Raw genomic sequence first — 72,089 nt, forward strand, 5'->3', positions numbered from 1 at the left:
CTGGTGGACAAATATTAAAACACAAAACACCTCACAAAACCACATTACCTCCACCACAAGGTCGCTTTAAAAGAATTTAGTTTTGCTAAACTTAGCCTGTTTTCTTAAATAAAGTTGAAATCCCCAGTTATTTAAAAACCCTCAGGTTAAAAAAGTTATAGTTTTATACACGGTTGGGCTAAGGCCCCTGAGTTAATAAAGTTATTTCTCCAAGTTGCACTACCCTATAGGAATATAAGAAAGTTTTAAAAAGTTTACAATAGAAGTATAAGAGGCCAAACAAGCGATGTGCTGGGTCATTGCGAGCTTTGGTGGTTTACAGTGTACTGTTCTGATTGTTTGCACTGTTGTTTTGCACTGTTTTCATGACTTCTTTAGATAATTAAGAGACGGGTGATGTGGGAGGCGTGTCCAAGGCACAGGGTACGTGCCGGGGCAGAGGACCCCAGGGAAGCATGCGCCGACATAGGTAACCTCATTGGACAAAGAAGTCACATGGTGTTAAAGGATAAAACCGCACTGATTTTAAAATAAAGTCTCTTTGTTCACCATCACACGAGGAGGTATTTTTCCTTATTATATAAAGACATTTGCGTACCCTACAGAGGATAACTCCTCTAATCAAACGTGCCAAATTACAGATGGACAGGGTTTTTTATTACACATACTGTTTGCATATTAATTAGGTATTCTTGCTTACTTAATACATATTCATTAGTTTGCTTTATGTAGTCACTCCCCTATTGGAAGTCCTTCTTTGGTCCTTCTGGGTCTTCTTTGTCATCTTGACCTCAGTTCTTGAGCAGGCACAGAGTCATTGTGTTTCACCACCAAAAACTGTTACTTTTTTGGGTACACAGAGTTCGGTTTATGCCCTGTTTGTTTGAGTACATCCCTTATCTAATTCTCGAGGACTTCTCTAAGGTTATATTGTTCCTTATTTGGGCATTGTGGGATACTGTGAATAAAGTTTCTATTTCTCCTATCAGTTGATACAGGAGGTTAGGTCCAAAAGAGTTAACTAAGAAATTTGGGCCTGCAAACAAGCTACCAACATCCAAAACGATCTGTACCCGTTCTGTTCTACTTACTGGACCAAAAGCTTAAGAGAATAGTACAAGAACATGTAATAGGCCTAGAGGCAATAAATTAGAAACACAGCAGGATCAGGTAGACATTTGAATAGGAGAAACAGACCTGGAACCAGGGCCTTTTCCGAGCTTCAGTGAGCGGGTCAAGAACAATGGAAAGGAAGAAAGGTCAAGCTGAGGAAGATGAGTTAAAGCCCCCTGCCCCATGGAGGAAGATAGGAACTACCCCTCGAAATGGGGTGCCAAGAGAAGTACTGTCCCAAGCTCCGCCTATTCTCCGCCTATTTTAATATGTATTGATAGATGTTGTAATCGTTTGAATATGCATTTAATCACATCTAAAAAAAGTGCTGATTTTCTGAAGAGCCGGTGAACAAGTTTGTCCAGCGCGAACTGGTTTGCTCCCAATGTTGAATAAACAAATACCTTGCTGCTTAAAGATAAAAAAAGTCTCTGAGCAGTTTCTGGGACCGATTTTTTCGGATTCACAGTTGAGGTCTCTGCAGGGCCTCCGTGCCTTCGAGGGAGTCAACAACTCCTCACAGTTTTGTCATCTGCAAACTTGCTTAGTATTCCTTCCAGTCCTGCTTCCAAGTCATTTATGAAGACATTGAAGAGCACAAGGCCTAAGATGGAGCCCTGCGGAACCCCACTAGTGACAGGTCTCCAGTCTGATGTTACCCCATTCACTATTACCCTCTGTACTCGACCCATGAGCCAGTTGTTCACCCACCACATGATGTGTTTATCCAGCTGTGTGCTGAACATTTTGTCCAGAAGGATCCTGTGATATACAGTATTGAAAGTTTTACTGAAATCCAAAAAGATTACATCAACTGGTTTCCCTTGATCAACTGGGTGGGTTACCTTGTGATAAAAGGAAATCAGGTTTGATAAGCAGGACTTTCCTCTTATGAAGTCATGCTGGCTGTGACCAATGACTGCATTGTCGTTCATGTGTTTTTCAATACCTTCCAGAATAATCTTCTCCATAACTTTACCAGGCACTGAAGTGAGACTGACAGGCCTCTAGTTTCCAGGGTCCTCCTTCTTGCCCTTCTTGAAAATCGGGGCATTTGCCAGCTTCCAGTCAGCTGGGACCTCTCTGGAGGTCTTGGGAAAGGCCACTCAAAAATCATTGAGAGAGGTTGTGTGATGACATCAGCCAACTCTTTGAGGATTCTGGAATGAATCCCATCAGGGTCCACATATTTGTAGAGATCCAGTTGGAGCAGCAGATCCCGCACAATTTCAGGGTTAACTGGGAATTGATCATTCTCACAATCATGGTCCTTCAGCTCAGGGCACTGAGACCCCCTTGGTCCATCCTCCATGTTGAAGACAGAGGCAAAGAAAGCATTAAACACCTCTGCCTTGTCTCTGTCCCTGTTTGTGAGGTGACCATCCTCATCCTGTAACAGGTCGATGATATTTCTATACTGCCTATTGCCATTAATATATCTGAAAAAAAACCAAAACAAAAACCAAAAACATATGACTTAGATTATTGGTATCATGACTTGGTATATTTACAAATAAATTATCTGAGTACTTTTTAAGGCAAGGAGAGGGAGTTGGAAATGACTGCAAACTGAGAAGGAAAAAATCAGATGCAATGATGGCTCACAAAACCACATCCACTTTCTCACTACAGGTGAGATGTGCAAAATTGGGTCATTTTTCAGAGACAGATCTGTACCCCAGTGCTGGTAACACTAGGAGGTGCTGGTAACTGTAGGAGGTAATCACATATTCTACAAAGGTGTATGTTGGGAAATAGTGAGGGAAACAGTGATGAGATTCAGTATGGGAGAAACTCTGGAAACCTTCAGACCAGATCCCACTTGTTTTCCCTTCCGTAAGATTACATTGTGTCAAAATGTAAAGGCAAACAGGAAATCAAACACTTAAAATTCAGAGCACTCATCAAAAGTCAGGTCTCTAACAGGTAATCAGAGGGATGCTCGTGAAGCCAATAAGCTCCTGACAGTTCCTTGACTTCCCTCTGCATTGCTACTTGCTCTTGCAGAGGGAGAGAGAGAACATTTACTTTATCCCTTAAAAGCACTTGTGCCAGTAAATTCAGTTCATGTGAAGTATCATGGGCTGTGCCAGTTATGATGTGGAAGTTAATGCATGATTAATCTCATTAGGCACACTTTTGATTTGGAGTTTTAGGAAAAATGGAAATTAAAAGGAATTAATATAGATACTGCAGCCTCATATACATATATTTCGTTGTCACACTGAAATTTCTGGAAAGTATTTTACAATCATTTTAACAAGCTACAACATTTGCAGAAATAAATGCAAAACTGAGACCTGCTCCTCAGATATTTCTAAAATCTCGTAACTGATTGAAATTTTTGCTGAGGTCCAAGTCCCTAGTAAAAGATCTCAAGAGAGGAACAGTTTTCATGTACAGTCCCAACATTTGCTTCTTCTAGATCTTAGCACAAAGGTTTGTCTTACTCAGTGGGAAGGTACATGAAGAAAAGAAAAAGACTGGGTTGGATTATATCTACTCTGGCCTCCAATCGGGAGGTCTGGAGACACACTATCTGTAATGCTGCTGATGCCTTTGAGAAAGCACGTAGGATCACTCTTGAGGAGAAAAGACAATGCAGAAAGAATCGTGCCTTGCAGAATATACCTCCTAAGGAGTCTTTCTGCTGTGCCTTTTGCAACCAGACGTGTCTATCTCATATTGACCTTTTTAGCCACCAACGCGCTTGCAACAAATGTGGGTAGAGCCCTTCCCAAATCTTTGTTCGTGAAGCCTAGCCATGATTTGAAAAAAACTCTTTTTATTGTCCCCCCAAATTCTGGCAGCTTCAACTCCAGTTGAGTTTTGGTTGCACGAATTTTGTCCCTATAGTATCAAGTAGAATCTCTATATTCTTCCCATGTCACCTGACCTTGTTTCCACTGGGCATACACCTTCCTTTTTTGCCTTATTTCCAAGAAAAGATTCCTGTTCAGTCAAGTTGACCTTCTGCCTCATCTACTTGACTTCCAACATTTTGGAATTGCCTGCTCCTGTGCCCTTAGGAGGTGATGTTTAAAAAGTGATCAGCACTGATGGACCCCAGCACCTGCAAAAACATTTCCCCAGGGGACCTTACTTATTAATTCCTTGAGCAGCCTGAAGTCTGCCAGAGTTGAGGTTTTGCTGGCACTTTTCCTCCTGTCAACAGAGATTTTAAATTTGATTGCTTCTGGTCACTGTGGTCAGACGGCTGCCAATCTCACATTGCTCATGAGATCCACTCAGTTGACAAGCAGCAGATTCAAGGAGGACATTTTACCAAGTCGACTCCTTAGGACCTGTTCCATAAAGTTGTCATCCAGGTTTTTAAGGAATCTTCTGGTCTGGCTTGTACCATCTGTGTGATGCTCCCAGTAAATTTCTGATAAGTTGAAGTCCCCCATAAGGACAAGGGCTGTTGACTTGGAAGTGTCCCTTAGTTCCTCAAAGAATAATTCATTGGTGTCATTGATGCCTAAAAGAAAATTCAGGGAGGAAAAAACCTCTGAGGCAAATTAGTTTCGAAGGTGAGATAAGGATAGGATTTAATTCGTGCCTAGGCATAAAGTTACAAGATGCAAGCGCGTCCCTCTGTTACAGATGTTACAATTTATAATACTGCCTGTCCAATCCAAGGTTCTCCCACCCTCTGACTTTTGTGCCCTGGTCCTGCCCCTTGGGAATCGGGGTTGGGGTCTCGGAGACCCCTTCTTCTCATTCTTCATCTTCTTCAGGGTACAGGGGACACATAGTCACCCAGTCCTTGACTGTACTCTGCGGTTTTAGGCCAAAGTACAAGTGTTCTCTAAATAGAATAGGCCTATCTTAAAGACAGACTAAACATTTCTACGGAATTCAGGGGATATTGATATGGGGGAATCGGGGTAGGAGGGTTGTAGTTACTATGCTAAGGGTAGGGAATAAGGGCTGCTGCTTCTAAATCTACTTCTGCTATATAACTACTTATAAAACTTATAAAAGTTAGAAAAATCAAAAAACCAGATGCACCTCAAGGCATCATCATCGTCCTGGCTAGGAGGTCTATAGTGGACTCCCATGATGACATCCGCATTATTTGTTTGCCCTTGATCTTACCCAGAGGTTCTCAACTGTGCCAGTGCCAACTGTGAGCTCCATACACCCTACCCCTTCTATTACATACAGTGCCACCCCTCTGCCTCTTCTGACCTATCTCTCCTGAACAGCCTGTAACCATCCAACAGGGCACTCCAGTCACAGGACTCATCCCACCAGGTTTCACTTATGCCAATGATGTCAAATCTCTGGGACCTGGCCAAAGCTTCGAGCTCCTCTTGTTTGTTCCTCATGCTGCGTGCATTAGTGTAGAAACATTTCAGGTGTGGTACATTGTAGCAACACCTCTTGAGACAGATTGAGGGATCCCAGGTTTGGGTACACCATCCATTACTCATCACTGGCAAGCCTGGTTTTGTCCCTTTCCCCTTCCAAAGCCAGTTTAAAGCTCTATCAACAAATCCCACTAGCTCCTGTGCTAGAACTCTTTTTCACCTCTGAGATAGCTGCATCCATTCAGGTGTCAGTAGATCAGGTGTCAGTAGATCAGGTGTTGAGTAGTGTCTTGGTTTGAAACTCCCCAAAAAAGCCAATTTTCAAGTCCCCCACAATTTACTCCAATGTGAAAGAAGTTTTCAGACAGGCACAACTCAGCATGGGGGAATTAAATTAAAATTTACTACTAACACAATAAATACTATAAAACAATATATTTATACAACAATCCTAACTATCTCTCCTATGGTAAAACAATATATTTACATAGACCATCCTCCTTTCTCCCCATAAAGTCCAGAAGGAAAGAAGTCGTCTTTTTCACTTTCAGGGCAGCACATTCTCTCATTTTTATCTTTGAGGTAGCAGTTTCGATTTGTCATAACTGGAAAATCTCTCTTTCTCTTCATTAAAATGCAGGGGTCTCTCTCACCCCCACTCAGTCCCTCGGTTCCAACAAAGGGTCTCATCCAGGGCTTCGAGGGAAACAGCTCGTTAATTCACCCATAGTCGACATTCACAGGGTACAGGGAGTTAAAGCTCAAAGTCTTTAATCCTCCACTCCGTGAAAGGTTTCCTGTCCCCGGGGATCAAGCTCTTGGGAGACTTCTCTGGGGGTTTCCATCCCTCCTCCCCAGGGTCAAAGAGATTCTGGGGGTTTTTAGTTCAGTTCTTACCCCAGAAAATGGTTCCAACTGGCTTCTCCTGTTTCACTGCAGGTCTCTCTCTTCGCGGACATCCCCGCGTCTCTCGGTCCTTGGCTCTGTGCCAGTTTGCTGCTTGCCGGCTATCTTCTCTTGCTCTCTGGAATTCCTCTGCACAGTCTTTTTGACCAGAAACCAGTCTTGGTTCATGACCATAGCTCTCTGTTCAGTGCTGCCTCTGTCACCGCTTTTCCCCTCCTCACTGCGAGGCGGGAAGAAAATGTCACAGTCTGGGGGCCTCCCCTATTTTTCGGGGTTCCCCTCGACCACCAGCCTCAGGGGGGGCTCCACTCGGCTACTGTGCCACTCCTAGCCCCCTGGCCAGGACCGGGGGGGGCAAAGGTCCCCGACCCCACTCTCTAACACGTGGCATCTCAAGTCATGGTTGCCTCTCCTTCCAACTACCCAATCCAAGTCTTCTTTTTCCAGTGGGGGTGAATATGTCATTTCCACAGAGGTGCTGATTGGCTCAACACCAAGAACATCACCCCTGGAGTTAGCCACTTTCCAACTCCAGGGGAAAACCTTTTCTTTTCAAACCACGACAAGTAGATCATCCCATGATCAAAAAACCCAAAATTTTTCCAGTTACACCAACCTTGGAGGCACTCATTGACCTGATGGATCTGCCTATTCCTATCATTATTTCTTGTTACTGGAAGAATAGAGCAAATTACTTCCTGTGCTCCTGATCCCTCTACCAATCATCCCAGGGCCCTGAAGTCTCTTGATTGACCTTGGACTTCTCGTTGTTATTTCATCATTGCCAGTTTGAACAACTGTGACAACCAGTGTGAGAACAAGAGAGAGGTCTGAGAAATGTCTAAGATGACCTTGTGTTCTTTTCTCTAGGCTGTGATTTACTGCCCAGAAACGAGCTGAGTTATCCTGTTTGCATTCTTATCATATGTGAGCGTAAAAGGGGTTACTTGAAACTCCAAGATTTCTGTGTGTGGTGTGTCTGTGCAATAGGCTGGTCTGAGAGAGTGACGGATGTGTGACTTGCAGCTGTGTTCTGTCTTAATTTGCTTAACCACTCCCAGCTAAAAGTGAATGATGTAAAAACCCTGAGTCATGGGGGAATAAACTGATTTCTGTCCATCAAGTCAGGAGTTCGTGTAATCCATTCCGTCATAAACAACCAATAGGAGATAGTAATCAGAGGACCTTACTAGTCTGGAGAGTTTTCTAGTAATGTCCCTTATCCGAGCCCCTGGGAGACAGCAGACTTCCCTGTGAACTGGGTCCAGTCTGCATATCAGGCCTTCTGCTCCCCTTAGAAGGGAGTCTCCTAGTACAACTAACCTTCTTTTCCTCTTAACAGAGGAGGTCTTGATGTGGCATAGAGGTGGTGTTGTTTTAGGAGGCCCCACTACCCCAGAAGGACCTTCACCCACCTTATCAGTTGTCTGGTCTTCTAGTTCCAGAGCCTCATACCTGTTCTAGAAGGTGCCGGTCCTACCTGTCAAATTCTGAGGAGGAACCTTCCTCCTGATACATGCAGTGACCAGTTTCCAGCATTCATTGTTAACAGACCCTTGAGTAACAGTCCTTTGAGTAATTACCCTGCAGAGTTCTGAGTCCACCTGCTTCTCCACTACAATGGAGGTTTGAGACTCCCAAGAGTCTTGGGACTGTAGCATCTCTGAAAATAATCAGTCTCTCTCTTGCTCATTTACTCGAATACTATGAAGCCTTTTCACTTCTTCCTGTAGCTCCTTCACCTGAAGACACAGCTCTTCAACCACAGCACATACCTAAACCTCGACAGGCATACACCCCATAATGTAAACAGGAATAAGCACATAGATTAATATATGCAGAGAGAGAGTTAAAAAGAGGTTTTTTTCTGAATTTGACCCACTTGTCCATGTGGCTATTGTGTAGAGTTGAGGGAACCCTAGCACTGCCTTGTACCATGCTGGGAAGTGCATCCAGTACCAGCTCAGATGTACGTGATTGCTGATGGAGTGAAAATAGCAGCAGTGAATGAGTAATTCTGGTTTTGTTTCTGTCACAATAATATAATTGTAATGAATTGCATTTTGTTCCTTAAGTCTGTGAGTTGTACTATATATGATTCTTGTTTTGTTATCCTCACCTGGTGTGTCTGGCCCTGCTGAGGCTGCTGGGGTTGTAACAAAGTGTCTTCATTTTGGTTAGTCTCAGTTTTCTACTGGTATTACCCATGTGTTACAGTAACAGTTCTGGCTAATGTAATAAATAAATGCAACAAACAAATGGGTGGCACCAGTCCAAAACACATAGTTATACCAGCTGGTGTGTTGTCACTGCCATCAAGTGCAGGGGTGTGGGGAGTTGGGAGTGATGGGCTTACCTTGACCCACAACCTTGTCTTTCAGTCCACATTCACATGCTCATTAAAGGATTTAAACATCTATACGGTGAGTAGTCAAGTTCAGTGAATCACAGCTCCTGGATATCAAGGATGGAAAGGACCTGGTGGGTCACCTAGCCCACTGCTTTGCTTTCAAAAGGATCCTTGCTAATGAAAACATGACTGATGATTGCAAGATGTCTTGTTTGGGTGGTTTAATAAATTACCATCCTCTTTGTGAGAAGTGAAAGCGGCTACTAATGTGGTTTTAAATGTCTCAGATGTGGGGTGGTTATTTACTGCTTGCTGTGGTCTATTTTGATGCAAATGTTTGTGGTTATGTTGGCATTGATCATAGAGGCAGTACACAGATATTTGATTTCTTGATTTAGGCTTATTACTTTGTCCTTCCTGCTCTATTTGTTCCACTATACACTATGTAATAGAAATTGCTTGATGTGTAATTGCCTGTCATTCAAGTGTCATTTTACAATATAGAGATATATAAATTAAAATATTCTTCCTCAAATTAATATTGATTCTTGGAGATATTAGTATTTGTCTGGAGAACATTCCACTAAATAATTTGGTACTTTACACATTTATTTACTTTAAAATGTATTATAAGTGAAAGAAAATGGTCTGTAGTTATAACTTGTTGAGAAATATGCCTAGGGCCAGTAGCTTGGTGTGCAAGATGCAAATTGTGCGCTGGGTGGGGGAAAATTGCTGGAACCACAGACAATAAGCCGTGGATGGGCACTGACCCTTTGCCTAACAAAGGGCAAGGGAACCTGTGGCACCGGCTGGTCAAGCAGGTGGTCAGATCACCCAGATACTCTGCAAGACTCAATGAACAAGAACCCAGACCACCATGGGACCACGAGGCATGTGCAAGGTCTGTGAAGAAGCAAGTGAAGAAGGGGTGCACAGACTGTAAGGGTATAAAAGCCCCAGGATTCCTTTGTTTAGGGGTCCCTCCCCCGAGGCACCCAGCTTGAGTTGTTATTGTGTTACTCCACCATGATTAAAATACTTAAAGGAACCAGATGTCTGAGGCTCTGCTATGGGCCTCCATTCCCCTCACAATTCAGGGTGCTGTTCTTCATGCTCTTCTGATCTTTCAGAACTGCTGCGCTGCTGTCTGGTGGTGGCCACACTTCAGTATGAGATGAAAGACTTTATACTGTCAGGACTGGGCTGTTTTTCTTTTCCCCTTTAGTTTTTTTCAGACATTTTCTGGCTATGATATGGCACAGCAGCCACTGACTCCTCCCCACTCTGGAGGGGAGACTGTGCAGTGCTGCCTGCCAGCACAGCTTACAGTGACAAATAAGCTTGTTGTGGAGTAATGGATAGGGTTAAAAGTTAAAGGAGAATAAGAATTACAGAAGGTTACACAGTTGTTGCCTCCTGGATGAAACATGGTCACGATGCCCCACAAAGGTTGCCCAAACACTGATAAGCACCTGCATGGCAAATGCACTGGAGAGGGGAGTGATGTAAAGGCACTGCAACCTCCCTCCACAAACATCCCTGCAAGAAGGGAACATGGTGACACTTTGACCCGAAAAAAGTGGGAGGAAGATTTCTGCCAAAACTGCTGGATCAGTCAAAGGGCTGAACTTGTCTTCCCCCCTCCCCTGTCCAGAGATGCCTGTCGGGTGAGAAACTTATGCTCTGCTCACTAATTACTGCTTTAAGGACTAGAGCTTGTGTTTTACTCCATAATATATTAGTATATTGTTTTATTTTAGAGTTTACTTTATAGTATTATTAGATTGTTTTAAATGTGTTTTTGCAGACAGACCCTATCACCGATGACCACAAAGCTTATTAACTTGTCACAATTTGTATTAATAAAGAGTATTATTCTGTAAACTGTTGGAGTGAGTACTTTATAAGGTGCTGACAGTTTGCTGGCAGCGAGATAACACGTGGGAAGACCTGCTGATGGGTCTCCCTTACAGTGTCACGGAGTAGTCTCTGAAAAAGGGCAATCAAATTACCCTGATCTTGTGAATCTGTTTGGTGAAGGGTTCTCGTGCAGAATACCTGACAGACTAGATCAGACTTATATGGTTTTGTTTTTCCCTGGGGCACTAACAGACAAATAAATCACTGTGGGTCGAGAAAATCTCCCCTCTCTAAGGCTCGGGCATATCCCGCCCCCTCCCCCCTTTCACGTGACACTTGTTGTCCTGCCAGAAGCAGTCCTCAGATTATTAATGTCTGTGGCTAAAATCATTGGGAAAGGAGCAGGGGAACAGAACAGGGACTGATTTTCAAAGCTAGTCTTAAATTGTCTTCTCTACCCCCATTCTCACAGTGTATGCCATTTCTTATCTGTTTCCAAAATTTCTGCTTGTTAGTGATCTGGTCCTTCATTGCTTACCCTAGTATGAATTATATTGTCTTTTATATTTTTCTATTCATTTTAACTTGGATTGGTTGCTTGTCTCAAACCTGGACTAGCAAAAATTGCAACCTGTTTTGTCATCAGTAATACTAAAATATGATGTTGCTGCTATTATCCAAGAAGTCAAAGCACAAACAAAGGTAAAACCCCAAAGATAAAACTGAATTATTGGTGGTATTCTTAAGGGTTTGCATTCAGACAATTTCAAGATCTCCTCCAGTAGACCTGAGGTAGGTTAGAGTTGATGGTAGTTTTACTTCTGCTGGTTTTTGAAGGCCTTCTATAAAACCATAATACATTTGAGTGGTTTTTGTATAAGAAAGTGCATTTTTTCCAGTGACAAAGCAGTTTTGAACCACAATAAATAGATCTATTTTAAGTGGAGAAGTATGTCTCCATTTGAGTCATTTTTACAGCTGAGAACTTCCTGGGTTTGCCAATGTTAAAGAAATTTTTGACACTAGGTTCTCTTTTCCATTAGAGAAGTTTATTGGCACAGATCAATTATGACAACTGGTAGGTCAAGCTGGGTGCCTCAAAAGAGGGACCCCAAACAAAGAAATCCCTGAGCAATTATACCCTTTGTGGTGGGTTGACCTTGGCTGGACACCAGATGCCCACCCAGTTGCTCTATCACTCCCCTTCCCAACCAGACAGGGGAGAGAGTAAGATGGAAAACAACTCATGGGTTGGGATAAGGCAGTTTATTTAAAGCAAAAGCAAAGCGAAAGATAACATGGTTTATTCTCTACTTCCCATGAGCAGTGATGGTCGGCCACTTCCGAGAAGCAGGGCTTCAGCACGTGTAATGGTTCCTCAGCAGGCAGCCACTGGAGGCAATGAATGCCCCCCTTCCTGTTCCTTGTCTTAGTTTTTATATCTGAGCTGATGTCATATGGTATGGAATATCCCTTTGGTCAGTTTGGGTCAGTTGGTCTACTTGTGTCCTCTCCCAGGATCTTGCCCTCGATTGAGGAAGGAATCATAGAATCAACAGGGTTGGAAGGGACCTCTGAGATCATCAAGTCCAACCCTTGATCCACCGCCATCGTGGTTACTATACCATGGTACTAAGTGCCACATCCAGTCTCATCTTAAAAACTTCCAGGGACAGAGAATCCACCACTTCCCTAGGCAGTCCATGCCAATGCCTGATTACCCTCTCTGTAAAGAATTTCTTCCTAATATCCAACCTAAACCTCCCCTGGCACAGTTTAAGACCATGCCCTCTTGTCTTATTGATAGTTGCCTGGGAGAAGAGACCAACCCCCACCTGGCTACGACCTCCTGTCAGGGAGTTGTAGAGAGTGATGAGGTCTCCCCTGAACCTCCTCTTCTCCAGGCTAAACAACCCCAACTCCCTCAGCTGCTCCTCATAGGACTTGTTCTTGAGTCCCTTCACCAGCCTTGTTGCTCTTCTTTGGACCTGCTCCAGCACCTTAATATCCTTCCTGAACTGAGGGGCTCAGAACTGGACACAGTACTCCAGGTGTGGCCTTGCCAGTACTGAGTACAGGGGCAGAATCACTTCCCTGGTCCTGCTGGCCACACTGTTCCTGATACAGACCAGGATGCCATTGGCCTTCTTGGCCACCTGGGCACACTGCTGGCTCATGTTCACCTTCCTGTCAGTCTAAACTCCCAGGTCCTTTTCTGCCTGGTTACTCTCCAGCCACTCTGTCCCCAGCCTGTAGCGCTGCAGGGGGTTGTTGTGACCAAAGTGCAGGACTTGACACTGGGTCTTGTTGAACCTCATCCTGTTGGAATCAGTCCAACTCTCCAGTCTGTCCAGGTCCCTCTGCAGAGACCTCCTGCCTTCCAGTTGATCGACACTCCCCCCCAGCTTGGTGTCATCTTCAAATTTGCTAATAGTGGACTCAATCCCCTCATCTAAATCATCAATAAAGATATTAAACAGAACTGGGCCCAACACTGATCCCTGAGGGACACCACTAGTGACCGGCTGCCAACTGGATGCAGCACCATTCACCACCACTCTCTGGGCCCAGCCATTCAACCAGTTCCTAACCCAGCACAGAGTGCCCCTGTCCATGTCATGGGTTGCCAGCTTTTTCAGGAGAATGCTATGGGAGAGTGTCAAAGACTTTGCTGAAGTCCAGGTAGACTACATCCACAGCCTTCCCCTCATCCACCAGGTGGGTCACCTGATTATAAAAGGAGATCAGGTTGGTCAGACTGGACCCGCCCTTCCTAAACCCATGCTGTCTGGGTCTGATCCCTTGTCCACCCTGTAGGTGTTGTGTGATTGCACTTAGGATGATCTGCTCCATAACCTTGCCAGGCACTGAGGCCTGTAGTTTCCCAGGTCCTCCTTCTGGCCCTTTTTGTGGATTGGTGTGACATTCGCCAACTTCCAATCATCTGGGACCTCCCCAGTGAACCAGGACTGTTGGTAAGTGATGGAGAGCGGCTTGGCGAGCTCTTCCGCCAGCTTCCTCATCACATGTTACAGTCCTGATGCTGTGCTCAGCAGTAGCCAAAACACTGGTGTGTTATCAACGCCCTTCTAGGTACTGTTGCAGTGGGATTTAGGTGCTGAAAAAATCTCCCGGAGCAATTAATTAGGGGTGAGATAAGAAAGGGTTTATTTTGCCAAGGCAGAAGATGTTACAAGACGCGCCCCCCGTGCCCGAGAGGTTACATTTTATAATACCATCCATCCAATCCCAGATGTGTCCACCCTGTGGCCTTTACTCTGGACCGCCCTGGGGTCCACCCCCTGAAATGGGTCTGGGGTGCATTTTGGGACCACCTACTTCATCACCTTCACCATCATCAGAGCACAAAGGGTACATAGTTACCTAATTCTTGACTTCATTCTGTGGTTTAGGCCCAGATATGCTGTTCTGTCAACTGTCTAGGCCTTGCCTTGACAAAAGACTAAACATTTCTATTAGATTTGGGGCTATAAGTGATATAGGGAGGATAGAATGGGGTAAGAGGGTTAAGGAATGTATAAACAAGGGTGCTAGAGGGAAAAGGATGAGGGACAAGGGACAAAGAAAGGAGGGTTTCTGCTTTTAAAACCTACTTATAAAACTTACAAGTCTTACAAATATTAGAAAAATATCAGTCCCCCCTTAGAGACTGGACAAAACCCAAAGGTCTTGTCCAATCTCTACTACCTACACCTACAACAACTATAACATCGGTGCATGCAGTGAGCTATTACACTAACACTAAGTATGTACAATACTAAAATAAACAGTTGTCTCATCCATGTCCAGTTTGGTAACCATGAAGTGAGTTTGTGGAGGACATCTCCTAGACCTAGGGAGACATCATCTAGAGATATTTGATGTAAGATTTTGGTTTGATTTCGAATTGCGGCCAAATCATTATTAATTCTACCAGTCTGATCTATGTAAGAACAGCAACTGGTATTGATGACTTTACACACGCCTCCCTGTGAGGCTAACAAAAAATTGAGGGCCATTCTATTTTGTATTACTACACGAGACAAGCTTTGGAACTGTTCTTTCAGGGTTTCAATTGCATCCAGAGTGTGATCTTGAATGTTTTCCATAACAACCGAAATATTTACAATTGCCTTTTCCAATTCACTCACTCCTAGAGATGGGACTAAAGCCCTGACTATGCTGTGGAAAATTGTAGGGCGCTCAATGAGGGGATTGCTAGTTCTTTTTACTCTTTTTGGATAGGATTTTTTCCATTCCTGTTCATCAATTGGATCGAGAATTGTTATATTTGGAATCACTGCCCCCAAAGCACAGGTCCGATCTTTATCAAGGGGCAAAACTTTCCAGGCTTCCTTTTCACAAATCCAGTACCATCCTGAACCCTGGGGAGGAATTAATCTCAAAGGGAACTGTGCCATCCCCGCAACAATTTCTGGGTTTATTTCTTCTTTTGAATTGTTTTTATCACAGTGGGGGGGGGGAGAATGATTTCTCCCGTAGCATTTATAATCATGCAGGGAACAACATCCTGATTAGAAATTACCTTACTTAGGGCCACCGGATAATAAGCCTCTGTAACTGGTTTCCAGGTTCCTGGGAAATTCATCATGGACTTACCGAAGTTTGTCTCATTTAGTAAAATGCCAATTAGGGGCCACTCACTATTCTCATCATCAATTGCTGGTACTTGAGTACAAATCCAACATTCAGTTTTCCGGAGAATTTTAGATACGTTTTGGACTAGGGCCACATGCAATTTTTGGTCCCAAACTCGGTTCATAGTTACCGGTTGCACGAACAGAATACACAGAACAAGCAGTCTATTCCACATCCTCATCATCGGTGTCCGATTCTGGTTGGCTGGTTGTTCCAGGAGCTGATGCTCTCTTGACTCTGGAGTAGTGGAACCAGGGTTCTCTGCCAGCAACTTTGACGGCGGTGAGGGAAGTCAGCAGGACTTGGTATGGTCCTCTCCACTTGGCTCGCAAGGGATCACTGTTCCACCACTTGACGTAGACCCAGTCTCCTGGCTGGAATGGGTGAGCAGGGGTGTCCAGTCCTATGGGTCTGGATAACTCGATGACCTTCTGCAGCTTCTGCAAAGTAGAGCCTAAAGCAATCAAATATTTTCGTAAATCGGTTCTCCCTCTTAAGTGTACATCCCCTGGTATGTGTGGTGCCTGATATGGTCTTCCATATAGTATTTCATATGGGCTTATGTTATCCCTCCGCCTCGACTGGATACGAATCCTCAGCAAAGCTAGTGGCAAAGCTTGAACCCAGGACATAGATGTTTCCTGACAAATTTTGCTTATTTGCATTTTCAAAGTGCCATTCATTCGTTCAACTTTGCCACTAGCCTGAGGTCTATAGGGGGTATGTAGGTCCCAGACAATTCCCAGGATGTGGCATACTTCTTTTACTATTGTCACAATGAAATGTGTTCCTCTATCTGATGCCATTCCTAGAGGAACCCCAAACCTTGGAATTATGTGGTTCAGTAAAGCTTTTACCACTTCCCTTGCTGTGTTAGTGCGACAGGGGTATGCTTCAGGCCATCCACTGAAAGTGTCAACTAATACCAGGATGTATTTGTACCCCCCCCATGGTGGTAACTCAGCAAAATCTATTTGCCAGTAATCTCCGGGTTGGTCTCCAACTTTTGTTACCCCTAGTACCACTCTCTTTGATGTATCTGGGTTGTTTCGTTTGCAGATTTCACACTTACCTACTATGGACTGCACAGCTTCAGTCATATTTGTTCCTATTACTGTTTTCTTTAGATGTTTCAGGAGGTTTTCCATTCCCCAATGGGTAGCCTCATGTTCCTGTTGAGCTATTTCCCCAAGGAGCAGTGGTGGGACTACAACCTGTCCAGTAGGGGTAACAACCCACCCCCCTTCTTTGATTTCAGCTTTCAGTGATCTAATTAGCTGATTATCTCTCTCATCATACTTAGGGGTGTATTTTGTCAAATCAACTTCCTTTTGTGGCACTATTGCCAGGATGCCTTTTTCTGCAGCCCCTTTTGCTGCTTGATCAGCAAACTGATTTCCCAACTCGGGAATTGTTTTCCCCTTTTGGTGGGCCCTGCAATGCATAATAGCTACTTCCTCTGGTTTCCAAATACTCTGCAGGAGTGCATGAATTTGGTCTGCATGCTTGACTCCACTGCCTTGGGCTGTCAGTAGTCCTCTTTCTTTCCAGATTGCTCCGTGGGCATGTACAATGCTAAATGCATATTTTGAGTCAGTCCAGATATTTACCTTCTTTCCTTCGCTCAGTTCCAAGGCTCTTGTCAATGCGATTAATTCTGCTTTTTGGGATGACACATCTGCTGGCAAGGCTTTTGCCTCGATCACTTCGTCTCTGGTCATCACTGCATACCCTGTGAAGCGCTTACCATCCCGCATGAAGCTACTTCCGTCTGTATACAGTTCCCAGTCTGCATTTTCCAGGGGCACATCTTTCAGGTCTGGTCTGCTGGAGTAAGTCTCCTCTATAGTCTGTAAACAATCATGCTCGGGGACACTGTCGGTTAGTGTTGAAGACAGAAACATAGCTGGATTTACAATAGATGTTGTTTTCAAAGTAACATCGTCTTGTTCCAGCAACACAACCTGGTACTTAAGCATTCTGCTGGGGGACAACCAGTGACCTCCCTTTTACTCAAGCACGGCTTGAACTGCATGGGGTACATACACGGTGATATGCTGCCCAAGGGTGAGCTTCCGGGTCTCTTCAATCAGGATAACAGTTGCTGCAACAGCTCGCAGGCACCCTGGTCACCCTTGGCTAACACTGTCCAGCTGTTTAGAAAAATAAGCCACAGCTCTTCGTTGGCTTCCCAGAGTTTGTGATAACACCCCCAGAGCAACATTTAACTGCTCGTGTGTGAACAGTTCAAAAGGTTTAGTCAAATCTGGTAGTCCTAGTGCTGGAGCTGACATCAAGGACTGTTTCAGTTGTTGAAACACATCTCTGGTCTCATTTGTCCATGTTACAACTCCCTCTTTGGCCGTTTTCAGGGCTTCATACAGAGGTTTGACTAGCAACCCATAGTTAGCTATCCACAGTCGACACCATCCTACCATTCCCAGGAAAGCCTGCATCTCTCGTACAGTGTGGGACTCTGGGAGACGGCAAATGGCCTCTTTTCGGTCTGTGCTGAGTCGCCGATGCCCACGATAGATTTCAAGTCCCAGGTAGATGACTATCTCCTTGGCTATCTGTGCCTTCTCTCTCGAGACCCGATACCCACTTAGCCCCAAAAAGTTCAAGAGACTTACAGTGAGCTCGATGCATTGGTCCCGGCTTTTGACTGCGATTAAGATGTCGTCAACATACTGCAGGACAACTCCTTCTTGCTGCTGTCTTCTCCAGTCCTCCAGTTCCTTTGCCAACTGATTTCCGAAAAGTGTTGGACTGTTCTTAAAGCCTTGTGGAAGAACTCTCCAGGTTAGTTGCGTTTTTCTCCCTGTCTCAGGATTTTCCCACTCAAAGGCAAAAATCTCCTGGCTGTCTTTGTGTACAGGAATGCAGAAAAAGGCATCTTTAAGATCGAGTACAGTGAACCATCCTAAATCCTCTGTCAATGTGGTTAACAGTGTATAGGGGTTGGCTACCACTGGGTAAATGTCTTCAGTTATTTTATTGATGACCCTAAGATCTTGGACTAACCGATAGCTTTTGCCATCAGCCTTTTTCACTGGTAGGATGGGGGTATTAAATCTGGATTCACATTCTACTAGTAAACCAAATTTAAGGAACTTTTCAATTATAGGTGCTAGGCCTTTTCGGCTTTCTAATTTCAAAGGATATTGTTTTTGCCTTACCAGGACTACTCCTGGCCTGAGTGCGATGCTTACTGGTTCAGTTTGCTTTGATTTCCCAGGGTACTCGCTGGCCCAGACTAAAGGTATGACAGCATTTTCAACTTCTGCACTTTGGGTTGTTTGGGGGTTTTTTTGATATCATAACTGAGCAGAAACTTAGAAGGACATTTAGGGCCTAATCCAATTTCTGCTAAAGGGAGCAATTTGACACCATCTCCCATAGCATACTCCTGGAAAAGCTGACAGCCCACAACTTGGACAGGTGCACTTTTCGCTGGGTTAAGAGCTGGCTGGATGACCGGGCCCAGAGAGTGGTGGTGAATGCTGTAACCTAAAGAGATAGATTGCGGAGAAAAAACTCCAGGCTAATTTAGTGTATAAGATAAGATAAAAGAGCAGGTTGTTTAATCAGGCCCTCAGGCCCAGGGGAATACACACGACCCACGTGCACCCAGGCAATGGTTCTGCAATTTTATAATATGGTCCATCCAATCCCAGATTCTGCCCAGTTCTACCCCTTGACATGCCTCTTCAAGAATTGGATCTGGGGTCTTTGGGACCCCTTCTTCCTCATCTTCATCTTCCTCACAGCATGTACAATCCTTGGAACTCCTCCAAAGTTCTGGGGTTAAAGGTCTCTTTGTCTGTCCTGGTATATTTTTGTTCAGGCCTAGGGATGCGATGTTCTTAAACAGAGGTGTTTCTCTACAATTCTGCCTTGACAAGAAGTCTAAACATGCTAAAGGAATTTAGAAAGTTTGATATAAAATGGGGTAATAGGGTTGGGTATTTGTAAATTACTATGCTAAAGGGTAAGGGATTATATAGCTACATTAACATCTACATTTACTACACAACTTCTAAAATCTACAAAAAGCTAAAAAAAATCCCAGAAGTTTTAAGTCATCAATGGTGTTGCATCCAGTTGGTGGCCAGTCACTAGTGGTGTCCCCCAGGGATCAGTGTTGGACCCAGTTCTGTTTAATATCTTTACTGATGATCTGGATGAGGGGATCTAGTCTACTATTAGCAAATTTGCAGATGACACCAAGTTGGAGGGGAATGTCGATCTGCCAGAGGGTAGGAGGGCTCTGCAGAGGGACCTGGACAGGTTGGTTAGGTGGGCCGAATCCAACAGTATGAGGTTCAACAAGACCCAGTGTCAAGTCCTGCACTTTGGTCACAACAACCCCCTGCAGCGCTACAGGCTGGGGACAGAGTGGCTGGAGAGTAGCCAGGTAGAAAGGGACCTGGGAGTTTGGATTGACAGGAAGTTGAACATGAGCCAGCAGTGTGCCCAGGTGGCCAAGAAGACCAATGGCATCCTGGTCAGTAGGACTAGGGAAGTGATTCTTCCCCTGTACTCAGCACTGGTGAGGCTGCACCTCAAGTACTGTGTCCAGTTCTGAGCCCCTCAGTTTAGGAAGGACATTGAGGTGCTGGAACGTGTCCAAAGAAGGGCAACGAGGCTGTGAAGGGTCTGGAGCACAAGTCCTATGAGGAGTAGCTGAGGGAGCTGAGGTTGTTTAGCCTGGAGAAGAGGAGCCTCAGGGGCAACTGTATCATTCTCTTCAACTACCTGAAAGGAGCTTGTAGCCAGGTGGGGGGCAGTCTCTTCTCTCAGGCAACTAGCAATAGGACAATCATACATAATCTTAAGCTGCGCCGGGGGAGGTTTAGGATGGACATTAGGAAGAAGTTCTTCACAGAAAGGGTGACTGGGCATTGGAATGAGTTGTCTAGGGAGGTGGTAGAGTCACCATCCCTGAAGGTGTTTAAGAAGAGACTGGATGTAGCACTTAGTGCCATGATCTAGTTGACAAGGTGGTGTTAGGTCAAAGGTCGGACTCGAGGATCTCAGAGCTTTTTTCCAACCTAGTTGATTCTGTGATGCCACATATTCTTCCAAACCAGGATAAACTCCTTTAAAGAGATAACAGTAGTCAGTGCAAGAAAACAACCAACCAAAAAGAAAAAAAACCTACCAAACTCCAGGAAAACCCTAAGCCCTGCAATTTGTTATTCATAAAGACTGAACTTGGTCTTTGTAATAGCAGATTTCATACTGCTTCTACTAAAAACATAGAAAAATTCTTTTGATATTACAGTAAATGGAGCTAAGTCAAATCCAAGTCAAACATTTATCCCTAGTTTCCTATGGGATGGCTAAGTGGAAAGGTATGAGTGTAATGGTAACTTCCCATTTGGAAACAAGGCAGCATTTCTGTATGAAGGTTGCACTTGAGGTGTTACAAACAGATCTCAATTAAGACCCTTTAGTACCTGTCTGACAATATGCCACTGCTTAGGGAGAAGGAGGGTGACCTGCTTCAGTCCTGCACATCTGCAGTGTCCCTGTGAGGAAATAGGCAGTGGTTACAGTTTATTGCTAAGAGATTTGGTGATTCAGCTTCCCCCACCTTCCTGGGAAATACCAGGGATTCAGCTCAGAGCACCCCAAAAAGAGGACATGGAACTGACACCATTTTTAACCCATTTGCCACAGTAATTTCTGGATAGGTATTTTTCTTTAGCAATTTTCAGTACCTTATGCTTTTGCTGGGTTTTATAGTAGTGTTTTGTAACACAGTGTAAAAGAAATAGGAAACATTCTGTAAATTAATAGATTGACCTTTCTGCAATTGCTTGTAACGGCGGGGTCCTTGTATAACAAGGAATAAGTACGCTCCTCATGCGGTGGTGTGGACAAAGAGGCTTTATTTCAAAATTCCCGTTCCTTATATCCCTATATCCCATGTGACTTTCTTAACCAACCAGTTTACTAACTCTGGGGCATGCTCTCTTGGCTCTGTACCTGGGCACATCCTTTGTGCCTTTAGCCACGCCTCTACAATTGCTCCCATGGATGCAATAAATATAATTACTTCAGAATCCCTTTCTACTTGAACTGTTTACTTTATCAACCAGGTTTTCTTACAGCTACAGAGGTAAAATGTTCATGCTGCTTCCTTCAAAAACAGTTGGATTTTTTCTGAGAACAAGGATTTACCTTGGTAAAATAACATTTTCTGTGAAATGCAGCATGGAGTAAATTGGCAGAGTGGAGCTGAACATAAATGACTTGTACTGAAATTGCCACTGTTGGAAGAATGATATTTTTGCTGTTCATCACAGAGGAAACCAAATTTTTGTGGATTTGTGGGGGAGGTGTTTTCCCTCTTTGCTCCTAGATGGTACTGCAGAGTGTGGTAGTTTGAAAAAAGTTTTCCCTCTGGAGTTGGAAGGTGGTTAACTCCAGGGGTAGTGTTCTTGGTATTGAGACAATTAGACTGCCCCTGAGAAATTAACATATTACACAGATCGGAAAAGGAGACTGGAATTATGTAACTGGAAGGAGAGGCAACCATGCCTTGAGACACCACGTGTTAGAGCTGAGGGGCCAGCGAGCCCTGCTGGGGGTCAAGGCCCCCAGCCCCTGGTCGGGACTACAGGAGACCCGGTGTAGTGTTAAAACTGGTCTGGGTGCCGTGGTCAAAGGTTGGGGGAGTTTCTCCACTGTGAGTGGGCAACAGAAGATGCTGAAATGGCAGCATAGGCAGCACTGAATAGACAGCTGTGGTTGAAAGCCAAGAAGATAGCCGACAAGCAGCAAGATGACATGGAACCAGGCTGAAAGACACAGAGATGTCCTGCAGAGAAGGAGAGCTGGCAACAGAGTAAAAAAAGCTCAGCAGAGACTGTTTTGGGGTAAGACTGAATTACATTCCCAAAACCCTGAGATCTCCTTGGAAAGGAGGAGTGGGCTTCCAAACTTTTAAGGAGTCCCAAAATACAGCAGCAGTTAGAGAGAGAGAGAGAGGAGCTGAGAGCTGAGACATCCTGTGAGTTGGACCAGGACGGTCAGACCAAGGAATGTGGGGAAAGTGCCCCCCCCCCCCACGTTTGCAGCCAAGGTGGAGCAAAGGAACTCTGCTAGAACGCTTGGGGCAAAAACTGAACTGAAAGTCCCTAAAACATTCTGACACGGGGAAATTGACCCCCCAGGGAAAGGGACTTTCACGGGATGCCCTGCATTTCGTGATATGACTGTGGTAAAGCAAGTTTTGTCCCTGCTTTGCAGTCCATGGGAAAGAGACCTTCGGTTGAAGCTGAAGGACTGAGAGGGGTGAGAGAGAAACCCCTATGTTGTAATGAAGAGAGAGATTTTTTCCAGCTTCAATGAATTGGAACTGCTGCTTGAAGAGGAGAGATTGTGCTGCCCTGAAAAAGACTTCTTCTTCTTTCCTTCTGGACATTTATGGGGGAAAGGAGGGATTTGGTCTAGGTAAATATATTACTTTACCGTAAGAGAGATAGTTAAGATTGTTGTATATATATGTATTATAGTATTTATTGTGTTAGTAATAAATTTTAATATAATTTCCCCAAGTTAGTAGTTGTTTCATGTCTGAAAACTTCTCTCACATTGAAACAAATTGTGGGGAACTTGGAAATTGGATTTTTGGGGAGTTAAATCATGACACAGAGCAATCTGGAAACACAGAAACTGGAGATTAAATTCTTGCTATTAGTTGAAAATCAGTACTTGGCATCATGCATTACGATGCCTGGGACATTACTAGATCTGTTCCAGTGGGCCCTGTTCAATTACTAATCAGAAAACACATAACTTGAGTATGATGGAAACACTACATCTGATCATACTTATTAAGAAAAAAACATTTAAAACTAGCTAGAAACTGTCTTTGTTTCTAAAACCACACAGAAGTGTCTTACAGCTCTACAGAGAGGTGCTTTAGAGCCTTGGAGAACCACTGAGCAAGCATGGGATGAGCATCATAAAATCTTAATTATCAAGGATGAAAGAAGACAAATGCTAGAGACGTATTGTGTGGTAGTTTTAATGGAATGTCAAGATCTTTACGGGGTTTGATTTAAAGTATTTTGACTGACATAAATAACATTGTGCATTCCCTGGTATATTTATCATATGCAGAGCATTAGGAGTATAACTTTTTTGGCTGTCATCCCATTGACAATGATGGGTATTTAGACTGTAATATATCACTTAACAGTAATATGAATTCAGAACACTTAGGGTCTGATTCTTTTTTGTTATAATTAGAGAATGTCTGGAACAATCTCACTTTATTCTTATAAGGGCAGTTTTGTTTAAAAAATATGGCAAAAGGAGATAATTTTGAAGTGCTTTTATGCCTAAAATGAGCATTTTATTTCAAAGCTGAAAAATCCTCTTAAAATTGAAGAACTAACTCAACCTCCACCACAACTGAATCTGTTCTTAGTGGCAACTTGTATCTGAAAGCACTCATCATTAATGCAATAGAAATCTGTGAGCAAGAAAATAGTATAAAAAAATAGGTGATTGTCCACCAAGGTGTAGACTAAGTTGTCAGTTGTGATTAAAATGGGAGTGATAAAAATTGGGAACTTGTTGCCTAAAGTGGTGTCTCAGTTTAAGGAGACTGGAGTGTTTTGCTAAGGAGAATGAGTTATGAGGTAGACCAAACTCCTCTCTCTCAGCAATCATAAATCCGAAATTAAGAGGCTCCAGTTGAGGATGTATGGAAAAAGGAAGAAATAACAACCCTTTATTAAAGGATATATGTGTATTGGCAAAAACAGCAACAGAACACAAAAGCAACTAAACAATAATCCTGCATCCAAAAGTCCCCTTCAAAAAAATAGGAGACAGTTTGATACTTCTCTATCCTCTAGCACGATTCTAATCACGGTTGGCAGGAGTACTGTTGGATCACCGGAGGAGCAGAGCCTGCAGTTGCTTGGTGTTGGTCGGCAGGGGGCGCTATTGGCCCTGGATTGCAGGAAAAGCCAAAAAATGGAGATATTTTTCCCCCCCAGCGGGGAGGGGAAGGGGAAAAAAGGCGGTTTCTTTCCCATTAAACTCACACTGTCTGCGGTTGGTTGTAGACAGGACTCCCCCCTTGTTCATCGGTGAGCACAAACTCTATGATGAAATCTGAGCAGATTCGGGCTGGAGGCAGGGCAGTACGCAGGCAAGCCAAGGCCGGAGAGCAGTCAGATGACCAGGTCAAGAGCAAAACGACCTCAAAGCTTTCCAACACACACACACCTTACCTCTGTTAAGGCAGAAAGTGAAGTGCTGCTTTCCAAGGAGAGGAGGGGAGAAAAACTCCCCACCCCCTACCCAGCCCCAGAGAGGGCTATCAGGCTGAAATGTAGTTCTGCCAGCCAGCTCCTTTGTGTAGGTAATCACCCAAGGCAGAAAACTGTCCTCTCCATTCAACATCCCTCCCCCACATGCAACAGGGGAAAGAAAAATTCCCGTTTGGTTTTTTAGAACAAGTAAACCCATGACAAGTGGAAAAAGCTTTCTGGACAATATTAGTATAGATAAGGTAGGCAACAGTTCTTTTAATAAAGCACTTTATGGTGCAGTAAATACATAAAAGTGCAAATGAGTGTGCGTGAGGTCTACAATTTTATAGCACTAATCCATCCAGTCCGAGAATTATCCGCCCCCAGGACTTCCCCAGATCTGTCCCCCTGGCACGCCTCCCCGGAATTGAGTCGGAGGTCTCAAGACCCCTTTCTTCCTCATCTTCCTCTTCCTCACAGCACGCACTGTCTTGGGAGTTCCTCCAAGGTTCCTGCGCCTTCAAGGTTGCTTTGGCTACAATGATATCTTATTATTCTGGTTCAGGTGCATGTCCCAAACAAGATGTGTTTGCTAGAGTCTTTTGCCTTGAAAAGAACACAAAACAAAACCTGAAGAAATTAGAAAATTCAATATGAAACATGAGAACAGGGTTTGGTAACTGTCAACTGCTATTCTAAAGTGTTAGAAACTATACAGTCTTACTAAAAATCCACATTTGCTTCAAATCTTAAGAATTCTAAGGCATCATTCCCCCCTTAGAGACTTGACAAAAAATTCTGTCTTGTCCAGTCTCTACCACTTATATTTAATATTAAACCATGAAGATGAGCAACTACTTCAACACTGAATCATAGAACAAGCCATTATGCAGACACTAATAATATATGCAACTAATACAAATAGCTGTTTATTCAGGTCCAGTTTGGTAACCATGAAGTAAGTTTATGGAAGATATCTTCGAAACCCAGTGAGACATCTTCAGGAGTTGCCTGATGTAGAATTTAAACTTGTTCCCAAATTTCAACCAAATCTATAATAAAAATCCAGCAATCACTTTTTATGAAGAATGGTGGATACATTTTGAACTAAAACCAAATGCAAATTTTGGTTCTAAACCTGATTCGTAGTTGCCAGAATACACATAGAAAAGTAGTTTAAACATTATTTTCTTCATCTGTAACAGTCCCTGTTGTTCCAGTAACAGTCTGTTGTTCCACTTGTCTCAAGAGCAGAGACCTTCTTCCCTCTGGAGTAACTAACAGAGGGTCCTTTACCAGAAACTTTGACCATGGTAAGGGTGGTCAGCAGAACTTGAAATAGTCCTCTCCAGTTGGTTTGCAGAGGGTCACTGTCCCACCATTTAACACAGGTTCAGTCCCTGGGTTGGAACAGATGAACAGGAGTGTCCAATCCCATGGGTCTAGATGACACAACGAATCTCTGTAGTTTCTGCAGATTAAAGTCTAAACCATTAAATAATTTTGCAAATCAATTTTCCCTTATGTGAATATAGGGATCATAGGGACTTATGTTGTCCCTCCGCCTTGGTTGTATGCAGACTCTCAGTAAGGCAAGGCCTGAACCCACGTCATAGATGTTTTTTAACAAATTTTGCTTATTTGTGTTTTGGAAGTCAATGAAGTGTGACCCTCTGCCTGAATGACAATTTCAAAGGAACCCCAAATTTTGGAATTCCTGCATCTTGACTGTATGAAAGGGATTGAGGTTTTATAGTATAAAGTGACTGACTGCTAGTCAGAAATCTATAGACCAGTTAGGAGCTTACCAAAAGCAGGGTATGTCTGGAGTTTGACGCAACACCAAGCAGCACCCTGGCACTACCGGTAGCCCATCTGTCTTAGTTTAACAAGATTACAACTTAAAAATTAAGAGACTTCAGGTGGAAGTGTGGAAAAGGAAAAGAAACAGCTTTTTATTAACAAAATCTGAATAAACAACAAATGGTGGAATCAAAAACTTTCAGAAGAAACAAAACAAAGTCCCAAATCCCCAGGTGGGGGGGAAGAAACTCACGGTAACCCAGGGGGAGGGGGGGGAAAGGCAGGACTGTCCCAGCAGTTCAAAAAGCTGCTCGCAACCACGTGTGCCCGCAGCCAGAAATGAAGGAGCCCCTTTTTCCCACTGGCAGTCTTGAAAGCAGAATACCTAGCTCTGAAATGGGTCAGTCTCTCTCTCGGTCGTTCTCCGTGAGGTGTCCCGTGGGGAAAAAAACTTCCTCTCAGGAAAAGAGAAAGAGGCAACCAAAAACTGGGCTCCCGCTCTGTCCGGTCCCAGACCATCACCCAAAAGCCTCCGAACAAAGAACTCCCCAGCTATCCCTGCAGCCACCGTGCTTCCCCATGAGACCTCCCCCTCTCCCTGCTCCTTCGCTGCCCCGCACATGCGGCTCCACTCTACCCCAGAAGAAACAGACGGGGGGGCGACACTGGGAAAAAATTCCATCATCTCTTTTCAAACCTATGACACAGTCACAGAGAGCTTGCATTCTCTGAACAGATTCCAGGTCCTATCAGGGGCAGGCCATCCTGCCACAGTTTGCCCCTGACTGCAGTCAATCATCTTCACCTCATGAAGTGGCAGTGCAGGGGTCTCTTGCCTCCATGCTATAAAAACATCCTCATCAATACCCAAGTGCATATGTGCACATTATTATGGCAAAATAGTGACAAAAATCAATTAGTATCAAACTGGCTATTGATCTTGGCATCCTTGCATATCGGGTTAGGTGTATGTATGACCAGTCTTCACGAACGAAGATTTGGGAAAGGTCTTTACCCTTCGAGCCTGCGCAGTGGATTTTTAAGGTGAGACACAGTGTGCGCTGAGCTGAGTCCACCCTTTAATCCTAAGGTTCATCTGCCGGGGCCGAGTGAGCTTGGACAGTGGCAGTGAGGTCCTCAGGATGTAGGTTTGTTTAGAGTGACCTTCTCTTAGATGGATGGCCTTACAGGGCTGACGAGCTCCATCTGCCTGGGGGAGTTTCCCTGACCGAGAATCGAACCCGGACCACAGCGGTGAGAGTGCTGCATCCTAAACACTAGACCACCAGGGGTCCCCCTCAGGCTAGGTACACTTATATAAATGTGCTTATAATGAACATCAACAAAACAACTGTATTACAATAAAGCTAGGAACAATCTAAACAAATCATCTAAACAATCTAAACAAATTATCCCACCAATGATGTTACCAGTTGTAAGGTGATAGATAAAGCCACACAAAAGAAGAAAAAGGCTCCTGATGGTTTCCAGGGAAAAAACACCCCCACCCCACCCCCTGCACCTGGGGAGACATTCCCAGAAACTGATAAAAAGATTAAACGAGGAAAGGAGTGATATGGAGATAACACGGCCTTTTCTCGCAACCATCCTGCCTGCTGGGAACTCAGGAAGTGGACCCTTGGACCTCTGTCATCTGTCTATCACCCCAAAATTATCCTATTGACTATAACCACTCAAACTGCCTAAAGAAAAAAAAAGTATAAAAAGAGATTGGACCCAAACAAAACTTAGGGAGAAGTTGTGTGAGAAATGTCTTGTTATTTAATTTAGAAAAATGGCAATTACCTGTGAAACAAGGGAACTGTAATGACAAGGAAAGTTTTATTTGCAGCACGTGCTGGGTGCCCCCTCCACCTAAGTCCAGGGAGGAAGGACCCTTTTTGCCTAAATTTCGAGCATTTTATAGTTTTACAAAATCCCACCCTTTCATGTCAGCTAATATATATTCATTTTTGCCTTAAAAGGTTGTTTCTTTGATGGGAGGGGACGTTCCCCTCCTTCCGATTGGTTGTGAGGCATCCCCTGTCAAGATGATGGATCCTCCTTTGTTCTCAGGACGTGGGGAGAGGGAAAACCTAAAAGTCTCTCTCTGTCTCCAGAAAAAACCCTGCGTCCCATGGGGCGGGGGGTGTGTAAACCCTCCAGGGTCTAATTGATTTAACAGAAGCCCCAGCAAAAAACTCCTGTCTCCGGGGGGTCAGTGAGCCATCCTACCTGGAGAATAACAGAAGTAAAATGGCTCTCAAACAAATACTTTGAACCTTTAATTAACATTCCGGTTGGTCCTAGGAAAATTCTGGTTGAATTTATGGTGGACACAGGGGCTCAGATGACTGTGATTGCAAAAGAAACAGCAAACATGCTGGGGATTTTGCTGAGCCACCACAAGGTTGCATTCAAAGGCATAGATGGTATAATAAAAAAATGTCCCACAGCAAAGATTTCCATCTGGCTCCCAGAAGAGGAACGGTTAACTAGAGTTGAAGTGCTCATAGGAGTTGCCCAAACAAACCTTCTAGGATTTGCTTTATTATGTGGATGGACCTGGAAACTCCCAGGGGGAATCATATGGAGTTTTGCAGTAAAAGACACAGAGGCATCAAAAATACAAACTGAATCTGGATTAACAGGGGATAAATCAAACTCTAAAAAATCTATTAATTTACTAGAAACATCAATTCCCCTGCCTCCTTCTAAAGTTACCAATGCAAAACAATAGCCCCTGCCCACAGCAGCCCTCACAGGTGGGTAATAGACCTAGAAAAAAGAGGTATAATTAAAAGAGCCCAATCACCTTATAATTCACCTGTTTAGCCAATTAAAAAGCCAAATGGACTGTGGACTTTTGATGATTAAATTCTGGTACTACTTCTTTGACTGTGACTGTCCCAAATATTTCTGAAATTGTAACACTGACACAGGGAGCCTCTCACACTTGAATGGTTGCCCTAGATGTCAAAGATATGTTTTTCATGATACCTCTCAGGGAACAGGATAAAGCACAATTTGCCTTTATGTGGCATGGTAATCAATTTACTTTTAACAGAGTTCCTCAGGGATATAAACACTCTCCAACCATTGCTCATAATACCATGGCGAAAGTTTTAGCAAAGATTCCTCTTCCATTTGATCTCACAGTATATCAATACATTGATGATATCCTAATAAGAGGAAATAATCAAGAAAGTGTAAAAACCACAGTGCAAATTATTCAAGAAACACTGACTGAACTGGGATTAGAAATCCCAGAGGCCAAATGCCAAGGACCAGCTCAGGAAGTTAAATTCCTAGGGGTCTGGTGGGTTAAAGGAACCATTTCTGTTCCTCCAGACACTTTAGAAAAAATAGAACGTGGAGAAAATCCATCTAATGTCAAGGAATTACAGGGAGTTCTAGGAACACTGGGATATTGGTGCAAACACATTCCTGGGTTTTCTATAATTGTTCATCCTTTATATAACTTACTGTCCTAGTTACAGGGGCCAGGACCGGTTTATTACTATGTGAATATAACCAAAACTATGTATTCTACATCCTCTATGTAATTTCTGATGGAATGTTAATAATGGATCATTTGCAGTAGCTGCCCAGGGCACACCTAATTGACTGAGCTGTGATAACTCTCCTCCAGGGAGGAATTAGCACCTTCACACCCAGCCTGAGGGATCATCTCTGCTAATGGGCCATACTGGACTGGCATAATAGGCAACTGCAACACCTAGACCATCAAAGGCTCCAAAAATATCCTATGACTCACAGAGTTAAATCACCCATTGTGAAGTTCCCTGCCCTGGGGGAGGTGCTAGGCATTCCCACCTGAACCTGAGCATATATAATCTTGGGGTTTTGGGACTTCTGGTACCACTCATCAGATCGAGAGGAGGACCAGAACTCCAACAGAACTGCAACTGCCACTCTCGACAAGACTGTGATCATTACCTCAACAAAACTGCCACCATCATCTGGACCAACAGGTTTTCCTTTCCTTTTACTTTGCACCCAGGGGGCCACATGGTACTCAGCACAGGGGTCAATGAACACTGTTCTGTTCTTGTCCCAGGGTGCTGGGTTATACATCTGGTTTTGTGGGTTAAAACCAGTTTTTCTCTGTATAGTTGCATCTATTCTAATTTATTTTTAGTAAATTGTAACTCTGACTTATAATCTCTCTAGAGTTGGGTTCATTTCTCCCACTGGTTTACTTTTAAACCAGCACACCTACTCAGGAAGGGAAAGTCATGGGAATGGACTGAACAGCATACAAATGCACTGGAGTTATTAATAAAAGAATTGAGATTATTCCAACAACTTGGTCCGATACACCCAACAGACCCTATCTATGTAGAATGGAGGTTCAACGAACATGGGTCTCACTGCAATCTATGGCAGAAGGGACAAGATGGGCCTAAGAGACCACTTGAATTCAGTTCTCATTCTTTCAATGATACTGAAATGAGGTATTCAGATCTTGAAAAGGGTTTACTGTCTCTGGTACAAGCCTTGAAACAGGCAGAACAGATAAAAAGGGAGAAAAGTGTGGTTATTCTTGGGACCTTCCATCTCTTAGATGTAGTTCGTAAAGGCACAACGCCACCCACAGGTATTGCTCAGAAACCTACAGTCCGTAAATGGTATGCTACATGGAGCAAGTGGATTGCTTTGATTACACAGTGTGCCCAAATCGAAAACTCAAATCGCCTGAGAATCCTAGAAATCATAACAAATTGACCTGAAGGTGGAAACTTCAGTCTGGACGATGAGGAGGAAAAAGAACAAGTGAATCAGGCTGAAGAAGCTCCACCATAGTCAGTTACCCAAAGAGGAAACACTCTTCACTGATGATTCTTGTCGTATTGTAGGGAAGAACTGGAAATGGAAAGCAGCTATATGGAGTCCCACCTGACAAGTGGCAGAAGCTACTGAAAGGGAAGGTGAATGGAGTCAATTTGCAGAACTCAAAGCCGTTCAGTTGGCACTGGACATTGCCAAATGAGAAAAACAGCCAAGGCTTTATCTCTACACAGACTCATGGATGATAGTCAATGTTCTGTGGGGTTGGCTGGATGGGTGAAAGAAGATTAATTGGAAGAGTGAAGGAAAACCTATCTGGGCTGCTGATTTATGGCAATCCATCTGGTTGTGTCTCTTCGAATTCTACTATGATGGGATCTAACTTCCAGCCACGCATCCCATCCTTTGAGACTTTGGAGTATATAAGGCTGACAGTCCTTTTCTATGTGGGATATGTTTACCTGGATATTTACCTGAACTCTTTGATGAGTATGCAGGATCTAAAAGTAGCTTTTGTTCATTTGATTGCCTAATTACATAAGGTCCTACAAAAGTTAGGTTGTGTATGTTATTACAACTTGGGGAAGGACTTGTAGGTTGTGAAGTTGTCTCACCTGGAGATTTAGTAGTTATGCTTTCTTCAAGTTCTATTACAAATGATTTCGATAGAGCTTTATTTCCCCCCGTCCACAGACACATAACTGAAATTGTTTGGTTTAACACTAACCTGAGCTCACACTGAGCTTTATTTCTTCCCACTCCAGCCCACAAACATAAAACCGAAGTTGTCTGGTCTAATTTTAGTTTGGTCTTGCATGGTGGGGATCTACAAGTGATTTCTTTAATAGTACTAACTAAAAATTCCTGGGGGTCTGCAGGTCTTATAGTTATCTGAATCTGGTCTGTTTCTTGAACTGATACGTTCCATCCCCAGGTTTCCCTATCAAAATATCAATTGGTTCACTATCTGGGGTACTTCAAATTGATTTCCAATCTTGTTTGTATGACTCATTGTTGTGCAGAACATATACAGCCAAATTTACATTGGACCTTTTATGGCCATCAATGTAGAGACCACTTCGAGCACTGTTCTTTTTTCCAGACTGCTGTGAACGTGGTCAACAACACATGGAAGGGTCCATTCCACTTTTCTCATAGGGGATCTCCTGAAAAATTCTTAACATATACCAAATCGCCAGGAGTAAATGGATGCAGTTTACAATCAGGTTGCTTAGACTGATTTTCTAACACAACAGCAGAATTCTTACTTAATTGTTTCCCCACAGTTATAACATAGTCAAAAACATATTGATTGCCTATCTGATCCAGCTTCACTGTTAATATTGCTCATACCATAAGGTCTGCCATACAGAATTTCAAATGGACTTAGTTTTTCTTTAGACCTTGTGTACTGGTTTAAAAGTTAACCAGCAGGGGAAATGAACTCAACTCAAAAGAGAGATTATAAGTCAGAATAACAATTTAATAAAATAATACAATAAGTATGATTATACAGATAAGCAATTGGTTTTAACCCACAAAGCCCAAATGTATAACCCAGTACCCTGGGGCATAAACAAAGTGGTGTTCCTTGGGCCCTCCCTGAGTCCAAAGTAAAGGGAGAAGGGAAAAACCTGCTGGTGGGAGAACTGTTGCAGTCTGGTCAAAAGTGGTGATTGCAGTCCAGTTGAGGGTGGTGGTCTCAGTCCGGTTGAGAGCGGTGAGCTGCAGTCCGGTTGAGAGCGGTGAGCTGCAGTCTTCCTCTGGATCCCATGAGTGGTCCAAAGGTTCCAAAACTCCAGGTTTATATATTCTCCAGCTCAGGTAGGAATGCTCAGTCCTTCCCTCAGAGCGGGGAATTCCATAAAAGGATGCTCAGTCCTTCCCTCAGAGTGGGGAATTCCATAAAAGGGTATGAGGGTGCTCAGTCCTTCCCTCAGAGCAGGGAATTCCACAAAAGTGTTGCAGAATGATTCAAATTTAGTAGTAGAATGGCTAAGGCTTAGTAGGAGAGTAGGCCTAGAGAGCAGCACTCCAAAGTAGTAAGTTAGCAACCTTGTTCGTGAGAATGAAATGTACTGAAGAGGTAGGAACAATAATCAAAAGATTTAACCAAGCATGTATATAACGATTTGTTACCTTAGATATAGTAAGGGTCTGTTGAACAGTTTCTATGGGGTCTCTATGGGCTAAGACAACTTAAGCAGATTTATGAGTAGAGTAGATGATTACCAATTGTTATCAGTATGAAATATGAGTTTGTGTGTGTAACTAAGTGCAACCACTTTCATGTAGAAACTGCACGTAAACTTGTTTGTGTAAAGGTATAAAAGCTGAACTGAAAATGAGGGTCTTCGGAATCCTGACTTGGGACGCTAGTCCTCAGGTTCCCGGGCCCCGAATAAAGCACCCATAAACCGGCACTCTGTTGGTTTGTGTTTTCGTTACGGGCAACAGTTTTCTGGCGACCCGAGATGGGGCTCCGGGGGTAGCTGGGGCGGCTCACGAGCTGATCCACTCCATGCCGGCAACCAGGTGATTTCTGGGGAGACATCGACCCGTGCCCGACCCCGCGCCTGCCGGACAACCATCCAGGTAAGCTCGCAGGTGCTTTATTCTTTTAGGTTTGTTGGTTGGGAGCCTGCCCATAAGACGGGACCGTGAGTTTACCCGCTGGGTTGGGCAAAGGTTTTATTGGGAAGCCTAGGCGCTGGTCGTAAGACGGGGCGAAAGCCGCGCTGAACCAGCACTTGTCACTCATAGCGAGACTTGACAAGTTGGTATAGGAAGGTATTGGTTTATACTGTTCGTATCGAACTGTTTACTATTTGTATTGTACTGTTTGCTGTTCGTATTGTACTGTTTATTGTGTGACTGTACAGTGTGTGTGACTATGATGCCTTTTAAAACCTTTAGGGCACTATCTTGTGCAGAAAATGATATCCCTAGCGATTCTCCGCTTGGTTGCTTGTTAAAACATTGGAAGGAAGGAAATTTCGGACAAGAGTTAAGTAAGAGACAATTGATTGATTATTGTAATAATGTATGGCCTCAATATGAGACAGAAGGAATGCAGTGGCCTAGGAATGGTACATTAACTTCGGAAATTATAACCCCCTTGATGCAACATTTACAAGAGAATGAGAGGTGGAATGAAATACCGTATTTAGATTTGTTTTATTATTTGGAACGTAAGACTGAATGGCAAAAGGAATGTGGTATGTTGGTGTTAAAAGAATTAGATGATAAATGTATAGGATGTCAAGAACCAGAGGAAGATGTGTTTTTGTTAGTCTCCCCCAGCATAACTCCAAGTGCGCCCCCGGGAGATAGTTTCTCTTCACGTGGGAGGGCACGATCACCCACCATGCCCCCGTTAGAATCGTCCTCAGATAAGGAAGTAACGAGAGGGCGAGAATGTAGTTTTGATAGAACTCCGCTAGCAGAACGGACTCGGAGGGGGCGAAGAGAAAGGGGAAGGAGTAGAGAAAAGAGACGGGGAGAGAAAAGGGAGACAGACGTTTCGCCCTCACCCCCTAGATTGATGGCCCCTTTGCGGGAAGCAGTTGGGGCAGCGGGGGGAACAGTAAATGATTTCGTGCTGCAGGAAGATCCCGAGTGGGATCGGAATGTGTCTGGAGATTATAAAAGGTTAAGAATTTACCAGGAATTATTAGTAGAGGGAGAGTTGACAGAATTTAGAATAGATACTGGAGCTAGTTTTTCGGCAATGAATAAATTGATGGGGTTATTAAGTGATTCAACTGCATGGGTAGTAGGAGTTTCAGGACAGATAGAGGAGAAGACGTTTCTAAAACCCCTAGATATCAAATTTAGAGGAAAAGAGATACCGCAGGAAATAGAACAGGCTGTAGTGCCTTGGGTATGGGAAGCAGGGGTCCCTGGAAAATCCAAAACTGCTACTCCAGTTAGAATAGAATTAAAAGAAGGAGCTCAACCTGTTAGAGTGCGACAATACCCAATTAGTTTAGAAGCTAGGAAAGGAATAGCTCCAATGATCACACAATTTTTAACTTTAGGAATAATAAAAGAATGTGAGTCAGAGTTTAATACTCCCATCTTTCCAGTAAGAAAGCCTAAAGGTAAGTACAGATTAGTGCAAGACTTGAGAGCAGTAAATCTCATCATAAAAAATATCCACTCGGTTGTAGTTAACCCTTACAACTTGTTAACATCTGTTTCTGAGAGATTTCAGTGGTTTACAGTGATTGATCTAAAGGATGCCTTCTTCTGCATACCACTGGCACAAGAAAGTTGGAAGATTTTTGCCTTTGAATGGGAAAACCCAGAAACTGGACGGAAGCGACAGCTTACTTGGACTCAGTTACCGCAAGGATTCAAATATTCACCTACGATATTTGGTAATCAGTTAGCAAAAGAACTTGAAGAATGGAAGACTACTCAGGTAAAAGAATCTCCTTTTTCACATATAATACCACAAAATGTAGATAACATCTTTTTGGGGGCTACAGACCAAGGATTCTGTCTACCCATTGAACTGTTAAACATGCTGGGGCAAGCAGGCTACCGGGGTTCAAAAGAAAAGGCTCAACTAGTAAGGCAGAAAGTTATTTATTTGGAGTGTGAAATTTTTCTAAGAATCCAGCGTTCGATCGCAAACCGTATGCAAGCAATATGTGCTATCCCGGTGCCCCGAAATAATCAAGAATTAAGATCTTTTCTAGGAATGGTCAGATGGTGCAGGCTGTGGATTCCTAACTTCGGAATAACTGCCAGACCATTACATGAAGCAGTAAAAGAACCCAAGCTGACCTGGGGGACGAAGCAGGAAAAAGCGTTCCAAGAACTGAAAGGAGCCCTTCAAGAAGCACCTGCCCTGGGACTACCAGACCTAACCAAAGAATTCCAGCTTTATGTCTGCGAGAGACAACGAACAGCTTTAGGAGTACTCACTCAGCGGTTGGGATCCTGGAAGAGACCGGTGGGGTATTTCTCCAAACAGCTGGACGCAGTAAGTGGGGGATGGCCGGGGTGCCTCAGAGCCGTGGCAGCGACGGTTATTCTAATTCAAGAAGCACGAAAATTGACTCTGGGGAAACACATGGTGGTGTACGTGCCCCACATGGTCATAACAGTTTTGGAACAAAAAGGGGGGCATTGGCTCTCCTCTAGCCGTATGTTACAATATCAGGCTCTGTTAAGAGAGCAAGATGATGTTGAACTGAAAATCACTAACCATCTCAACCCAGCAGAATTCCTTAGGTCTACAAAGGAAGAAGGTGTCCTGGAGCACGACTGTGTAGAAACCATTGAACAGGTCTACACGAGTAGAAAAGACCTGAAGGATGAACCACTGACAGATCCTGACTGGGAGTTGTACACTGACGGATCTAGCTTTGTGGAGAATGGCACCAGGTATGCTGGGTATGCAGTGGTCACTCTACAACGAGTGATAGAAGCAAACGCACTACCCCCAGGTACGTCTGCACAAAAGGCCGAAATTTGGGCATTGGTGAGAGCTTTAATACTAAGTCAAGGAAAGAGAGTTAATATATGGACTGACTCCAAATATGTTTTTGGAGTAGCTCATGTTCATGGAGCACTCTGGAAAGAAAAAGGACTTCTTACTTCTCAAGGGTCATCAATTGAACATCGAGAAGAAATTCTACAATTGCTAGAGGCAATATACAAGCCCTCGGCAGTGGCAATAATGCATGTCAGAGGACATCAGACTGATCCCGGACGAGAATTTCAAGGTAATCAACAAGCTGACCAAGCAGCTAAACGAGCCGCGAGAGAGGTATGGACTCAGATGGCTCCTTTACCCGTTCGGAATAATCCAGCAATAGCAGAAATGAAAGAAAAACCATATTATTCACAAGAAGATGAGAAATTAGCTCAAATAACAGAAGCAAGGAAAAATGTTAAAGGGTGGTACATTACTCCTGCAGGACAAGTAATCTTACCTGTCAGAATAATGAAAGCAGTACTCGAAACGGAACATAATAAGGGCCACTGGGGTGCAGAAGCAATGGTAAAATTTTTGGAAAAAGAAGTTCTCTCAGACCAGATGTTAACACTAGCAAAAAGAGTAATTGCAATGTGTCCCATGTGTATCAAAAATAACATAGTAGTCAGAAGACAGGTACAGATGGGAAAGTTACCGATAGGACAGTTACCAGGAGACTATTGGCAAATAGGGTTTTCTAAGTTACCGAAGGCCCAATCCTATAAGTATTTGTTAGTGTATGTTTGTACCTTTTCAGGATGGACAGAGGCCTTTCCATGCAGGACTAATCAAGTAGAGGAAGTGGCTAAGACTCTTCTAAGAGAAATTATTCCGAGATTTGGGGTACCTCTAGGGTTATCAATCGATCAAAAGCCACGAATAGCGCAGAATCTCCATATACTATGGAGACCGCAATCCAGTGGGCAGGTAGAGAATATGAATCAGACATTGAAAGACCGATTAAAGAAAATCTGTCAGGAAGCGAAAATTCAGTGGCCCCAAGCATTACCACTTGCCTTGTTGAGAATCAGGATCAAACCCAGGGAGAGAATAGGAGTAAGTCCATACGAAATATTGTATGGCAAGCCCTATCATGCAGATACCTATCAAGGAGATCCTCATGTGGTGGGGGATCAAGCAGTGTTTGACCATGTGTTATCTTTAAACAAAACTCTCACAGCCCTCAGAGGAGCACTGCAGCGGAATCGGCCTCTGCCGCTAGAGAATCCGGTTCATGACATTTCTCCAGGAGACCAAGTCTATGTGAAAAACTGGTTGGTGGAAAACTGGTCGGTGGAACCGTTAAAGGAAACATGGGATGGTCCTCGCCAGGTGATAATGACCACTTACACGGCGGTGAAGGTCGAGGGAATCGACAATTGGATCCATTACACCCGAATCAAGAAGGTTCCAGTCTCGTGGTCGGTAGAACCTCTCTCACCTACAAGGATGGTATTTTGAGCCAACCATTGAGGATCGTGGTATTTCTGGGGTTGATGAGTTTAGTAGAGACCACCGTGAGAATTGAGACCCCAGATCCTTATTTATTTGTACCAGAGCACACTGATGTGAATTTAACCTGTTTATTTTCTGATGACCAGGGAGCTGAATTAAGAGATGTTAACGTCAGATGGAGATGGAGAGATCAAGATCAAATCATGACAGAAGGAGTGACGACAGTTTGGGATGCTACACAACAAAAGGGTTACACCGTTCTGCAGGTACCCCAGGTGTTTAAAGCTATGGAAGAGACATATATGTGTGTAGTTTGGATTTGGGAAAGTTTTGATTATGGAGATATAGAATTACACACGATTAACACAACTCAGAAAACGATGACCAAAGTGCGAGTTATGCCCACTAGGAAACAATCAGACATGTGGGATGGTCCTCCCTTAAAAATCAATTGTACCTTCCAATTTGATGATTGTCAAAAATCAGTTAAAGTAAAATGGTGGAAATTGAATATAGCAAATCAATCTTGGGAATCACAAAATCAAGGAGTTAGCTGGTGGTCAAATAGTAAGGGAGGTAAAGGATGGCTGAATATTTCTAATCCCAGAGTAGGAAAGACAGAAGGTACATTTCTTTGTGTGGTCTCATGTGGAGAGGAAAAAGATTACGGGATAAGGACAGCAGTAGCCGTACCACATCAAGGAGTAAGAGTTAGACCAGAATACAGTGTTTACCCGGCCCAGGAAGGAAGCGATCTGACTTTAAGTTGCAAAATTTCAGAAGGACAGTATTCTGAATATGGGTGGTGGTTTAAGGGACAGAACTTGAAAGTCGGGAAGAGACATCAGATTGAAAAGAAGGCAGATGTAATAGTTTTGAAAATCAAAGAAATACGAAGAGGAGAAGATGAGGGCCAATATACTTGCTGGATAAGTAGAGATGACTGGTGGGATACTGGAATTACTGCCGTCCACATAAGAATTGAAAGAATAACCCGGCAGGTAAGTAACCTGCAGATTCCAGATAGAGAAGTAGAACAAGAAAACCTAGTCGTAGGCCTAATTCGTGATTTTGGGAAAGTACAGAATGTCACAAAAATCACTGCATGTCTCCCTATGCCCCATGCTGCAGGAGACCCAATTCCATGGGGAATAATTCCAGTACCAGAAATCCCTAGAATGTTTAAGAATACTACATGGAATTGCAGATTTGTAACCAAAACATGGAATGAAATGACAGATGTGTGTTTATTAAGAGACAAAATAACTAAGAAACAATGTGAGCAAATGCCTGGATATTTCAGTTGGATAGAAAGTGGGAAAATCGGAAAGTTAGAAGGGAATTGTTTAGTCTCAGGTTCAGTGATCTACCCATGTTCTAAAGTACAAGTCCAAATAAAACGAGAAAAACAAGAAGAGGTATGTCAAAATATTACTAGCTCTACAACTATGGAAGAGTGGCAAACAATTTGGGGACCCAGCCTACTAGAGACTTATAGTTATATTGGAAAAGTACAGTGGTGTATTCACTGGAAAGGGAAAAAGAATCAAACTTATTCTACAGGAAATAGAGGAAATTATAATTGGAGAACAGAAACACGTACAAAAGAGGATTGGAATTGTACTCGAATATATACATGTGACACCCCAGATGACGAAATAGGATTAATACCAGTCAGGACCCTCCTGCAGTTAGGATGTGAGTGTCGAGGATACAACCATACTATTAAAGGACATGTGAAAAACATTGATTGTCACACCACTACAGTTAGAAGTCCAGGAAACCTAGTATGGGTTATGGGACATGGCCAGTGGACCACCCACATGCCCATAGATGGGCCAGTTGTACCTGTCACACTAGGGATACCTACTCTCTGTCCATTCTGGAAACAAGATAAGTTAACATCAGTAGAAATACAACCACGGAGAAAAAGAGAAATTAGTAAAAATATGGATGACTTGGGATTAAGAGATTGGCATGAACCATCAGCAGGAGTTAAATTTGGATGGGCATTAGAGTCTTTGTTTACACCAATCTCAACATACCGTAACAGAGAGATGTTGTTTAAATTAATGGGACAAACTGAAAGGCTAGCAGCGGTCACTAAGAAAGGATTCAAAGATCTAAATTTGCAATTACAAGCCACCACTAGAATGACAGTACAGAATCGAATGGCTTTAGATTTGATCCTATTGAAAGAACACGGAGTCTGTGGATACCTGCATGCAAAGGACGAGCATTGTTGTGTACACATCCCAAATGTCACTCAAGAAGTAGAGAAAGATATTAGTCAATTAGAACAAATTGACGAAAATGTTCATGAATTACAAAAGGAAGCAGAACACAATTGGATAGGAGAATTATTCAGCTCCCTAGGTCTTCATGTGTCAGGATGGATATCTTCTGTTATCCAGTACGGAATATTGATTGTCATAGTCATAATTGCTTATAAGTGTCTTTTAGGAATGATTGTAAAAGAAAGTCAACATACGAGACGCATTATGAAGGCTATAACAAGAAAAGAAGTAATCTCACCGCAAGATGAATCACCTCCTGCCTATCAAGAAACTGCAGCCTGAAGATTGCTACGTTTGAGCATCCTTGCAGGAAAAGCCTGAAGAATGCTCAAAAGGGGGGACATGTTGCAGAATGATTCAAATTTAGTAGTAGAATGGCTAAGGCTTAGTAGGAGAGTAGGCCTAGAGAGCAGCACTCCAAAGTAGTAAGTTAGCAACCTTGTTCGTGAGAATGAAATGTACTGAAGAGGTAGGAACAATAATCAAAAGATTTAACCAAGCATGTATATAACGATTTGTTACCTTAGATATAGTAAGGGTCTGTTGAACAGTTTCTATGGGGTCTCTATGGGCTAAGACAACTTAAGCAGATTTATGAGTAGAGTAGATGATTACCAATTGTTATCAGTATGAAATATGAGTTTGTGTGTGTAACTAAGTGCAACCACTTTCATGTAGAAACTGCACGTAAACTTGTTTGTGTAAAGGTATAAAAGCTGAACTGAAAATGAGGGTCTTCGGAATCCTGACTTGGGACGCTAGTCCTCAGGTTCCCGGGCCCCGAATAAAGCACCCATAAACCGGCACTCTGTTGGTTTGTGTTTTCGTTACGGGCAACAAAAGGGCATGAGGACAGGAACATCCCCCCACCTTGCAGGTCTCTATTGACAACAGTTTCTGGGAAATGGTATGGAAGACTATAGAATACACAGTTTTGGGTTACACCCACCCAGTGATGAATCCGTCCCAGCTGTTCTAATTAGGACATTATCCACCCCTTATTCTATGCCATCCATGTCATGTCCAAATTAACCCCCTTAAAAACTATGTCACCTTAAAACTATATACACTTATATATATATATATATACAATGAAACATTACAGACCATTCTCACTCAAAATCAGGTCCCCTTGTGGTACACAACGTGTCTCCCCATCTTTTTGCATTACCCACCAGGAGAAACCAGGTCCTTGAGCAAAAACAATCCCTCGGATGGGTTTGCCTTTTCTTGAGGTGGGACTAATCCAAACAGTCTTCCCTAACATTCCTCTCATATGCACCACGGGGACTTTATCTCCATCTACAGTATGCAAAGGTTCTGATTGGGCAGGGTCAGCTCGATTGATGGAGCCTTGGGTGTTGACCAACCAGGTGGCCTTTGCTAAATGCAGTTTCCAGTGTTTGAGAGTCTCCCCACACAGTGCCTTCAGGGTGGTTTTCAGCAGTCTGTTGCACTGCTCAACTTTTCCAGCCACTGGTGCATGGTAGGGGATATGATACACCCACTCAATGCCGTGCTCTTTGGCCCACGTGTCTACGAGGCCATTCTTGAAATGGGTCCCATTATCAGACTCAATTCTCTCCTGGGTGCCGTGTTGCAACAGGACTTGTTTTTCAAGGCCCAGGATGGTATTCCAGGCAGTGGTATGAGGCACGGAGTATGTCTCCAGCCATCCAGTACTTCCTTCTACCATGGTCAGTACCTAGCGCTTGCCTTGGTGGGTTTTGGGGGAGCGTGATGTAGTCAACTTGCCAGGCTTCCCCATAGTTGTACTTCGACCACCGTCCACCATACCATAGAGGTTTCACCAGTTTGGTCTGCTTGATGGTAGCACATGTCTCACAGTCATGGATGACCTGTGAGACAATGTCCTTGGTTAAGTCCACCCCTCAGTCACGAGCCCATCTGTATGTTGCATCTCTCCCCTGGTGACCGGAGGCATCATGGGCCCATCAAACCAGAAATAATTCTCCTTTGTACTGCCAATCCAGATCTATCTGAGAAACTTTAATCCTGTCAGCTCGGTCTGCCTGCTCGTTGTTACGATGCTCCTCATTAGCCTGTTTCTTGCGTACATGAGCATCTACATGACCGACTTTCTCACTCAGCTTCTCTACCCGGCCAACGGTGTCCTGCCACATCTCTGCCACCCAGATGGGTTTCCCTTGGCGCTGCCAGTTGGCCTTTTTCCATTGCTCCAACCATCCCCACAGAGCATTGACCACCATCCATGAGTCAGTGTAGAGATAGAGTCTTGGCCACTTCTCTAGTTCAGCTATATCCAAAGCCAACTGAACAGCTTTAAGCTCTGCAAACTGACTTGATCCATCTTGTCCTTCGGTCGCTTCTGCAACTCGCCGTGTGGGACTCCACATGGTTACCTTCCATTTTCGGTTTGTCCCTACAATGCGACAGGAACCATCCATGAAGAGCGCATGTCACCTTTCATCTGCTGGTAGCTTGTCATATGGTGGGGTCTCCTCAGCCCGTGTCACCTGCTCCTCTTCTTCTTCAGAGGACAGACCGAAACTCTCACCTTCGGGCCAATTGGTGATAATTTCCATAATCCCAGGGCGATTAGGATTCCCTATCCGAGTTCGCTGTGTGATCATAGCGATCCACTTACTCCATGTGGCATCGGTAGCATGATGTGTAGAAGGAACTCTTGCCTTGAACATCCAGCCCAGCACTGGTAGTCAGGGTGCCAGGAGGAGCTGCGCTTCGGTGCCAATCACTTCTGAGGCATCTCGAACTCCTTCATAAGCAACCAGGATCTCTTTCTCAGTTGGGGTATAGCTGGTTTCAGATCCTTTGTATCCCCAACTCCAGAATCCCAGTGGTCATCCTCAGGTCTCCCCAGGCACCTTCTGCCAGAGGCTCCAGGAAGGGCCATTCTCCCTAGCTGCAGTGTAGAGCACGTTCTTCACGTCCTGTCCTGACTGGTCCAAGGGTTACCGCATGGGCAGTCTCCTGTTTAATTTGTTCAAAGGCTTGTTGTTGTTCAGGGTCCCACTGGAAATCATTTTTCTTCCATGTCACAAGGTAGAGAGGGCTTACAATCTGACTGTACTCGGGGATATGCATCCTCCAAAAGCCCACAGCGCCTAGGAAAGCCTGTGTTTCCTTCTTGCTGGTTGGTGGGGACATGGTTGCTATTTTGTTAATCACCTCCGTTGGAATTAGGCGGCTTCCATCTTGCCACTTCACTCCTAGGAACTGAATTTCCTGAGCTGGTCCCTTGACCTTACTCTGTTTAATGGCAAAACCAGCTCTTAGAAGAATCTGGATTATCTTCTCTCCTTTCTCGAAGACTTCGCCCGCTGTGTTCCCCCATACAATGATGTCATCAATGTACTGTAGATGTTCTGGAGCCTCGCCCTCTTCCAGTGCAGTCTGGATCAGTCCATGGCAAATGCTGGGACTGTGTTTCCACCCCTGAGGCAGTCGATTCCAGGTGTACTGCACACCTCTCCAAGTGAAACCAAATTGTGGTCTGCACTCCACTGCCAAAGGAATGGAGAAAAAGGCACTGGCAATGTCAGTGGTGGCATACCACTTGGCTACCTTGGACTCCAGCTCGTACTGGAGCTCCAGCATGTCCGGCACAGCAGCACTCAGGGGTGGTGTGACTTCATTGAGTCCACGGTAATCCACTGTCAACCTCCACTCTCTGTTGGACTTACGCACTGGCCATATAGGGCTATTAAAGGGTGAGTGAGTCTTGTTGACCACCCCCTGGGTCTCCAGGTCACGGATCATCTTATGTATAGGAGTCACAGAGTCTCGGTTGGTGTGGTATTGCCGACAGTGCACTGTTGCTGTGGCTATTGGTACCAGTTGTTCTTCAACCTTCAACAGTCTCACAGCAGAGGGGTCCTCTGAGAGACCAGGCAAGGTGTTCAACTGTCTAATTTCCTCTGTCTCCACAGTAGCTATGCCAAAAGCCCAACGAAGTCCTTTTGGGTCTTTGAAATACCCACTCCTCAGATAATCTATGCCAAGGATGCACGGGGCCTCTGGGTCAGTCACGATGGGGTGTCTGTGCCATTCCTTCCCAGTCAGGCTCACTTCAGCTTCCAGTACAGTCAGCGGTTGGGATCCCCCTGTTACACCAGAAATGGAGATGGATTCTGCCCCTACGTATCTTGATGGCATTAAAGTACATTGTGCGCCGGTGTCCACTAAGGTCTTATATCTTTGTGGTTCTGATGTGCCAGGCCACCGAATCCACACTGTCCAATAGACTCGATTGTCCCTCTCCTCTACCTGGTTAGAGGCAGGGTACCCCTATTCCTGGTCATGGTACTCATTGTGTTCTTCTTGTATGACCCGGAGGTCCCTTCAAGAGGATCAGACGTATCATCATTCCTGTCCCATCTGGAGTCTTGCCCACGAGAGACTGGAGTAGCATTTACCCTTGAAGAGTTCCTTGTGGTACTTGTTCCTCTTTTCAGTTCACGTACCCGGGCTGCTAAGGAAGAGGTGGGTTTCCCATCCCACTTCCTCATATCTTCTCCATGCTCATGGAGGTAAAACCATAGATTGCCATGTGGAGTGTACCCTCTCTCCTTAGCTGGGGGACGCTGGTTCCTAATAGCAGAGACTCTTGTTTGTCCTGGAGTGATATGGAAGATCCCTTCCTTAATTTCTTCTCTTAGTTTCTGGTGTCCCTCTTCAATCTTCTCTTCCAGGTTTCGGACATGTTCGGCCAGTTTGGTTTCCACAGATGAGACGTGGGCTCATAATGGGGCGGTGACAGTGTCTTCATAAATCCTGAGTTTACTGACCAACGCGCCCACCTTGTCCTCTCCTTCCCTCCATTGCAGCGTTGCTAAGTAGCGGGAATACCTTTCTGGCCCGAGTCATGCAAACTTTAACCACATCTGGGATGTGCACTGTACACCATCTGGACTTTTAGGGAATCTTTCGTCCTCTGAAAAGATTATCTCCAGTACAGCTAATTTTCTTAAGCACCAGATACCTTGTTCCATCGTGTTCCACTGTCCTTGCTGTACGTGGAGGTCCTCCTTACAAAGGTATCTCTCCCTCACACTGGACAGCAGTCACCGCCAGAGGCTGAGAGTTTCCTGCCTCCTTCCAATCCCCTGATCAATGACTACATCTCGAGACAGGGATCCCAACTGTCTGGTTTCACTCCCATCCTGGTTTAGCTGCGGCATCCCAGATTCGGAACAGCCAGGTCAGAATGGACTCATTCGCCTGTCGTGTGAACTCTCTCTGGAGTTCACGTAACTCACCCAGGGATAGGGACCGAGTGATTATTTCTGGTTCTGTCTCCTCCAGTGGATGTGAAGGTCCTGCCTCTTCATCATCATTTGCTATACGGACTGATTTAGTCTTTGATTTCCTTTTCTGGACAGGGGCGACTGCTATTGGTTTCGGTTGTTCTTCTGGCTCCTCGGTGGTTTGTGTAGACACGGTGCCGGTTGATTCATTTCTTTCTCCCTCTGACTCAACTGTGGTTTGGGTGGACGTGGTGCCTGTGGATTTGCTCCTTCTCTCCTCCCCCTGACAGTGCTGTACCATGTCAAGTAGTGTCCGGTAGGCAGTGGTCAGGGCCCAGCAGGTTGCTGTGAGTTGGTCATCTCTGGAACTGCCAGAGCATTTTTCCTTCACCAGTCTTATCATGCTAACAGGATCCTGCAGTTGTTCAGGGGTGAATTTCCAGATCATTGGAGGAGAAAACTTCTCCAAATACTGGTCGATGTCCTCCCACTTCCCGTGACACTCAGCATTATCCACTCCCAGGGCAGGCGTCCAAACAACCTCCCTAGAAGGCCCTATTCTAACCCTAAACATGGTGTAGACAGTACAGAGCAGACAAAGCAACACTAACAATAACATTATGCTGTCCTTAACATCAAAAGGGAACTCAATATTTTCAAAGACTGTTGTAGCAGGTCTGAAGGGGAAGAAGGAGGTTAGAGGTTGGAAACAACCATTCCCCCCTGTTCCCCCAAAGGGCTGGGTGCGATTTTTAATGAGGCCCCAGAGGTAGCAACCCAAACCAGGACAGGTAAACAGGACTGAATACACATTTACAATGAAACTCATTGCTTCTGATGTTATGATGACATAAATATAGTATACTAATAAAGCAATTTGGATCCCTCTCCCTGGCCTTAAAGAGAGCATCAAAACAGGTAAATAGTACCCCATCTGTGGAAATATGAACAGACTCAGATACAACATCCACGTGAATGCATCAAACAACATGGTGATCAGGGAGTTTCTATATCCAAATAGACAAATGCTTAAAATGAAATTGTGATTCTGACTTCTCTCTCTCTGCCCCACATTGGGAGCCAAAAATGTGCTGGTTTAAAAGTTAACCAGCAGGGGAAATGAACTCAACTCAAAAGAGAGATTATAAGTCAGAATAACAATTTAATAAAATAATACAATAAGTACAATTATACAGACAAGTAATTGGTTTTAACCCACAAAGCCCAAATGTATAACCCAGTACCCTGGGGCATAGACAAAGTGGTGTTCCTTGGGCCCCCCCCCGAGTCCAAAGTAAAGGGAGAAGGGAAAAACCTGCTGGTGGGAGAGCTGTTGCAGTCTGGTCAAAAGTGGTGATTGCAGTCCAGTTGAGGGTGGTGGTCTCAGTCCGGTTGAGAGCGGTGAGCTGCAGTCTTCCTCTGGATCCCACAAGTGGTCCAAAGGTTCCAAAACTCCAGGTTTATATATTCTCCAGCTCAGGCAGGAATGCTCAGTCCTTCCCTCAGAGTGGGGAATTCCATAAAAGGGTATGAGGGTGCTCAGTCCTTCCCTCAGAGCAGGGAATTCCACAAAAGGGCATGAGGACAGGAACATCCCCCCACCTTGCAGGTCTCTGTTGACAACAATTTCTGGGAAATGGCATGGAAGGCTATAGAATACACAGTTTTGGGCTACACCCACCCAGTGATGAATCGGTCCCAGTTGTTCTAACTAGGACACCTTGGTTTGATTCTTATTCAAATTAAAGCAATAGGTAAAGCTTGGTACCAATACAGGTTTGTTTCTTGACAGATTTTGGCTATTTGCTGTTTGATGAAATGGTTCATCTTTTCCACTTGCCCACTTGTTTGGGGTGATGCCTTAAGGTCCTTTTAGTTTTTTGATTTTTCTGATTTTATAAGTTTTATAAGTAGTTATATAGCAGAAGTAGATTTAGAAGCAATAGCATTTTCTTCTTTTACCCTTAGCACAGAAACTACACACATTCTCCAACCCTGTTACCCCATTCCATACTCCCCATATCAATTCTACCCCGGATTCCATTAGAACGTGTTTAGTCTCACTCTAAGATAGACCTGTTCTGTTTGGAGAATGTTTGTATCTTGGTCTAAACTGCAGAACATGGTCAGAAACTAGGTGACCTGTACCCCTTGTACTCTGAAAAAGATGATGATTGATGAAGAGAGGGTCTCGAAAAACCCCCAGCCCCAATTCCCAGGGGACAGGATGGGGGTGGATCGGGGTAAAAGACACAGGGATTGGAAAAAAACTTTGGATTGGACAGGCAGTATTATAAATTGTAACATCTGAGACACGGGGACACGCGTACATCTTGTTATCGAATTAAATCCTTTTCTTATCTCATCCCCAATTAAATTGCTTTGGAGTTTTTTCCTCAGCACCTTTAGGTGTCAGTTGTTGGCCCGAAGGGGAAAAGACTCTGGACCTGGACTTCTTCAGATTGGAGGTCATTTAATCCTGCAGGAATCTTAAAAGTCGGCATTTATTTGGAGAATTCCCCGCCGATCTGAGAAGCCAGCTCCCCAGAACCCCAGGAGGTGAGGTAAGAAAAGGTACTTTTTGTTAGCAGCTGCAAAAGAGTTTTTGTGTTTCCCAGGAAGTAGGGAAATACGGTAGGACTGGAAAGAGGCTTGGACTTGGGCCCAGAAGTCGCAAGAGTCAGTTTCCAGTCTTCAGGCGAAAGGGTTCGCCGAGGCGGTTGGACTGCCTAGGTGCAGGTCAGAGCAGATTCATGTCAGCCTGGGGCTGACAAAATAAACTTTCGAGTTTTGTGTTTCGTTTCAGCCAGAGGGGGCTGATAGAGGAGAAGGGGGATGCCCCTTTTATAGTGCTTTGTTCCTATAAGGCGTGAAGGGAGTTTTGTAGCTAAGTAGTTAAAGTACTGGCTTTGTAATCCTGAGTTGGTGAGTTCGAATCCTGGTGTGTCTTTTGTCTATGTTTTGTTGTCATGGGTTGTGCGAACTCAATGGTTAAGATTCCTAAGGGGTCTCCTCTGAGTTTGGTTTTGAAGCACTGGAATACTTTGACCGGTTCTGAGACAACTTTAAGAAAGAAAGAACTTTGTAGGCTGTCTGTGGATGCCTAGCCTCTATTTGGACAAACGAGAGGGGTGACTTGGCTGGAATTTGGTCCTCTCGAACTGAACACAGTGTTCTGACTAATTTCACTTCTTCGTGAAGAGCAGAGATGGCAGGAAATTCGATATGCAGAGCTGTTTATGTTTCTATTAACACGTCCTGGACTGGGGGGGGGGGATAAGAAAAACAAAGGCTCAGAAGAGACAGAGGCTTCAGAAATGGCTTTAGAGAAAGGGAAGAGGAAAGGTCGAGTTAAAGCTGCTCCTGTCCCACAAATTTATTTTAAGAACACTGAGGACAATGACTTGGATCTGTTAATATCGCCTGATAGGAGAGAAAATAGCCCCGGGGCCCCACAGGCAGGACTCCCGGCTGCTGCGGTGGCGGGAGGGGCTGGGGCTGCAGGTGCAACGGCCTCTGGGCCGGCTCCTGCCAGACAGGCAGGGGCTGGGCAGGCAGGGGCCGCTGGAGGACTCCCCGGTACCGCTACACCGGGGGGGGGGGGGGGGTTGGGCAGATCAGGGCTTTCGGAGGAGCAGGCTCAGGAGCGGCGGGAGCCAGTACTCCCAGTACGGGAACTGCTGTCATGGCAATGGGTACGGGAGCAGGCACGGCAGGAGCAATGGAGCCAGGGTCGACCCCGGCTGCAGCAGGGGCGGGGGGAGGGGCCCCAGGAGCAGCGGTAGGAGCAACTCCCAGAATTGCGGGAGGGGCAGGGGCGGTGCTGACAGGCAGGGCCTCTACCCTGACTGACACCGAGGGGCGGGGATGGAGCCATCCCCTTCCCCCCATATCCCCCTACAAAGGGAAGGCAGTTCAGCTTTACGGAAGGGGGGGGGGGGGGGGGCGAAAGAGGAACTGAAAGAGTTTTCAATCTCTGTCCCTCATGAAGAGGGAACAGAGACGCGAAGACGGGGCAAGACAGTCTCAGCTGCTGAGAGGAGGCAAAAGCGAGGTTTACCTCCATTTGATAATGACAGGGCTGACACAGACACAGAAGCAGAAGACGAATCAAGCGATAGCTGTGGGGGGGGGAGGAAGTAGACCCTCCTGTAGTAAAACCAAAGGCAAAAGGGAAGAGAACCCGTGAAGCATTAGCAGCCCCAGACCCGATAGCTAGTAGGACAAAAACAAAGGATAAACCACCGTTAGAAGCCCCCTTAAGACAGGCTGTAACCAATCAGGGCACAATATTAATAAAAATTCCTTTCTCACTGGTTGAGTTACAACAATGGAAGGCTTCTGTGGGGGCATATAGAGATAACCCAGAGAGGGTAGCAAATTATGTCCAGAGAGCAATCAAAACTCAAACCCCTGACTGGTATGACCTGGAAGTTATGATGGATACTTTATTAGACCAAACAGAGAAAGAGATGGTAAAAAGAGATGCTCAAGCTGCAATTGAGATACTGAAAACCTCTGGGTAGTTTCCAGGGGAAGATATTAAGGATATCTTCCCCCCTGATGATCCCAAATGGGATCCTAACATACCAGCACAACTGGAAGCATTGAAATGTTATCAAGACTGGGTAATTTATGGATTCCGGCACAGGGTTCTGAAGGCAGTGAATTGGTCGAAGATGTATGAAGTCAGACAGGACAAGAATGAGTCGCCCACAGATTTTCTGAATAGGCTGAAGGAGGTCATAAGAAAATACACTGACATTGATACAGAGTCAGATCTGGGGAAAAAGCATCTGGTGTATTTATTTATAGGACAGTCGGCAGATGATATAAGGAAAAAACTGCAAAAGGCAGGTGGTGATAAAAAGGATATTGGTGAGTTATTGGATATAGCTTGGACGGTATATTGGAATAGAGAACAGAAGCCCAGGGCAAGGGTGATGGAGCTAGATAGGGGCTATCAGGAACGCTGCAAACGCAACCACAAGTATTACAGGTCTAATCTCCAACAGGACAGAGCAAATGATAGATGTGCTTTTTGTAAAAGAAAGGGACATTGGAAAAGGTAGTGCCCAGATCTGAAGAAAAATGAAAATCCCCCTCCCCCTCCACCTCCAGCCCCCCAGCTGACTGTGAGTCAGAATGCATGAAGGGGACTGGAGGTTTTTTCCCCAGCAGAACCTCTGGTTACAGCTAAGCTGGGGGGGAAGGACGTTGAGTTTTTAGAAGATACAGGTGCGGCATATTCCATATTAAATACCTTGGAAGGGAAACTGAGTCATGAGACTATAACTGTGGTAGGAACCACAGGGGTAACTGAAACAAGACCATTTTTTAAACCTTTAAGATATAAATTGGGCAAGCACTGGGTAACTCATCAATTTCTTTACATGCCAAATTCTCCTAAGCCTTTATTGGGTAGGGATTTATTGGAAAAATTAGAAACTGAAATTAAATTCTGCCAGGGGGGAGAAATAAAAGTTATAATTCCAGATACTAAATATATTGAGGCAACTGCTTTCTTTATACAGGAGAATCATGGAGAGATCCCTGCAGAGGTTGAGAATACTGTCATTCCTTTAGTCTGGGCCAACGAATACCCTGGGAAGTCTAAGCAAGCCGAACCAGTAAACATCACACTCAGACCAGGAGTAGCCCTGGTAAGACAAAAGCAATATCCTTTGAAACTAGAAAGCCAAAAAGGCTTAGCATCTATAATTGAAAGGTTTCTTAAATTTGGCTTATTGGTAGAATGTGAACCCAGATTTAATACCCCCATCCTACCAGTGAAAAAAACTGATGGCAAAAGCTATCAGTTAGTCCAAGATCTTAGGGCCATCAATAAAATAAGCAAGGATATATACCCAGTGGTAGCCAATCCCTATACCCTATTAACCACGTTGACAGAAGATGTAGGGTGGTTTACTGTACTTGATCTTAAAGATGCCTTTTTCTGCATTCCTGTACATAAAGACAGCCAAGAGTTTTTTGCTTTTGAATGGGAAAATCCTGAGACAGGGAGGAAAACACAGCTGACCTGGAGAGTCCTGCCCCAGGGCTTTAAAAACAGCCCAACTATATTTGGAAACCAACTGGCAAAAGAACTGGAGGACTGGAGAAGACAGCAGCCAGGAGTTGTCCTGCAGTATGTAGATGACATCTTAATTGCAACCAAAAGCCGGGACCAATGCATCGAACTCACTGTAAGCCTCTTGAACTTTTTGGGACTGAGTGGGTATCGGGTCTCGAGAGAGAAAACACAGATTACCAAAGAGATAGTCATCTACCTGGGGCTTAAAATTTATCATGGGCATCGACGGCTCAGCACAGACTGGAAAGAGACCATCTGCCGTCTCCCAGAGCCCCACACCATATGAGAGATGCAGGCCTTCCTAGAAATGGTAGGATGGTGTTTGTGGATAGCTAACTATGGGTTGCTAGTCAAACCTCTATATGAGGCCCTGAAAACGTCTAAAGAAGGGGATGTATTTAAACAGTTAAAACAATCCTTGATGTCAACTCCAGCACTAGAATTACCGGATCTAACTAAACCTTTTGAACTGTTCACACATGAGCAATTCAATGTCACTCTGGGGGTATTATCACAAACTCTGGGAAATCAACGAAGGGCTGTGGCTTACTTTAAGCAGCTGGACAGTGTTAGCCAAGGGTGGCCAGGGTGCCTGCGAGCCATTGCAGCAACTGTTATCCTGATTGAGGAGGCCAGGAAGCTCACCCTCGGGCAGCACATCATCGTGTATGTACCCCATGCAGTTCAAGCTGTGCTCAAACAGAAGGGAGGTCACTGACTGTCCCCCAGCAGAATGCTTAAATACCAGGTTGTGTTGGAACAGGATGATGTTACCCTGAAAACAACATCTATTGTAAACCCTGCTATATTTCTGTCCTCAACATTAACCGACAGTGTCCCTGAGCATGATTGTTTGCAGACCATAGAGGAGGCCTATTCCAGCAGACCAGACCTGAAAGATGTGCCTCTGGAAAACACAGACTGGGAACTGTATACGGACGGAAGCAGCTTTATGCGAGACGGTAAGCGCTTCACAGGATATGCAGTGACCACCACAGATGAAGTAATCGAGGCAAAGGCCTTGCCAGTGGATGTGTCATTCCAAAAAGCAGAGCTGATTGCACTGACAAGAGCTCTAGAACTGAGCGAAGGAAAGAAGGTAAATATTTGGACTGATTCTAAATATGCATTCAGTGTTGTACATGCCCATGGAGCCATCTGGAAAGAGAGAGGGCTATTAACTGCCCAAGGCAGTGGGATTAAACATGCAGACCAAATCCATACACTCCTGCAGAGCATATGGAAGCCAGAAGAAGTACCTATTATGCATTGCAGACCTCATCAAAAGGGTAAAACAACTCCCAAGTTGGGAAATCATTTTGCTGATCAAGCAGCAAAAGAGGCTGCAGAAAAAGGCATCCTAGCAGTAATAGCACAAAAAGAAATTGATTTGACAAAATGCACCCCAAAATATGATGAGAAAGGCAATCAGCTAATTAAATAACTTAAAACTGAAATCAGGGAAGGTGGATGCACTGTTACCCCTACAGGACAGGTTGTAATTCCACCACCACTCCTTAGAGAGATAGCTCTACAAGAACATAAGGCTACCCAGTGGGGAACAGAAAATCTTCTAAAACATCTGAAGAAGACAGTGATAGGGACAGGTATGACTGAACTTGTGCAGTCCATAGTAAGTAGGTATGAAATCTGTAAGCTAAACAACCCTGATACAACTAAGAGAGTAGTACTAGGAGTAACAAAGGCTGGAGACCAACCCGGAGATTACTGGCAAATAGATTTTGCTGAGTTGCCACTCAGGGAGGGGCATAAATACATACTCGTGTTGGTTGATACTTTCAGTGGATGACCTGAGGCTTACCCCTGTCGTACTAATGAATCCGAAAAATCCGGTATAAAGAACTGCTCACAGTCTTTTGGATCTTTGAGCAGCAAAGGTATTTATTGCACCACAAAGAACTTGCTCAAAGGTTTCACACAAAATCAGTAGTTTTTATACAATTTTCATATATGATTAAATGCATATTCATGTGATTACAACACCTATCTATACATGTTAATAACAGGCGGAGTATAGGTGGAGCTCAGACGGGGCTTGGGGTGGTGCTTCTCTTGGCCCTCAGTTTTGGTGGTACATCCGCTCTTCCTCCTGTGGGTCTGGGGGCTTAATCTCCTCTTCCTCAGCTTGACCTTCCTTCTTTTCTATTGTTCTCAACCCGCTCACTGAAACTTGGAGAAAACCTTGGCTCCAGGCCTGTTTCTCCTATTCAAATGTCTACTTTATCTTACTGCATCCTAATTTATTATGTCTAGGCCTATTATATGTTTCTTTTACCATTCTTTTAAGTTTTGGTCCAGTAGGTAGAACAGAACGAGCACAGATCATTTAGATGTTGGTAGCTCCTTAGCAGCCCCAGATTTCTCAGTTAACTCTTTTGGACCTGGCTTCTTGTTTCAGTCCTCCCTTTTCTTATGACTTACGAATTCTTTTGTCTAGTTCTAATGGGTTTTGATAGGTATGCATCACTGCCCACATTATCCGCATCCTTTTGACTATGGTACCCAATTTGTACCTGTCATAGGTTGAGATTGACCCCCCCTGAGAGGCTGGGGGGGCTCAGAGGTAACTGGGTGCCAGGACAGTGTTCCCTGGAGAGCCAATCACCACTCATGTTGTTCACTTCTGCTCAAAATCATATATCACAGCACCGGAAGCTGTTGGCAAATTCTGTCTTGGTTGTTTTGCTGTTAGTGGCTGCTGTGTGTAGGTGGACAAGGCCAGGGGGTGGCTGGGCTCCCTCTCTTCCCCTCCGGGGGGGAGAGGGGAACCCTGCGACCCCCCAACTCAGCCTTTGGCTAGAGTTAACATCAACATTTGTAGTGTGTGCTATGAAAGAAGAATTTCACAGCACCTGAGGTAAGAGGGAGGAGGCTAGGCCTTCTTTCCCCCCTCTGCAGCTGCGGGATGCTTGGGACAGTGTATAACTGAACTGAGATGCCTGTGGCCAAGGCTAGGGGGCTTTTTCCCCCCCCCCCCTGCATTTAGGCTGGTGGGGGGTGGATTTTAAGGCTCAGCATTTGAGCAGAGCCAAGTGGACGGGCTGATAAATCAACTCAGTGCTCAGGAGAAGAATCCCAGGAAAAATTGGAGGCGAGCCAAGAGCTCGAGAGTTGCCTGCCGAAGCTGATGGGGGCAGCCGAGAACTGACGTGGAGGAATGAACATTCCAGGACACAGACGCTTGATAAGCTACACTGCAGCAGCTTACGATCCGAGGTGAGACACCGAGAGGGAGGAATCACCAGCAGCAGAAGAGCAAGGACTCAAAACTATCTTCTTGGACTTCGTGAGGAGAGAAACTGCAACAAACAACTTGAACTTGGGGGGGGGGAGCATTCAGGAGCCCAGAACACTCCCACAGCAAAAGACTGTGTTACATATCAACCTTAAAGGTTGCTCCTGGACTAAAGTTAAAGGAGGGGCTTGAAAGGACTGACTGATAGTAATGTAATATATATGTATATAGTTGCCTTTAATTTGTGTAGTATTTATTTATGTAAATAAATGTATATACTTCCCCCTTCCCCTACAGAAGCCTCTGGCCTGAAAGTTTCTCTCCGGTGTTAGGATAAATTGTGGGAAGGGGTGGGGGGAAGTCTAAAAATTGGATTTTAGATTTCTAATGTGGCTCAAACTGCCACAGTACCATAGCCAGACATTTAAGAGGGATAGCAGAATTATAGTGGCTACTAAAACCAATATTGGATTTATCAAATAGTGAAACACTTGTGATGCTGTAGGGGAGTTCCCCGTAAAGATGTCCCACCAATGATGCTCTCCCACTTTTTCCACTTTAGTTAAAACGATTTTTATGTTTTCAGTGTCATGTTCTACTTGCCAGAGCATTCACTGAGTTGTTCTGTTCACTTCCTGGACCAGTTTTTCTATATCGGGATGTCTAAGCATTGCTTTAAAAAGATTAATGTTTCTGCAATTTCGGCACATCATGATACATTGTATAATCAGCTTCAATCAGTTGTCTAGTAGTCACTGGAACAATATAATAAAAGTCACAGCCTATGATTCGAGTAAAATTACATACGCAAAAATTAGTACCATGACAAGTATCTATGGTAAAATTAACACAAAAGGTCCTAACACGTGCACATCCATTTCCTACGTAATAGACTTGTGATTGGGTTTTAGTATGAGGAAACATCTCAAAGGTACACACACTATCTTCAGTATCTAAGCATAAATCTTCATTTTCTACCACAGCATTTTCACAGATATATCCTAATTGTCCTTTAGGAATACACGCCTCAGTACTGACTGACTGCCACTTTTTCTTGGTGCTATCGTAACTTGCCCAAACATTACGGCCTATGGGCCTGATAATTATGTTTTGGTGTATGGCTCCTAATGTCAAGATAGGAAAGATGGTCTTTTCCTTGACTGCACTGATAGTGAGTACATAAGCTTCAATTTGTTCATATTGAGGATTGTAAGTGAAGTTCACTAACTGCCACCACGCTTGGTAATTTTTCTCAAATTGTGTAGTGGAACTGTTTCTAACTATTATTTCTCTTATTTCTTGTGGCAGTATTCCTGAAGTTCCTTCTCTTAATATTTCTGCAGCTACAGATTGTACCCAGTGTTGAGTTTGGATACATTGAATCGCAAGTGCAAATCTTTTATGGATGTTGCCAGCATAGTCAGCAATCTTGGTAAAATCTTCCGCAGTGTGGTTAGCTACTAATGTCAACAATCCGACTGCCAATGATTGTGTTTCTGCCAAAGTGAGCAAAGATGATCTTAAAGGGACTTTGAGTTTTCCCAAATCAGAAGTGACGGCACTTAGTTTATTCACTAACACTTCTTGGTCTATGGTGTTTACTACACCTAATCCTGTGCCAAACCATCCAGCTACATCTCTTTGGATTCTGGTACGAGGGGATCTGGCTACCAGACATGCATTCCAGCCCTTAAGACTTTGCTGAATATAGGGCTGACAATCTTTTTGTATGTGTGATATGTTTACTTGAATGTTTATTTGAACTCTTTTCAGTGAATATGTGGGATCCAACAGTAGCTTCTGCTCATTTGATTGTCTAATTACATAAGGTCCAGCAGAAGTTAAATTGTGGACACTCTCACAGGTTAAAGAAGGAGTTGTAGAACTGGTGGTGGTCTTAGTCAATGGAGTGGTAGGATATTTGGTAGTTGGAATACTTGATGAAGCATTAATTATAAATCTCCTGGTTATATTTCCTTCCCTGAATGTCCACTGACACATCACAGAAACTGATTTATCTAGAGTGAAGGTGTGCCAGCATTGATCAGAATCACATGCATGTCCACTAATTACATTTCTGTAGTCAACCAGGTAGGTAAGAAATACTTTCACGGAGTCCCGTACAGTAATGTCAGTTTTGGGTGACCATCTAATCTGTGAGGGTGGTTTATACGCTTTGCATCCGACTCGAGTTCGTTCTCCAATTTTTCCTATTAAAACACTTGCATCATATGGGGCACCAGGATTTTGCCAATTATTCAGTACCCTCGTTCCTTGGAGGACTATAACAGATGCATTGTATTGGTTCATTTGGGCTGGCTGAGGTGGAAGATTTGGTTGTAAATAAAATAATAGACCAGAGACCCCATTATAGACCTGAGACCATAATGAGTTCTGGGCAAGGGCTTGATCTAACACCAACGTACTTATCAGTCCAAAGATCAGCATTGAGAAGGCTTGAGAGTAGATGATTCCTCTCCCAAGGTCCATGCTTCCTCTGGAGCCCTCTTGACTCGAGAGTAGTGGATCCATGTGGGTTTCTCTTTCACCCAGATCGCTGTGAAGGTGGTCATCAGCACTTGATAGGGTCCATCCCACTTCTCTCATAGTGGCTCTTCTGAAAGATTCTTAACATATACCCGATCACCAGGGTTGAATGGATGCAATTTACTATCAGGTTGTTTGGGTTGGTGTTCTATCACCACTGTAGCATTTTTCTGCAATTGTTTCCCAATAACCATAACATAATCATACACATATTGATTACCTATTTGATCTAAGACCTCACTATTTACAGTTTGCATCATGTAGGGCCTGCCAAATGAAATTTCAAATGGACTCAGTTTTTCTCTTGACCTTGGCTTGATCCTTAGCCTGATTAAAGCAATAGGTAAAGCTTGGTACCAATAAAGATTTATTTCTTGACATATTTTAGTGATTTGCTGTTTAATGAGATGATTCTTCTTTTCTACTTGCCCACTTGCTTGGAGTCTGTAGGGCATATGCAATTGCCAGTTGATTTTTAGTGCTTTACTTATTGCTTGCAATTCATGCACAAAAGTGTGAACCTCTATCTGAAGAGATGCTCTTAGGCATTCCAAACCGTGGTATAATCTCGTTCAACAAGACTTTAACCACTCCTTTTGATTCATTTGTTCTACATGGGAAAGCTTCAGGCCATCCAGAAAATGTGTCAGTCAAAACTAAGAGATAACAGAACCCCCCCTTTTCTTGGGAGTTCAGAGAAATCAATTTGCCAAATTTCACCTGGGAAATGCCCTTTGCTTATTGCCCCTTGATGTATTTTTGTTCCAGGATTTCAAAGTTCACATTGGGATGTGACTTGTGGTAAATAAATTTGGTCCTGCCACTCTGGTCCTTAAATGCTAATAGAGTGATGCCACGGTCCGCTGGGATAGGGGAAATTGGATCGAGCACTGCAATTAGGGTTCGGACGAAGTTGAGGTCTCGTGCTGCAATGCCAGTTTATTCAAAGGAAACAAGGGTTTAAAAAACCGTGGTTTGAGGGGTGGATTCCAAACTAGGGAGGTGCAAGAGATTGACAGCTCAGGGAAAGATGTGGTAGGGGGACAGGGGAAAGATGGGTGGAACTCCCGGGTATCTGAGGGAGCTGGTTAATGGTAGCTCTCTCTGCACTGTGATAGCTACAGCTAATCAGTAACAGAGGCACGGGAAAACAGGGGAGAAGAAGAGATAAACAACTTTCAAAGGGGAAGCTTGAGGGAGAAATGGGGACAATATGGAGGTACAGCAGGATCTATAAGTTTTGACAGTAAACTGGGGTGTACAAGGGTTCATAAGCACACAACAGTAAACTGGGGGAAAACTGCCAGTCTGCTGGGTGGATTATTCAGTGAGTAAAAAGTTCATTCAGATTCCATTAATGCTTTTCCAGGCCACATATCTCTCCCATTTTGTCTTCTCATCCATCGCAGAGTGAGTCTAAGCTCCAATAGGTTTTATCATGTTTTACTTTTACAAATTGCCACACTAATTTTTCTAATAGTATTAACTGATCTGCTTTTAGTTAACCTCACCCAATGTCTAACAGCTTACCTTCATTTTCATGTATCCACTTGTAATCTGCTTCTTGATATTCTACCTGTTGATCTATGTCTAGTTATTCTGGAACTAAAGCTGCTACTGGTAGTTCTTTACTTCTTGCAGTAGCTAATTCAGCTTCTGCATCAGTTTTTCTGTTTCTTATTTCCAGGACAGTTTTACCTTTCAGGTGTCCTTGGCAGTGCATAATTGCCACCTGAGAGGGGAGTTGTACAACTTCTAGTAATCGTAGAGTTTCTTCAGCATATTCCACAACTTTTCCTTGAAGAGTTAAAAGTCCTCTTTCTTTCCAAATTGCTCCATGAGTATGAACTATGCCAAAGGCATATTTGGAGTCAGTCCAGGTGTTAATTTGTTTTCCTTCAGCCAATTCTAAAGCTCAAATGAGAGCTGTCAGTTCTGTTTTCTGGGCTGAGACTCCTGCGGGCAAAGGATTTGATTTGATTACCTCAGTAGTAGTGGTCACAGCATACCCAGCTGTGATAGTTTTCACCCTAGGCCTTCCTGGAGACCAGCTTGTAACCAGGAAGGAACTAGGGTAGTGACCAAGGAAGTATTCCATGCTATTCCTTTACATAACCTGAGGTATAAATAAAGCCAACCGGAGAGACCTCGCTCTCTTCCTTTACGGTGAGGTTTGAGAACAGTAGGTCCCTGTCTCGGTCTTGCTTATCTGGAGTTGAGGCCTACAGTGACTGATGTTGTCTGACATGCATGAGGGGAGAGTGCTGGGCTGTGTCCAGCCATCCTGCTTCTCTCAAGGGAAGTGGTGAGATTTTACCAGTTCTTTATTTTGCTGGTTACCAGGTTTTTAGATTGTGCATACCTGTTTTGTTTCTGTCCCTTTGCATCCTTTTTTTTGTCCTTTTTCCCTTTTCCCTTCCCCTCTTCCCTTTTAGGAAGGTATTTGGGGTTTCTGGGGTTATATGTATATAGTATTCTAACTGTATATATCTGTTTTATATGTAAAATATACATATTTTCCTATAGCTTTGGCTGTTCGGTTTCTTTCTTCCCTCTCTGTGAAGCAGGCTTTTGCTGAACATTGGAGATTTTGGCAGGGAGCCAGTTCAAAGTTGCTCACCAGCCATCTTCACACCTTGTCTTATGAAACTGCTGCCATCGGTAAACCAGTCTTCTGCATCCAGGGGTGGTTCTTCTTTAAGGTCCAGGTAGCTGGAGTACACTGCTTCAATGGTTTCCAGGCAGTCGTGCACGACAGGTGCAACCGAGATTCTTCCTTCTAGGAATGAAGCTGGGCTATCATTGTTGCTACTACCCTTAGGCAGATGGGTCATCTATTGCTTACTTCGTCCAATTGCTTGGAGAAGTAGCCTACTGCTCTTTTGTATGGCCCTAGTTGCTGAGCCAGGACCCCTAGAGCCATTCTTTGTCGTTCATGCGATAACAACCAAAAGAGCTTCGTTACGTCAGGCAATCCGAATGCCGGAGCCCTCATGAGTTCTCATCTCAGTTCTTTGAAGGTTCCACTTGCTTGGGGGGTCCAGATTAGGTTGCCCTTAGTTATTTTCAGCAGGTCATACAAAGGTTTTGCAATCAGCCCATACTGATATATCTATAAACAACACTAACCTGTCATTCCTAGAAAGGCTCGAAGGTCTCTCACCATCTGTGGTTTGGGTGTCTGGCAGATGGTTTCCTTTCTTGTTGTCCCCAGAGATCGTTGTCCTGATACAGGGGGGTTAGGCCCAAAAGAGTTAACTAAGAAATTTGGGCCTGCAAACAAGTTATCAACATCTAAAACGATCTGTACCCGTTCTGTTCTACTTACTGGACCAAAAGCTTAAGAGAACAGTACAAGAACATGTAATAGGCCTAGACGCAATAAATTAGAAATACAGCAGGATCAGGTAGACATTTGAATAGGAGAAATAGGCCTGGAGCCAGGGCCTTTTCCGAACTTCAGTGAGCGGGTCAAGAACAATGGAAAGGAAGAAAGGTCAAGCTGAGGAAGAGGAGTTAAAGCCCCCTGCCCCATGGAGGAAGATGGGAACGACCCCTCGAAATGGGGTGCCAAGAGAAGCACCGCCCCAAGCTCCACCTATTCTCTGCCTATTTTTAATATGTATTGATAGATGTTGTAATCGTTTGAATATGCATTTAATCACATCTAAAATTGTATAAAAGTGCTGATTTTCTGAAGAACCGGTGAGCAAGTTTGTCCAGTGCGAACTGGCTTGCTCCCAGCACTGCAAATAAATACCTTTGCTGCTCAAAAGATCAAAGTCTCTGAGCAGTTTCTTAGACCGATTTTTTGGATTCATTTGGCGACCTGCAGCAGCACACCTTCTCCACCTGGCTGCGGAGACCCTCGGAGAACGGGACCCCCTGGGTGAGTCTTTCTACCTGAAGGGGCTCCCTCCTTCGGTGATCTCTTGCGGGGGCTGGACAAGAACACTGCCTATTGATAAAAGGTATTTATATCTGGTTTTTGGTTTTGTTTATTCTGGTTCTGGTTACTGGATACCCATAAGTCGAAAACGGGATGCCGTCTCGCAGGGAATACGGCAGAGGACGCTCTTCCTGGGGAATAACCCCTCTGGGCTGGTATGTTCTGGTTTTGTCTGTACTTGGCCTAATAGTGTTTACATCAAGGAAAACAAAGCACCTACGTTTCCTTTGGTTATTCTTTTGTCTATGTTTTATTACGTACTCTTGGAAAATAGCAATTGTCATAACAGTTTGTGTGTGCTATATCGCTTTGCTAATTTTCTGTTTTCTTGCTTTGTGTTGTCGGCAATTTCGAACTTCTGAAATCTCTGTTCACCCTAAACCAATCATAGAAACATCCTGTTAAATTTGTATGGGGAGGGGATCTGAGAAATTGACTGTGAATATACCACACAGCTTAAAATCCAGAATTAAGATCTGTCCATTTTGCAATTGTTCATTGTATGTGCATGCTCTATGTAACAACTGTTTTAAGTATATTCTAGGACCCAGATCCTCCCAAGAAATAAGGTTAGGTTGGGTTCTAAATTTGTATTGTGTTAGATGTGGAAATAATCAAACTATAGAGGAAACTAGGTGCGTTAGGTATTATTGTTGTAGGATTCATAGGCCAGTGTCTCTTTCAATACGCCCAGAATTTTAACATCTGGTTTGGATTTTGTGTTTTGAGTATACAGATTTGTTATAAAAGTGGGCGTTTGGTGGTTAACAGCAGTATTTTGTGGATTTATGTGGATATATAGGCTCGTTGTGAGAGCCAGGTGTATTTGTGGTCTAAGGGTGACATCTTGTGGATTTTTGTATTAGTGCAAGTTCGTTATAAGAACTAGTGATTTTAGAAGCTGGTTGTAAAGCTGTTAATTCTAGGAAATCTTTGTTGAAAACCAGTATTAGGGCTTGGTGGTTGAATATTGTGTAGAATATAGTAGTTGTGGTTGTTAGCACATTTCAGATCTAATTCCCTGCTTCCATAATGGGAATCGGTGGAAGTAAGGAGATAAATTCTAAGACTCCTGTAGGATGTATATTGAGTCATTGGAAGGAATTAGGAGGAACTCCTGGGGGTAATCTGAGTAAAAAGACCTTTTTAAAATATTGCCAGAATTGGTGGCCTTTGTATACTTTGGATGATGGCGAAAAATGGCCTCCACAGGGGAGCCTTAATTACAATACCATCTTACAACTTATGTTATTTCTCCGTAGGGAGCAAAAGTGGGATGAAGTCATGTATGCCGACATGTTTTTTAGGTTAAGGAATAAACCAGAGTGGCAGAAAAGTTGTGGAATTAATGTAGCCCCCCAGGACCCTCTTGTGCTGGCATTAGAAAGAAATCAGAAAACTACTAAGCCGAAAAAGCATTGCTGTGATGCCTGTAGCATAGGTCAGAGGTGTCTTAAGCTGGGAAGGAGAGAGAGTGATGGAGATAGTATCTTGGACCCTCAGGAATTGCAGTCAACTTGTTTTAGAGGACCGGAACCAGTTAGGCAAGGACCAGGCAGCCCGCAGGAATCGGGATTAGGAGCAGATGATTCCAGGAGTATAGCTGAGAGTGTAGATGACCCTGAGGAAGGGATAAGTAGCACTCATCATGGTCAGGCTTCGGCACAAGGTGGTAGAAGAAGGAGCGGGGTCAGGACAAGGGCTCAAACAGCAGAGACTGGTCATATGTTAGTGCCTCTGCGTCAGGTAATAGCACCGACAGGCACGCAGGCAAAAGTGAAAGTACCTTTTTCAGCTAGTGATTTGAATAGCTGGAGAGAGGAAGCTAAGTGCTTCAGGGAAAATCCTCAGAAAGTGGCTAAGAGATTTGAATTGATTGCAAAGAACCAAGAAATAGACTGGAATGATATTGACTTGATGTTATCAGAACTGACAGAAACAGAGAAAGACCTGGTAATAAAAACAGCTAGACGAGAGGTGGTGAGCCAGATTGCCACGGGAGTTCTAACGGGGGATGTAGATCAAATTTTTCCATTGCAGCAACCTAACTGGGATCCAAACAATTCAGAACATTATAGAATGCTGATGAAATATAGAGACTTGATTAAGGTGGGATTACAAAATGCTATCCCTAAAGCAGTAAATTGGGCAGCCTTGTATGATGTAAGGCAGGGACGAAATGAAACCCCCACAGAGTTTTTGGATAGACTGAGGGCTGCTATGAGAAAATATACCACCTTAGATCCGTCATCAGAGGAAGGTAAACTACATTTAGTGGGGTTATTGATGGGACAAAGCAATCCAGATATTAGAAAAAGATTGCAGAAAATAGATCACCCTGCCAATAAAGATTTAGAGGTTTTGATGAATGAAACCTGGAAAGTGTATAACAACAGGGATAAGAGGGAAGACAGAAGGCTTACAAGAGCAATGATTGCAGTTTTAACACAGAACCCGGTAACAGCTGGACGATATTACAGAGGTTGTGGTCGGGGACAAGCAACACGGGGAAGGGGAGGTTCACCCTTTAGGCAGAGATAAGTCAAAATCAGTGTGCTTATTGTAAAAAGGAGGGACACCGGAAAAGAGAGTGTCCCACTCGGGCAAACAGAAATTCGGGGGGGGCTGTCATAGCCCATCAAGATAGTGATTGACGGGGACCGGCTGGTTTTTCCCTGGCAGACCCACTGGTTACAATTTGGTTAGGGGAAGAAGAAGAAAAACTGGATTTTTTGATCGACACTGGGGCAACATTTTCGGTTTTAAATCAAGAACTGATACCTAAAACTGATGATTATGTACAAGTTGTTGGTGCCACTGGCCAATCAGAAAAAACCTTCTTTTTAAAACCTCTAAAGTTTAAAATCGGGAAACAAATGGGATTGCATCAGTTTCTGTATTTACCAAGTTCACCTAAACCCTTATTGGGTAGAGATTTATTAGAAAATTTGGGAGCTGTAATAAAATTTAAGCAAGGCAAAATTGAATTCAAGGTAAAAGAAGAACAATTGCTGGCAGCTCTGAGTTTAGCTATGAGCTGCATAGAACCGAAGCCAAACAACCAAGATATTGATCAAATCATGAATCAGGTGTACCCCCTGGTATGGGCCACTGACACCCTGGGTAAGTCAAAATGGGCAACTCCTGTTCAGATAGAACTACAACCAGGAGCTAAACCAGTAGCAAAGAAACAATATCCACTGAGGCTAGAGGACAGAAAAGGAATTGAGCCAATAATTGAAAACTTTTTGAAATTAGGACTGCTGATAGAGTGTGAATCAGATTTTAACACTCCAATTCTTCCAGTAAAGAAACCAAATGGAACCTACAGGTTAGTACAAGATCTGAGAGCAGTAAATCAAATAACCAAAACTATACACCCTGTTGTGGTAAACCCTTACACACTTTTGACTAAATTAAGGGACAATTTGATTTGGTTTACAGTGTTGGATCTAAAAGATGCCTTTTCTGTCTACCCCTAGCACAGGAAAGTCAAAAGATTTTTGCCTTCAAATGGGAGTCTGTTAACAAAGGGAGAAAGATGCAAATCACATGGACGGTCTTGCCTCAAGGTTTTAAGAATAGCCCCACACTTTTTGGTAATGAACTAGCCAGAGAGCTAGAACTATGGCAACAGCCACCGGGAGAGGGCGTACTTCTGCAGTACGTGGATGACCTCCTGATAGCAACAGAAACAAAAGAGGACTGTATTCAGTGGACAATATCTCTCTTAAACTTTTTGGGTTTAAGTGGTTATCGAGTCTCTCAACAGAAAGCCCAGCTGGTCCAGGAGAAAGTCGTGTACCTGGGATATGAAGTATCGGGAGGACAAAGATCCCTGGGGACAGCGAGGAAAGAAGCCATCTGCCAGACACCCAGACCAGAAACAGTGAGGAGCCTCCGAGCCTTTCTGGGGATGACAAGTTGGTGTTGCTTGTGGATATATCAGTATGGGATAATTGCAAAACCTTTGGATGACCTGCTGAAAGTGAACAAAGATCACATAACCTGGACCCCTGAAGCAGATAAAGCCTTCAAGAGACTGAAGCAAGAACTCATGAGGGCTCCGGCGTTGGGTTTACCCGATGTGACGAAGCCCTTCTGGTTGTTCTCGCACGAACGTCAAGGGATGGCTTTAGGGGTCTTGGCTCAACAACTGGGACCACACAAAAGAGCAGTGGCCTACTTCTCCAAACAACTGGATGAGGTAAGCAGAGGATGGCCTACCTGTCTGAGAGCAGTTGCAGCAGTGGTTGTAAACATAGAAGAAGCCAGAAAGCTTACTATGGGACAGAAAATGACTGTGTTAGTATCCCATACTGTATCTGCAGTGCTAGAACAAAAAGGGAACCATTGGCTGTCACCTTCTCGGTTCCTGAAGTATCAGGCAATCCTAGCTGAATCAGAAGTTGGGACCATTCAGGTGACTAACATTGTCAACCCAGCTTCATTCCTAGAAGGAAAAGCCCCAGCAGAACCTGTTGTACACGACTGCTTGGAGACCATTGAAGCAGTGTACTCCAGTCGCCCAGACCTCAAAGAAGAACCCCTCCAGGATGCAGACGGCTGGTTCTCGGATGGTAGCAGTTTCGTGAAACAAGGCACAAGGATGGCTGGTTATGCAGTAACTACAACAGAACAGGTAATTGAATCCAACCCCTTACCTGCAGGAACATCAACCCAGAAAGCAGAACTGATAGCTCTTACCCGAGCTCTTGAACTAGCAAATGGAAAGCGAATCAACATTTGGACTGACTCTAAATATGCCTTTGCTGTTGTACATGCCCACGGAGCGATCTGGAAAGAAAGAGGACTGTTGACCACACAAGGAAAAACTGTAAAACATGCTGAGGAGATCCTGCGATTGCTAGAAGTCGTCCAACTCCCATCACAGGTGGTTATAATGCATTGCAGGGGACACCTGAAAGGCAACACCGTTCCAGAGATAGGAAACAGAAAAGCCGATGCAGAAACCAAATTGGCTGCTGCAAGAGGTACTGAACAACCAATAGCAGCTCTAGTCCCAGAAGGATTAGACACAGATCAACAGGTAGAGTATCAGGAAACAGACCATCAGTGGATACATAAAAACGGAGGTAAGCTGCTACAAAATGGATGGGGACAATTAAAGACAGGTCAATTAGTATTACCAGAAAAATTAATATGGCAATTTGTGAAAACAGAACATGATAAAACTCATTGGGGTGTGGATCCACTCTATCAACACTTAAAAACTAGAGTAGCAGGACCAAATTTGTTCACCACAATAAAGCAAGTCACGTCTCGATGTGAACTCTGCCTGAAAAACAATCCAAACACTAAACTTAAAATTAATCTAGGAGCAATAAAAAGAGGAAGCTTTCCTGTTGAGATTTGGCAAATTGATTTTTCTGAACTTCCAAGAAAAGGGGGGTACCGTTATTTATTAGTTTTGACTGATACATTTTCTGGTTGGCCAGAAGCATTTCCATGCAGAACAAATAAGTCAAGGGAAGTAGTTAAAGTCCTGATAAATGAAATTATACCAAGATTTGGAGTACCTAAGAGTATCTCTTCAGATAGGGGCTCACATTTTTGTGCAGAGGTGGTACAAGCAATAAGTAAAGTTTTGAAAATTGATTGGCAATTGCACACGCCCTACAGACCCCAAGCAAGTGGACAAGTAGAGAAAATGAATCATCTCATTAAACAACAAATTGCTAAAATATGTCAAGAGACAAATTTACATTGGTATCAAGCTTTACCTATTGCTTTAATCAGATTAAGGGTCAAACCAAGATCAAAAGAGAAATTGAGTCCATTTGAGATCTTATTCGGCAGACCCTACATGATGCAAACAGTGAACAGTGACGCTGTAGATCAAATTGGTAATCAGTATGTGTATGATTATGTTATGGTTGTTGGGAAACAATTACAGAAAAATGCTACAGTAGTGCTGGAACATCAACCCAAGCAGCCTGATTCTAAGTTACATCCATTCAACCCTGGTGATTGGGTATATGTTAGAAATATTTCAGGAGATCCACTACGAGAGAAGTGGAATGGACCCTTCCAGGTGTTGATGACCACCTTCACGGCGATCTGGGTGAAAGAGAAACCCACGTGGATCCACTACTCTCGAGTCAAGAGGGTTCCAGAGGAAACATGGACCTCGGGAGAAGAATCATCTACTGTCAAGCCTCCTCAGTGCTGATCTTTGGACTGATAAGTATAGTGGTGTTTGATCAAATTCTTGCCCAAGAGTCATTATGGTCCCAAGCCTATAACAAGAGTTCTGGTCTACAATTCTTCATAGACCCAGAACTCCCCCTTCTCCCAAACAGGTTGAATGAGTATAACCCATCTGTCCTAGTCCTTCAAGGACCAAGAGTACTAGATAACTGGAACCACACTGGTAGTTCTTACACTACAAGTACTTTAATAGGAAAAATTGGAGAACAAACCCGAATTGGATGTAGAGTATATAAACCACCGACACGGATTGATTGGTCACCCAAAACTGAGGTTACTGTACGAGATACAGTGCAAGAAAAACTCACCTACCCGTATGATTTTGGGAGTGCAATTAGTAGACATGCATGTGATTCTGATCAGTGTTGGCATGCCTTTATTCTAAACAAATCAGTTTCTGGATTATGTATGTGGTTACTTGACGAAGGAAATATAACTAGGAGATTTATAATTAATGTTTCGTCAAGTATCCCGACTACCAAACCCCCTACCACTACTACTACCATCACCACTACAACCACCACCACCACGACTCCTCCTCCAACCTGTGGTAACATTCACAATTTGACTTTTGCTGGACCGTATGTGATCAGGTACTCAAATGAGCAAAAGCTGTTGTTAGATCCCACATACTCATTGAAAAGAGTTCGAATAAATCTCCAAGTGAACCTATCAAGTATACAAAAGGATTGTCAACCTTATATACAACTAGCCCTTAAAGGTTGGTATGCATGGATGGAGGCCAGATCCCCTCATACCAGGATTCGGAGGGACGTAACTGGATGGTTCGGTACAGGATTAGGTGTATTAAACACCATAGATCAAGAAGTACTAGTGAATAAACTGAGTGCTGTCACATCAGATCTAGGAAAACTCAAAGTCCCTTTAAGATCATCTTTACTCACTCTGGCAGAAACACAATCATTGACAGTTAAATTGTTAACATTAGTAGCTAATCACACTGCAAAGGATTTCACCAAAATCCTTGACTATGCTGGTACCATCCATAAAAGATTTGCACTTGCAATACAATGACTCCAAACTCAACAGTGGGTACAATCTGTAGCTGCAAGAATATTAAGAGAAGGAACTTCAGGAATATTACCACAAGAAGTAAGAGAAGTAATAGCTAGGAATAGTTCCACTACACAATTTGAGAAAGATTACCAAGCGTGGTGGCAGTTAGTGAATTTCACTTACAACCCACAACATGAACAAATTGAAACCTATGTACTCACTATCAGTGCAGCTAAAGAAAAGATCATCTTTCCTATTCTGACGTTAGGAGTCATACACCAGAATGTAATCGTCAAACCAATAGACCATAATGTCTGGGCAAACTACGATCACACCAAGAAAAAGTGGCAATCGGTCAGTACTGAGGCATGTACTCCTAAAGGACAATTGGGGTATATCTGTGAAAATGTTGTGGTAGGAAATGAAGATTTATGCTTAGATGCTGAGAATAGTTTGTGTACCTTTGAGATGTTTCCCCATGCTAAGGCCCAATCACAAGTCTATTACGTAGGAAATGGATGTGCATGTGTTAGGACCCTTTGTGCTAATTTTACTATAGACGCTTGTCATGAAATCACGAATGGTACTAATTTTTGTGTGTGTAATTTTACTCGAATCACAGGTTGTGACTTTGATTATACTGTTCCAGTGACTACTAGACAATTGATTGAAGCTGATTATATAATGTATTATGATGTGCCAAAATTACAGATAGGAATGAATATTAATCTTTTTAAAGCAATGCTTAAACATCCTGATATAGAGAAACTGGTCCAAGAAGTGAACAGAACGACTAAACGAATGCTCTGGCAAGTGGAACACGACACCGAGAACATAAAAACTGTTTTAACCAAAGTGGAAAAAGTGGGAAAACACCACTGGTGGGACATCTTCACTGGATACTCCCCTACAGCATCACAAGTGTTCCACTATATGATATATCCAATATTAGTAATAGGAGCTGACATGATTATATTGCTGATCCTAACCGTTTGGCTATGGTACAAATCCAGCATCATGGTTAGAAGGATACAGATAATTTGGGCAGTGATGCATACCTATCAAAATCAATTAGAACTTGACGAAAGAATTCGTAAATTCTAAACAAAAAGGGGGGAATGATACAGGGGGGTTAGGCCCAAAAGAGTTAACTAAGAAATTTGGGCCTGCAAACAAGTTATCAACATCTAAAACGATCTGTACCCATTCTGTTCTACTTACTGGACCAAAAGCTTAAGAGAACAGTACAAGAACATGTAATAGGCCTAGACGCAATAAATTAGAAATACGGCAGGATCAGGTAGACATTTGAATAGGAGAAATAGGCCTGGAGCCAGGGCCTTTTCCGAGCTTCAGTGAGCGGGTCAAGAACAATGGAAAGGAAGAAAGGTCAAGCTGAGGAAGAGGAGTTAAAGCCCCCTGCCCTATGGAGGAAGATGGGAACGACCTCTCGAAATGGGGTGCCAAGAGAAACACCGCCCCAAGCTCCACCTATTCTCCGCCTATTTTTAATATGTATTGATAGATGTTGTAATCGTTTGAATATGCATTTAATCACATCTAAAATTGTATAAAAGTGCTGATTTTCTGAAGAGTCGGTGAGCAAGTTTGTCCAGTGCGAGCTGGCTTGCTCCCAGCGCTGCAAATAAATACCTTTGCTGCTCAAAAGATCAAAGTCTCTGAGCAGTTTCTTAGACCGATTTTTCGGATTCAGTCCTCCAGATACTTCGTAATCCAGATACACCACTTATTTCTGCACTGGTTGCGCTTTCTGTTGAAAGACTCGATACCCATTTAAGTCCAAAAAGTTTGAGAGGTTTACTGTCCATTGGACACATTCTTCTTGTTTTTCAGTAATAATCAGTAGATCATTCACAAATTATAAAAGTACACCTCTCCTGGTAGTGACTGCCATTGTTCCAATTCTTTAGCTAATTGATTCCCAAAAATTGTGGGAATATTTTCAAACCCTTAAGGTAACACTGTCCAAATGAGCTGAGTTTTCCTTTCTGTGGTGGGATTTTCCCATTTGAAGGCAAATATCCTTTGACTTTCCTGTGTTAAGGGAAGGCAGAAAAAGGTATCTCTTAAGTCTAATACTGTGAACCAAATTAGATTTTCTTTTAATATTGTTAAGAGGGTATATAGGTTTGCAACAGCTGCATGTATGTTTTAGCTATTTTATTTACTGCTCTTAAATCCTAAACCAACCTATATGTTCCATTTGGCTTCTTGACTGGTAAAATTGGGATGTTGAAATCTGATTCACACTCTACAAAAAGCCCTAATTTCAAGAAGTTATCTATTATTGGCTCAATTCCTTTTCTATCTTCTAGCCTCAGTGCATATTGCTTCCTAATTACTGGGTTTGCTCCTGGTTGTAATTCTATTTGAATGGGAGCTGCCCATTTCAACTTTCCTGGTGTTTCAATAGCCCAAACTCCTGGGTATACCTGATCTAAAATTTGATTGACATTTGAATTCTCCTGGCTTGGCTCCACATAGCTCATTGCTAAACTCAGAGCTGCTATTAATTGTTCTTCTTTTACCTTAAATTCAATTTTACCTTGTTTGAATTCTATTACAGCTCCCAGATTTTCTAGTAGGTCTTTGCGCAATACGGGTGTATCAGCGGTTAATTACGCTTATACTTTTGGTCTGAGTTCGGCCCAGCCACCTGTAAAAGTTTTGTTCTTTCCCTGCCAAGTTATGAGAAAACAAGCACTGATAAAACGGGAACTTTGTCCTTGAAGGGAGTTTTTGTATAAACTATATTTAATTGGTGTTCTGTGATTGACTAATTGTTCTCCAAGGACATTTGAAGGAGAGACTGAAGAGGAGATGATGAAGTAACACCCCCAGACTCAATTAAAAAAGACCCCTCTGAGTGCAGTACGCAGGCGCAGAGAAAGCCACGTGTGCGCTGAAGAGATGCACTTACATAACCAAGGGGGTGGGACTGAGGGCTTCTGGTTGGGCCACACCAGCCTAAGTTGAGGTCATTCAGTTAATTGTATAAAAAGCAGATAGTTCTTCTTTGGAGTGGAGCAATCTTCACATCAAGGACAACGTTGCCTTTTGGCGGGGACGTCTGCCAATTTGTGAACTTACTGACTCTCCAAGTATGCAGTTTCTGCTATGGGTAATTATAGGCATTCTAGGTTGGTAAGATAACTTTATGGGCAACAACTGGGTGGCTGGGGAGGTCATGCTGGGAGCTTATTTTCTCGCCTCCTTCCTCTCTTTTGGGTTTGTTCATTTTGTTGGTCACCTCTTGGTAATAAATTTCAGTTTTGTTGAGCTCGCAATGGTGTCATGGTTTCAAGATTTCAGTATGCTCGAATCCTCCCTACTACAATGGGTTTGGATAAATTTGGTAAATACAAAAACTGATGCACTC

At 43.7% G+C, this 72,089-nt stretch overlaps 1 long non-coding RNA gene across 1 annotated transcript; it reads right to left on the bottom strand.

Annotated features, from left to right (window-relative positions):
* Positions 1-9,923: 9,923 nt before the first annotated feature.
* Positions 9,924-32,811, bottom strand: LOC116780068. Its single transcript, XR_004354311.1, has 3 exons — positions 32,618-32,811; positions 21,072-21,075; positions 9,924-9,934 (listed from the first exon to the last, which is right to left on the bottom strand). It is a non-coding gene; the product is annotated as an uncharacterized LOC116780068 (long non-coding RNA).
* Between the last annotated feature and the right edge of the window lie 39,278 nt (positions 32,812-72,089).

Source organism: Chiroxiphia lanceolata, chromosome W (assembly GCF_009829145.1).
Source record: "Chiroxiphia lanceolata isolate bChiLan1 chromosome W, bChiLan1.pri, whole genome shotgun sequence".
Classification (NCBI taxonomy): domain Eukaryota; kingdom Metazoa; phylum Chordata; class Aves; order Passeriformes; family Pipridae; genus Chiroxiphia; species Chiroxiphia lanceolata.